This window comes from Triturus cristatus, chromosome 10 (genome assembly GCF_964204655.1).
Source record: "Triturus cristatus chromosome 10, aTriCri1.1, whole genome shotgun sequence".
Classification (NCBI taxonomy): Eukaryota; Metazoa; Chordata; class Amphibia; order Caudata; family Salamandridae; genus Triturus; species Triturus cristatus.
In genome coordinates this window covers 576,539,074-576,611,162 of record NC_140593.1, presented here as the reverse complement: position 1 = coordinate 576,611,162, position 72,089 = coordinate 576,539,074, and positions in this window count along the sequence as shown.

The window sequence follows — 72,089 nt, the reverse complement described above, 5'->3', positions numbered from 1 at the left end:
TAGAGCCCCCTAATATCTAAACACTTAAATCTGATTTTCATTTCTTTTTTTTTTTTTTTTTTCTACCGTACGCTTACCGTACGCGTACCCCGTGATTTTTTTTAAAATCAATAAATGTTTTCTTTGTACTTTTCTGTCCTTCTTTGACCCCCTTACAAATGTTAGGGGGTCTGTAACTCTCCTCCTTGCCCCCTTTTCTTGTTATCACTCTTTTTTTTCTGAGTGAAACACACGAAATGGCGGCCGCCGCTTCCTGGTTTCGACCGATTCGAATGTTTACTAAGATCTAAGAGCCAATCAGAATCGCGCTCGCGCACGCCACCGTACGCGTACGGTAAGCGTACCGTAAGCGCACCGTAAGCTGGCTCAGATATATATATTGATTTAAAGGCTATTTTCTCAGAATCTACTGAACAGATTTACACCAAACCTACAAAAGACACTTCCTTGACCTGAGGACTACCTCTCTGCCAAATTTCTAGTAATTCTGTTCAGCCGTTCGGGCTGTAGCTGTGTCTAAAGGTCCTATGGAAAAATGCATGGGAAAAACGCATTTTGGGACCCCCCTTTTATCTCAGCCCCCGCTTGACGAATCCCCCCGAGATTTTCAGGGAAGGAGCGGAGCGTAGCGCCCCACCTATTTTGAAAAATTCGCGAGGATTCGTCGACCGGCGCCAAAGGTATTCAAAATAGAATGTTGCGGATTTCCTATGGAAACGTGGTCCTAACTATAACTACCTACTGGCGACCGCCAGTAGGTAATATACATACATATATATATATATATATATATATATATATATATATATATATATATATCAAGGCTCGTTGGGGTGACCAAAGGGCAAGCAGCACTCGAACACGACACTCTTTTCCCCAGTAAAAGCATTTATTTGGTATGCTTCCTTCGACTGCGGTGCCTCTGAGGAAGTGAACTACAAAACGTGTCAGGTGGCAGTCGTATGCTAATAGACTGAGAAGCGAAGCTGAGCATACCAAATAAATGCTTTTACTGGGGAAAAGAGTGTCGTGTTCGGGTGCTGCTTACCCTTTGGTCACCTCAACGAGCCTTGATGTAACTAGCGGCAGACCAGCCGCTGAGCGAGCACCACCCCATGTGAAGGGGGCCACGAGTTCCGAAGCAAGGGGCTCAATGTGGAGCACGGCGCGTGGATTGAGCGAGGCTTCACTCCTTGGGGCTCAATGTAGAGCAATTATTGAGGAAGCAACCATCTATGGAAAAGTAATTACGGACTACATCTCCCATTAATCATTGCGTTTTGTCTCATCCAGAGCAGCTGCATATCAGCGGACGATTGGATTAAAAAGGAGGATGTGGCCCGGCTTGCTTCCTTCGACTGCGGTGCCTCTGAGGAAGTGAACTACGAAACGCGTCAGGTGGCAGTTGTATGCTAATAGACTGAGAAGCGAAGCTGAGCATACCAAATAAATGCTTTTACTGGGGAAAAGAGTGTCGTGTTCGAGTGCTGCTTGCCCTTTGGTCACCCCAACGAGCCTTGATATATATATATGCGATTCTGCTGCTTACTCCTCTCCCCAGTCTCCGGGATACAAAAGCAGGCACGGACCACGATTCAGTGCAAATTCGTTTATTGCTTGCTCAGTCGGCCATGACGCGTTTCGGTCCCTCCTGGACCTTGATCACATATATATATTCACTTACAAAACCATAGGTTTCACACATGTTATAGTTAGCTGGACATTTCACTCGTGAAAAACCATTGAAATTCCCCCGTTATAGTTAGTGCAGGCAACTATAACTCACGCGACCGCAATCCTCTGCTGATGACGTCAGATATTACATCACTGTATTTAGACACTTATTTACCCATGTCTTCTTCCATTAATCTTTAGCTATACATATATTACAAATATTTATTTTTCAGAAAGACACATATGTCATCAGTGATGTAATATCTGATGGTTTCAATGGTTTTTCACGAGTGAAATGTCCAGCTAACTATAACATGTGTGAAACCTATGGTTTTTTAAGTGAATTTGCAAGGTTTTTTAAATGCTAATTCCTAACTATAACGTGTGTGAAACCTATGGTTTTTTCAGTGAATTTGTACGTTTTTTTAAATGCTAAGTTATGTTTTTTTTTAAAGGTTTTTCACCGTGCGTGTACCGTACGCGCACGGTGTGCTTAGCGCACCGTCCGCGCTCCCACGTTACGCAGTTCGCGGAATTTTTCCGTTTCTACCGTACGCGCACGCTACGCGTACTCCGCGATTTTTTGCAAAAAATTAAAGGAAATTTTGGCCCTTGGGGGTCCTTCTGGGACCCCCTGACAAAGGCTAGGGGGTCAGGAACTGTCCACCATGCCCCCTTTTCACGTTCTCCACCTTTGTTTTTCACCTCCTCAGACTGCGAGAGACAAAAGGGCGGCCGACACTTCCTGGTTTCGACCAATTCGAATGTTTACTAAGATCTAACAACCAATCAGAATCACGCTCTCGCGCACGGCAGCCTGCGCGTACGGTAAGTTTTACCGTACGCGCACGGTGCGCGCTTATAGATATATATATTGATTTAAATGCTATTTTCTCAGGAAATACTGAACAGATTTACACCAGACCTGCAAAAGGCACATCCCTCACCTGAGGACTACCTCTCTGCCAAATTTCAAGTAATTCTGTTCAGCCGTTCAGGCTGTAGCTTGGACTAAAGGTCCTATGGAAAAATGCATGGGGAAAACGCGTTTTGGGACCCCCCTTTTTCTCAGCCCCCGCTTGACGAATCCCCCCGAGACTTTCAGGGAAGGAGCGGAGCGCCCCACCTATTTTGAAAATTTCACGAGGATTCGTCAAACGGCGCCAAAGTTATTCCAAATAGAATGTTGCGGATTTCCTATGGAAACACGGTCCTAACTATAACTATCTACTGGCGACCGCCAGTAGATAATATATGTACACATATATATTTATTTATTTTCACTCAAAAAAACATAGATTTCAGGGGTGTTATGATTAGCTGGACATTTCACTCATACAAAACCATTGAAATTCCTTTGTTATAGTTAGTTCTACTAACTATAACTCGCGCGCCCGCAATCGACACAGCTAACTATAACACCCATGAAACCTATGGTTTTTCAGTGAATTTCTAAGGTTTTTTAAATGCTAATTCCTAACTATAATATGTCTGAAACCTATGGTTTTTTAAGTGAATTTCAAAGGTTTTTTAAATGCTAATTCCTAACTATAACATGTCTGAAACCTCTGGTTTTTTCAGTGAATTTCAAAGGTTTTTTAAATGCTTATTGCTAACTATAACATGTCTGAAACCTATGGTTTTTTCAGTGAATTTCGAAGCTTTCTTAAATGACAATTTTTAAATGTAATAATAGTTATATTTATTTTTTTGATAAAGATTTTCTACATTTTTTAACTATTTATTTTTTACATATTTTATTTTTTAAATTACATTATATGTTTTTAATATAAATGGGAAAAAAAAAATATTGAAACTCTGGTTTTTTTTGTTTTATATTTTTTAAAAATATATTTATATTATTTTCTTTATTGTTTATTTTTTTTCAAATTTTTTTGGGGAGTCGCGCACCCAAAGCGTACCTTTATCGATCACTGCGCGGAACCTAGCCGCCATTTTTGGATTGTTGTGTAGGATCCGCGTAGGATGTGCGATTGGTGCCTATTTTCATGCGCAATCGCTATGTGACCGGTACGCGACTCCAGGCGCATACGCAACACATACGTATTACTTTATGCGACGCTCGCGTGCTTGCGCTTGAAAAGCCCCGGGGGGTGGTGGTCCCCAGGGCTGGGGGGGCCGTGAGCCCCCCGCATATATTCTAAAGAAGCCCTGGGGGTGGCGGTCCCTGGGGATGGGGGCTCTGAGCCCCCTGTACATAATTTTATAAAGCCCCGGGGGTGGCGGTCCCCAGAGCTGGGCCCCCCATTCACATAATAATATTGCCCCCGGGACTTGGCCCCCGGGGGCTAATTACCAACGAAACGTGGGAGCACGCACTTGTTTTTTTTTTTTTCTTATCAGCAGGATCCGTCCACCCTGCGCGCATCTTCCCGTTTAAAAAAAATATATATTTTTTTTGGGCCCAGGGGGTCCTTGTGGGACTCCCCTAAGCAGGCCTAGGGGGTCAGGGTGTTTCTATCCTGCCCCCTTTTTGCGTTTTGTGCACTTTTTTAAAGGATTTCTTGTGCCTCGGTTCTACCGAGGCACAAAATGGCTGCCAACACTTTATGGTTTGGGGTGTTGACAGCAAGTTTACAGCAGCACGTGATCGGGAGGGTGCGCGCAGGGTGCGCTCAGGGTGCGCAGATCCACCGCGCCCATAGATATATAAGTGATTTTACTTTTGATTTTCTCAGGAACTACTGAACGGATTTACACCATTTTACCAAAAGGCATGACTCTGAACCAAGGGATACCTTTTTGCCAAATTTGGTGTAATTCCGTTCAGCAGTTCGGGATGTAGCTGCGATTAAAGGTTCCTATGGAAAATTGCATGGGGAAAACATGTTTTGGGACCCCCTTTTTTCTTGGCCCCTGCTTGACGAATCACCCCGAGACTTTCAGAATAGGAGCGGCCTGGAGCTGGCCAAAAGTTTAGAAAATTTCACGAAGATTCGTCAACCGGCGCCAAAGTTATTGGGAATAGAATGTTGCAGATTTCCTATGGAAAATAGGTCCTAACTATAACTACCTACTGGCGACCGCCAGTAGGTAATATATATGTATATATATATATATATATATATATATATATATATATATATATATATATATATATATATATATATATATATATACAGCTACCAAGTTACACCGAATGAGCCAAGGCACTCGCTATATGTCTGTCTTTTTGAATTTTTTGAAAAAATGAAAAAAATGCTTTGAATTTGTTGAATTTTGCGGGACTTTTGACCCTCTATTCTGACAGCAATAAATTGTCTTACAATATGCATTCATAACAGCACAACATTGAAGAATTAAATTGAACACATGTTGTGATGAGGATAATTAAATGCCGACATACGGCGTAATACGAGAGTATCCTCTGCCAGTGTGCAGATATACAGCAATCAATCCCTTCATATTAAATGTTTATGAGAATATACTAAAAGTAAATGGTGCCAATAGTTGGCGAGATTTTCTGATCAACTGCCGATACACAGCAGAATTTGCTGGGACTGATATACTATGATAAGTAGGGCTGTTATGCAATTTAAGGAACACGTGGTAACTGACATGTATATACCTATAGAAGGTGATGTGGATAGGGTGCTATATGGATATATTGGTTTCATATTTGCTGTTATGATGAGATTTATATCATTGAGGGAAACACGCTGTCCGAATATTGATGAATGCAATATTGTGTCAAAATGTTAGCAGTTAACATGTTGCTTACACCGTTATAAGATGGCTGCCGCAGAAACAATATTTCACTGAGGCGTGCATGCCCGTTATCTGTTTTGGTACGGCGGAAATGATGTCAATGAATTTTACTTTTAAAAATGTCCGCGGCGCCTGGAATCAGACACTGAAGAAGGAATTTCCGAAACGCGTCTGTTTGCTGTTTGGTCTATCTGCTGATTAAAGACTAATTGATACGGAACCTCCGCGTGAGTGCTGAACTTTGTTGCAAGGACTTTGTTGGGAAGCGCTGATATATATATATATATATATATATATATATATATATATATATATATATATATATATATATATATATTCACTGAAAAAACCATAGGTTTCACACACGTTATAGTTAGGAATTAGCATTTAAAAAACCTTGCAAATTCAGTGAAAAAACCATAGGTTTCACACACGTTATAGTTAGCTGGACATTTCACTCGTAAAAAACCAATGAAATTTCCCCGTTATAGTTAGTTAAGCTAGCTATAACTCGCGCGCCCGCAATGCACTGCTGATGACGTCACATATTACATCACTCATGACATGGTCAGTGACATCACTCATGACATCACTGATGACATCTCAAATGACATCACTGATGACATCATCCTTGTGACAGAGTGGTAGACCTCCTCTCACCCTAATATAACCTTTGATACAAACATTCAAAAATTGAGACTGAAATTTTCTAAAAAATGGACATACCAATACCAATTACAACAACCTCTTCAATAATTCTAAGATCCACATAAACATCCACTCATTCACCAACTGTCCTGTACAGTCACTCATACGTGTACTCACACATCATATGTACTCATACACCTATACATCCTGTAACACAATGCCTCTCATCCATAGAGTTACTCACACACATAGTCACTCATGCTAATAATGAATCAAACATACATTAATTTGTATATACAGTTATACACACACCACCACACTTACTTCTACGGAAACTTACACATACTTACTCTTTTAAATAATCACTTATAAAAACACATACTTATTCATACAGGAACTCTTTCAATCTCTCACTCTCACATATACTCACTTATATACACCAATTGTCACATATACTAGTTTAAAACATATGTAGTTACTCACAAAGACACTATTGAGACAGCCATTCACTCACTAACAAACCCATACACACACTCATCCACCCATACAGTCCTGCAAACATGCTGTCTTCAACACATACAAAGAGTGAGTCACTCATTCATGCACCTATGCACTACGTAATACCCCCCACCGAACCATGCAGACACTCAGACTGATACTCAAAAAACCAACTAATAACCTATATAGACACTCATGTAGCTACTCACCAACCCATGCAGCCACTTATACAAAAAGTGAGAGACTGATACAGGTATTTACACATTTAAACATTACACACTTAGCCATGTATTCAATAAGAAACACTTAATCAGTCAGTAATACAATCAATTTTTCAAAAACAAATCATCCATTTAGACACTTATATACTCATTTATTCTTCCATCGACCTTGAGATATACATATATAAAACATATTTAATTTTCAGAAAAACACACATTCACTGGATGATGTCATCAGTGATGTCATCAGTGATGTCATTTGAGATGTCATCAGTGATGTCATGAGTGATGTCACTGACCATGCATGAGTGATGTAATATGTGACGTCATCAGCAGTGCATTGCGGGCGCGCGAGTTATAGTTAGCTTAACTAACTATAATGGGGAAATTTCATTGGTTTTTTACGAGTGAAATGTCCAGCTAACTATAACGTGTGTGAAACCTATGGTATTTTCACTGAATTTGCAAGGTTTTTTAAATGCTAATTCCTAACTATAACGTGTGTGAAACCCATGGTTTTTTCAGTGAATTTGCAAGGTTTTTTAAATGCTAATTTCTAACTATAACGTGTGTGAAACCCATGGTTTTTTCAGTGAATTTGTATGGTTTTTTAAATGCTAATTCTTACCTATAACATATGTGATTCCCATAGTTTTTTTATTGATTTTGTATGATTTTTTATAATAAATTCTTATATTAAATGTTTTTTTTTAAAAAAAAGCAAGTTTTTTTTTTTAACTTTTTATTCTCTTAAAACATTATGTTTTTTTAAAAAAAAATCTGCAATATATCAATTTTTCTCTTTTTTTTTTTAACCAAACAGGTAAGATATATTAGAGATATATTAGTATAACATTGAAAATATATATATTTTTTTTATTTATTTTTTTTTAGTGCGCGTACGGTAAGCGTTCGGTAAGCGTACGGTTTACGCAATGTTCGTAATTTATGTACTCTGTTTGCGTATAGTTACGCAATTTGCGTAGCCGTGCGTACTGCGCGTGGGGCGCGTAGGCGTGTACGCTACACGCGCACGTTACGCGGAAGTGTTGTGGAGTGACTGTTTTGCGCATGCGCGCGAGCGCGTGTCTTTTTTACGCGCATGCATACTTTTACCGTAAGTGCACCGTAAGCGTAACGTAAGCGTAACGTACGCGCACGGTGGGTCATGTGATCATGAAACATAACTTTTGATTGGTTAAACTACTTTCAGTTCTAGAACTCTCCTACACCACACCCATTCCCCTCATTTCTGCTTGTGATCCCTTAGGAGAAGGAGCTGACTTGTCTGTGTGATACGATGGCAGAACAGCAGACCTCTTCTGAGAGTGAGGCTAGCAGCAATACCTTGAGGCAGAGAAGGAGGAAACAAAAGAGTTCTTTCATATGGGAGTATTTTTCTTTTCCAGAGGGCAAGAAAAAGGTAAATGCACCTTTAGTGACTTGTAAGCTGTGTGACCGTGTACTTTCAAAAGGGAATCCTAACAAGAAGTATTCCTTCGGGAATCACACTATGTTGAGACACCTTCATGATGTACACGGTAGGACATATGCTCGACATACTGGAGGAGAACCTTCAGTAAGTCAACCAAGCACATCCACAGCAGCTCAGCCTGGTCCATCATCTGCAGGGCCGAGTCCATCTTCGGCAGGTCAGGTGAGCCCTTCATCTGTGGCGGGAGCATCTCCTTTTTCTGGTCCTCTGGAAATTAACCATCGGTTTGCGAGGGTTACAATGCGGTGCCCCACTTGTCATGGTCTAATTGCTCATAGGGTGACCAGTGTTGCCCTAGTTAACAATAAAATAGACCAGCACATTTGTCCTACCGACTAATATTCCCATTCTTTCTTTCCTCTGTCCCTGACCGAACACAACGGCTCTTTTAAGAGCCAACCTTACCTTTCAACTTTTTTTAAAATATTTTTTTTATCTTTTTTTTGTTTGTTTTTTTACCGTACGCGTATTACGCGTAATTTTTTTTTTTTGTTTTTTAAAAAACACTAAAAATCAATTATCACATTACAAGGTCCTTGAGAGATTACAATGAAAAACTGAAAATGTGATTGTGGAGAAGTGGAAAAAAGGGACCATGAAATTTCTGACTTACCATACCCACTCAAAAAATTATTTATTAATTAAAATATAATTTTATTTGCTATAAAAATAGTTCAAGTTTTCGAAAATTTTCTTTCTCAATCTGAAAAAAAAGAAAAAAGTATTAATATTTAATAAAACATTTTATAATACAGTACACATATTTACATATTTTCCAAAAACAATTTTTTGCCTTTTTTTTGCTGTTTTCAGAATATATATGATTCTACAGGATAAGCAGAAAAATTACCAGAGTAATACGCAATAAATCTCTGTCTATAATTCCTCTTTGCACACAGAGTCATGTTTTCATATTAGGCAGAAAACGAAATTTCTTTGCCAATTGGAAAGCACACTTACTACTCTTTTTTTTGGCAAGTGATAAGTACTTTTACAGACTGACACATTTTGAATCCACTTTTCAGATTCTGAAAACAGCACATGTCCAAACAGCTTTTTCAGACCAGCAACATGTGTAACCTGGATGACTGACTACACTCCAGCAAGGGCAACCAGCCTTAGTGATGCTGAATGTATTTGCATTACTAAGTGCAACCTCAAACCCCACTCGGTTGTGAATACTGTGCATGATTCCACAGGATAAGCAGCTGGGTGTGTGCTAAGAGTCTGCTTCTGCATAAAAAAAAATGCTCCCCCTTTACATCTAATGCAAATGTTAAATCACCAGAGCAATACGCAATAAATCTCTGCCTGTAATTCCTATTTGCACACAGAGTCATGTTTTCATATTAGTCTGAAAACGTAATTTCTTTGCCAATTTGAAACCACACTTACTACTCTTTTTTTTGGCAAGTGATAAATACTTTTACAGTCTGACACATTTTAAATCCACTTTTCAGATTCTTAAAAAAGCACATGTCCAAACAACATTTTCAGACCAGCAACATGTGTAACCTGGGTGACTGAGTACACTCCAGCAAGGGCAACCAGCCTTAGTGATGCTGAATGTATTTGCATTACTGACTGCAACCTCAAACCCCACTCGGTTGTGAATACTATGCATGTTTCCACAGGATATGCAGCTGGCTGTGTGCTAAGAGTCTGCTTCTGCAGAAAAAAATACCTCCCCCTTTCCATCTAATGCAAATGTAAAATCACCAGAGCAATACCAAACAGCTTTCTGAGACCAACAACATGTGTAGCCTGGGTGACTTACTACACTCCAGCAAGGGCAACCAGCCTTACTGATGCTGAATGTATTTGCATTACTGAGGGCAACCTCAAACCCTAAAAGTATTCCTTATTTATACCAGTACACCTTAATTTATGGTGAAAACATAGTCCATATTATTTTACATGTTCCTCACATTTAAATTTCTCTCAAAACAGAAAATGATAAACACAACTTCAACAAAACGAATTCCAATTCTATTATTCATTTCTTAATTTACCATATACATCCCCTCTCAAACTCTAAACTCACCTTTAAAATTAGTTAGCTGTGAAAGAAATGTGGCACTCAAACAGCAGATTATCAGAGCCAGGATCTCTGTTCTGTACACCTCTCTCCTCTCAGCAGAACCAGATAATGGCAAAATTTCCCTCTCTTTTTCCACACATATACATGTTAGTTTCAAATCTCAGTGCTTCCCCCTTTTTTTCAAATGTAATCACACATTTCTATTGGTTGAAAACCAACCCTTTTCCAAAAGTACCCTTCCCCCAACTTGACTTCTGCCTAGTACCCTTCCCCCAACTTGACTTCTGCCTGCTACCATAGCAACAGCTCTTGAAACACTGCTGTGTAGAGTTAGGTCAGAAGTTCACCAAACAATGTTTCATTTCCAAAGAGCAGGAGTGCTTGACTTTTCAAACCTAACAGCAAATCCATAGTACTGTTCTTTGGTAACACATTTTTCTGTACCAATACAAAACATGCTTCTATAAATTTACACATACAGCCTAGTTTTTTTTGTAGAATGGTATGAAACAGCCAATCAGTTCTTTAAAAAAAAAAAAAATATGTATGCCTCCATTTCCAAACTGTCTTTCATTTCTTTTTACCATTCTACTGAATTACACCTCCTGAGTGCATCCAGTTCTCCTTTGAAGATGTTCACAGTGTGGATTGTAGGGCACAGCTATGTCTTCTGGAGTGAAAAGTATGCAGAGAAAACAGGTATGGTGAGAGACCTTGCTTTGCCAAATGTAGTCATTAAATGGATTGGTCAGAGAGGGTTAAAGTGGCACCAATTGATGCCATTGGTGAAATCCTTCATGCAAATCCAACACCCTGACCTCATAATAGTGCACCGTGGTGGCAATGACCTAGGCACTTTGACTGGGGTAGGTCTGGAAATGCTTATGAAGGAGACCTTTGCACAACTGTTTTCACTTTTCCCTAAAACTGCCTCTGTGTTTTCTAACATATGCCAAAGGCAAAAATGGAACTGGTCCAATCATTTCTGTCCACAGATTGACAAAGCAAGAAAGCACGTCAACAAATCTGTTTCTGCTTTCCTCCGAGACTATGGTATGGGTTCCATTTACCACAACAACTTGCGTTACGACATGCAAGACATTTATAGAGGAGATGGTGTACACTTCAATGATGAAGGGAACAGAGTCTTCCTCTTGAACCTTAGACTCTGCATCGGTACTTACGAGTAGGTACCACTAAAAAATCACTTCATAAACACAACGGCTCTTTTTAGAGCCCCCTAATATCTAAACACTTAAATCTGCATTTCATTTCTTTTTTTATTTTTTTTCTACCGTACGCGTACGGTGAGCTTACCGTACGCGTACCCCGTGATTTTTTTAAGAATTAATAATTTTTTTTTTGTACTTTTCTGTCCTTCTTTGACCCCCTTTCAAATGTTATGGGGTCTGTAACTCTATTCCTTGCCCCCTTTTCAAGTTATCACCCTTTTTTTTCTGAGTGAAATACACAAAATGGCGGCCGCCGCTTCCTGGTTTCGACCGATTCGAATGTTTACTAAGATCTAACAGCCAATCAGAATCGCGCTCGCGCACGTCACCGTACGCGTACAGTAAGCGCACCGTAAGCGCACCGTAAGCTGGCTCAGATATATATATTGATTTAAAGGCTATTTTCTCAGAATCTACTGAACAGATTTACACCAAACCTACAAAAGGCACTTCCTTGACCTGAGGACTACCTCTCTGCCAAATTTCATTTAACTCTGTTCAGCCGTTCGGGCTGTAGCTGTGTCTAAAGGTCCTATGGAAAAATGCATGGGAAAAACGTGTTTTGGGACCCCCCTTTTATCCCAGCCCCCGCTTGACGAATCCCCCCGAGACTTTCAGGGTAGGAGCGGAGCACAGCGCCCCACCTATTTTGGAAATTTGGCGAGGATTCGTCGACCGGCGCCAAAGTTATTCAAAATAGAATGTTGCGGTTTTCCTATGGAAACAGGGTCCTAACTATAACTACCTACTGGCGACCGCCAGTAGGTAATATATATATATATATATTTGTATGAAAATCTCAACTGTCATAAGTATTTTATAAGTGAGAGCAATGTGCATTGAGACGTACACAAAGACATGCTAAGCAAGGGATGCATTTGCATACAAAATGCTCCTGAGTTCTCAGGAACTAACCAGGAAGTTTGTGACACTGTTCACATAATAAACATTTTACACATGTCTAGTTTTAAGCAGTATTCTCGGCACACCATGTGTCTACTCTGGACAACATTGTGATTCTAGAAAAATTGGTATCTGAATACTTTTTCACATAGTACCGTTAAATCATTAAGGACATTGTTCCGAGTTGGAAGTGGGCCCTACAGTAACTCACTAATCTTCTGGCTTTTTAATCTGCCAGGGGTCCCACACTATTAAATTACCTCAGTTGGACACCCCTAGGTATTTTTATTCACACACTTCTGCACGCACTCCACAACCTTTTTTGGATCCTCCCCATACACCCGCACTCACCGATCGGCTTTTCTCTTTAAAAGGTCTCCGCGAAAGTGACCTTTTGGGGGACCGTCGGGCATTGCAGCGCTGGCCCGACGAGGAGAAAAAAAGCCCGATGATGAAGCATGACATCCTTCGGGGTGTGTGAGGGCAACTAAGAGGCAAGACTGGGCCCTCCCCTTCGGGACTGGATCCTTGAAACCGGGGATATACCTCTGCCTCTCTTCTTTTCACTCTTCACTTGCTTCCTATTCTACTCCTAACCTTTCTATCTCTCCGTTGAGCAGGTGTATATATATATATATATATATATATATATATATATATTTTTTTTCCCACCTCCAACTCGGAACAATGTCCTTAATGATTTAACAGTACTCTGTGGAGCACGGACATTGGACCGGAAAAAGCTCCTGGTGCCCCCTCTTTTTTGTTGACTTACTTTTTCACATAACCAGATCTGGCCCTAGAAATCTCTTGTTGCTTGCATACAAAATAATTTAAGGGACTGATTTAAATCCTACTGGACGGCCCATTGTTCACTCCATCGCACTGGTGGAGGAACTACCCACCAGAAACTGGGAGTGACTGCCAAGCTGGCAATCATTTATAAAGCATTGGCAGTGCATTTTACTTTTTAGTGCATGGGTCCATCAGCAGGTTGGAGCCCTGTACCAAACAGTCCATTTTTTTATTTTCACAAAGAAAAGCCTGAAACAGGATTTTATTTTCAAAATAAAAAATAAAATGCTCCCCTCTTTTTTGGAGCCCTCTCTCCTCGCGAAGGGCAGCATTAAACAGTTTTCTTTTCCCTTTACCACACAGGTTTTCCTGGCAGTGACGGGCATTGAAAACTGACCTGTAATTCCGCCCAGCAATGACAGGTCAACCTCCGATGTCCCTTATTCTGCAGGGTCATCAGACGGGGTTAATCACAACGGAGTAGTCTTCTCTGTGATCAACCCTAAGGTCTGCCATCATATAAATTTGGTGGTCAGACCGGATTCTTGGTGGCAAGGAAACCTTTACACCATTGTGATGGAGGATCCTTACCGCCAAGAATTAAATAGGTCCTTAATTGTGGTGTGAGTCTACTTTAACATCCATATCTCTTGAGGAGCACTGTCAGCAGTGGTTAAGCAGTGACTCACTTTCTTGAAGTTTATACAGCAGTAGTATCCCATAGCAGAAACATTGGGAGTTGTGTTTGCCATGATAACATTCCACTCTTCATTGGGGCACATATCCCTTATGAAAATGGTGGTACTGCCCAGATTTTTATTCTTGTTTTTAAACATCCCGATAGTGCTTCTTGGGCACATATTCAAGGTTATTCGCTCTCTATTAGTGAAGCTGGCCTGGGCTGGGAAACATCCTTGCATCAAATGGGATATTCTCACATTACCCTACTCCATGAGGGTCTTGAGGCCCCTGATCTAGAATTATATTATAGAGTGGCACAAAGCTCACATGCATATCATTGGATTCATGACCAGTTAGGCCTCCCACACTTGCAGATCGAAAAGGTGGTGGCAGCGCCCTCTTCTCTACCTCTACTGTTGTTTCATGCCCCCTCTAGGCGGTCTGGTATTCTGGACTCTGGCAACTCTACAATACATGCATGGCAGAATCTATTGAAGAGGCAGACGGGCACTGTCCTGTGTTCCCCCTTGACACCGGTAGATTGGTGTCACTGGTTGCCGGTCTGCAGGGAAAGGGAAGTGATACATGCTCTTGCAATACTTAATATCACTAAGATTGGTGATCTGTTTTCTGAGGGCAGAGCCCACAGGTGGGCCGAGATTGAGGTCGAGGGGCACGACTATACGTCACTTGCTAAGTTTCATTTTCACAGGGTGAGGCATGCACTTCGTGAGATACTGGGTGAGGATATGTTGGAGCCACCTAAGCTGGGTTCCCTTTCTTTCCTTCTGCGCTACGCTTCCCCCAGAAAGATCATTTCCATTATTTATGACATGTCACAAGCCTACAGAAGGAACCATTTCACCAAGGCTAGATTGGATTGGCAGAATGATCTGGGGGTGGCTCTCGATGACACCACTTGGCGGTACTGTTGTGAGGTTACACAACATGTCTCTCTGAATGGGAGGCATTGTCTTATCCACTTTAAATGTCTTAATAGAGTCTATTACACTCCGGAGAGGTTGCATCGCTATGGCCTGCGGGACACTGCGGATTGCGAGCACTGCAGAGCTGGATCTGCTGGGTTCTTGCATATTGCCTGGCCGTGCCCAGTGATTGCGAAGTACCGGGAGCAGATTTTTCAAACATTGAGCAAAATCACGGACCTTTCGCTGCCATTGGACCTGCTGCTGGCCTTGCTGGGTGACACTGGGAAATTGAAAAAAGATATGTACTGATTACTAGATATGACCTTGCTGCTTGCTAAGCGTAGGATTACGATACGTTTGTGTCGCGGACCGGAGCCGCCCGCTGCTGACTGGTCCAAAGATATGGTGTATTGTAATACACAATCTGAACTATATAATGATCTTTCCCCACCCCCCTCCCAAAGTCGTCCCAAAAGGTTCTGGGGTCTCTATCAGCACTACCTGGTCGGGAAGGACACGGGAGAAGCTGGAGGTAATGATCCTGTTTAACCTTGTTAATTTGACTGATGTATTGCACTGCATTTTTGGTCATCTCCTGGCTGGCTGACTACTGTGTGTTTTAAAATTATTAATGTCCAATGTTACGTTGGTTGGAGATCAAGTACATATGGCGGCAGGGCAGCTCAACTATTACGCCCCTGGAAGTGTTGTCATATTTCTGTGTCAAAAGCTGGGTAGATGTTCTGTAACAATCCATGATATTGTACAATGTGTGATGCTAATGTACCACTGTAATAGTTTTTTTTTCTTTTTTCACTAAAAAATGTAATTAAAAAAAAATATTCCACTCTTTAAGTATAAGAGGGGTATTTAGAGTTTAGGAAGTGAGGCTTTTACCAAACAGTGGTGGGGCTCTAGTGGGCTATTCTTGGAGCGAGCAAGACTGCAATGTCATCAAAATATGGTTGAGGGGACATCTGCCACTTTTTTTCGCTGATGCCCATTTTTGCCCAACTCTAAATAATGCCTTAATATTCTCAATGTGTTGCAGCTTGAAATCTTAGATTCCAGAAGTTTATCTCCAGAGTCATTGCAGTAATACATCAACTTATTCCATTTTGAACTTATTATTAATTCTGAAACTTATTTTCAAGTTTAAGGTTTGCATGTAAAACATTGCCAAAAAGAACCAAAAAATCATGTTCAAGGTAAATCTTATACTTTTTAAACTGCATACTTTCCCTGATTTTTAAATGCCATATAATTTGTAAGATTGCAGTTACAATATCTAGTGGTTGCCACATTTGTTCGGAATAGCTCAAAGGCTTTCTTTATGTAGCAAAAATAATAGGTGTTTGAAAGTGTTGACTTAGATAGCATTTGCAGTTTCCTCTGTGCAATTGTAATCTTCATAAAACTTTTGAACAGTAATATCGCTCGGAAAAAAAGAATGCATCACCAGGTAATTTAGGCCCATAATTATCAAAATATAATGCAGTGCAACAAGTCACCTTGCTACGATGCGTTACAGGGAAAGGGCAGGAATGTGCTCTCTTTATCCCAATAAGGAGCATTCCTGCCTTTTTCCCAGTGCTGGAGCATAATGTGTTGCCTAGCGTCAGTGCAGGCACTCTTGCCCAATGGTTGTAAACAGGATTGTTTTTGTACCTTCCAGCTCAAAAACAATCCCCTGAGGCATTTTTCTGTGTGTGTGTTGCATAATGCAACACGCATAGAAAGAGGAAAAAACGAGGAGAAATTAAGATATTTCTCCACGTTACCCCTCCCCTGGGAAGTTGTAGCTTTTCGCCACATTCCCAGGTCTACCGGTATTGGTAAATCTGGGAATGCATGAAAATCCATGGATTTGCTTGGGATCACCAATGCACCACCCATGGAACACCTCTCTGCTTCAGACTTATGCAACGCAGTGATTTATGCTGTGTTGCATTAATCTGGATTTTTCAAGCCACTTAGTGCCACACAAGGGGGCCTTGTGTGGCTTGATTATTCACACCTTAGGGGTAGTGTCACTTTCGCACCACATTGCGTGTTGCAAAAGCGATGCAGCTTCTTGATAAATATGGCCCTCAATTACTAATTATGGTTGACGTAGGCTTGTGCGCCATTCTGAGGAATGTATTTCCTGAATATTTCTAAATATTTAAGCAAAACAGAAAGATCAAACTTACAAGAGTGAAACTTCAAAAAATGTACTTGAAGAGAATCAAATTTCTCGCACACTGTATACTGTTTGTAAACTAAATTTAAAATGTTCCCAATCACAGTTTCAAGTTATTAAAATGTTAATTGCTTTATAGTTATCAAATACGATGTGATGTCTGCAATTATTGAAATTCTCGATGTTATCAGAGATTCCTTAATCAAAACATTTGTCTGGAAATTTAACGATCACTGCGAAGATGAGCTATTAGCCCCCTACCCTGTCGTAAATAGCGTTGAGGCTGCAGTACTGGGAGATGGTAAATTTGTGGTGTTCAATATTACCATCACGTTCCACCTTTTAATATTTTTTGAAAAGCTTCATAAAACTTTATTAGGTGTAATATAATGCTGAATGTCAACAACTGCTGCAATTACCTTTTACGGTCCACAGGTAGATTAACCACCAACATAGAGCTGTGTATTTGATTTATTAAACACCACCAACAAATTCAAAGACTGCTGCCCCTCCTCCATAATCCGCTATCATATCAATTTAGAGGTTTTAGACAGATGCTCCATGCAATAATAATCTGAAATGAACTGTTCCTTGTGCCATGATTGTCTTTAAAACAATATTAAAGACATCATAATATAGTGCAGTAATGTTAAAGACAATTCTGGCACAAAGAAAATTTATACCGAAAGAAAATATAAATGAAGTCTCCCAAACACCAAAATTAACCCCCTACCAACTGTTAACAGGATACCTGTTTTTTCATGATTTGCGACTCCTTTTGGAGGAAGAACTGGTGTGAACAGCCCTAGTGCTGATGCCGTACCAACACACAGCCAGCACATCAAAGGCTTTGGCTATAACCCATAGCCTTTTCTTCCAAATAAAATTGAATTAAGGGCCCAATTTAGGGTTGGGTGGACAGGGTGCTGTGCCACTATTGTGATGGAGTAAAATGCCCACCAAACTCCTTGCCTGACTGCGATATTTAGAACCAGGCGGACCTTGAGCTCTCAATCGATGATGGTCCAGGACATAGGTCAATGGAAAGCTCACTCTGTCCACCTGACAGAGTGCATGCCAAAACAAAATAGTCCCTGGGTGTAGTTATTTAGTTTTCATTAACAAATTTCCGCTTTGGGAGTTGGTATTTGAAAAAGAAAATGTTTGGTTGACAGCAGTCAAACCCAATGGCGGTGGTACAAGAAATGTTGTGTACCTTCATTGAAACAGCCTTGACAACGCTTCAACTGAAGTTACAGAGATCACCTCTGACCGGCAGTGATCTCTAAATTTGGGGGTTGGTAGTCCATCAGGGTGGCTGTGATGTCCACCACCATGACTCACAGAGTACCTTCCTCCAAACTCTTTACTGGGCACTACATTTTTAAGTGTACCCAAATGAAAATGGGGCAACAGGGCAGTTTGTTCTCAGAGATAAACGTTTGTTCAAATTGAATTGAAGAGAATGTGAAAATCTTGTGGAAGGGGACTACCACTGCAAAAAATAAAAATAAATCACATTATAAGAACAAAAATAAATCAACTGGAAATATTTAAATACTCAAAAACTCAGAACAGGCTAGAAAAAATTTAATAATCTTTTCAAGATCCTGACAGTGAGAAATAATTGCAGAGTCAGAAGGAGAATACCAGAATAAGTATGTTTATATGTGGGGCTGGTGAAGGTATGGAAACTTTTAAAACAAGTTTGAAAAAAACAGCAAAGAGAAAACCAGTGGCACATTTATAGATAGAGGTTTCTACGCAATACGCCCTGAACCAAATTTGCATAAAAGACTAGAAATTGCAGAGATATAGTCCGGAGATGTGGTACAGTTCAGGTTGAGTCGAACTCTGGGGCAGATATTGATGCAATAACCGTGCTAGGGCCTCCGTCATTTCTGCAGCTTACCTGATATTTGAGGACAGAGCAGCCGTGACTCATGGATGACATCTGGGGGACGGGGGAGTTTGCACAGTTGCAGGACAAGTGCAGCTTCTGATAATCAAATACAGAATTAAAGTTTCAGTCTGAACATAAAAAGACTGACTCATAAATTTAAAGCCTAAAATAAATCAGAGAGGTGAAAAGAGCGATATAAACAAGGTAAATGTGGCTTCCGCCAGTCTTCAAATCCAAGAATTGGACCCTGCATTCCAAGTAAAAGATGAAATATACAAATATATAGGGAAATCTCCAATTTTTACCAAACTAATCCATATTAATAAACAACGTTTGAAAGAATAATATCACTTGCTAATACTTCTGAAACAAATATAGATGGCATCTTAATCATCACACTAGGAAAACTAATGTGCACTTAAGTAGAAGTGAGAACATTTGAAATAATATAGGGTGTGCAAAAAAGAGCATGTCCTCCTAAAAAGCATTCACTGGGCTACATGCTACTAAAGAGGCCAAACCAAAGCACAATAGAAACACCATGAAATGAGACCTGAGTAGCAAAAAACAAAAAAGGGAGAAGATGAAGACATCTGTTGAATGAGATATGAATAGATATAGAAGGACAAACTTGTAAAAAGACTATCAGGAATAACAAGTTCAAATCTGGATATAGGGAAAAGGGATTATGAGAGAGACAAATTGTGTGGAAAACAAAGATGCATCAATACATTTGTAATGTACTAGACTAACCTACCTGATGATACTGACAATTTTTAAAGCATGATGAGATTAAAAACACACACATTATTGTCAATAACAAATTAGAAAAATGTCCAAAATCTATCAATGTGGAATAGAATGGGAACGCAAATAAACCCGCAGAGAGTTAGACCTGAATAATTGGGATAAATAAAACATATTTGATAGCATATTTATTTGAAGTAAAGTCATAATGTTCCTAAATTAATTCTTAGAACTTAAGAAAAAGAGAGGCAGCCTCAGAAGAATAAAGGGACCAGGCATAAAAAGAAAATGCTAATGCGCTTTGAAGAATCAATGTTCAGGAGGACAACTTTTTTTTTACTAACACACCGAATTAAATCTGCGATAACAGACAGCAAAAATCAGCAGAAGGCAAATTAGTACTTGGAATCAGCATTTTTTTATCTAAAACTATGCAAAACACCAACACATAAAATCAAACTAAATTACAGAATAAATTCAAGGCTGAAAACAATTCTCTAATTGGAATACATATACTGCAAATAGGAAAAGTGTCAATAAAAGAGTGATAAAACAGAAAAAATAATAGCAATTAAAATAAAGGAACACAAATAAATGAATTCAATATGCTCAATTATAGTATCTTCTTTGGCTTGGAAAACTGCTGTTACAATGGAATAAGTCCAGAAAATGTGAACTTGAAAACACTAGCAGTAGTACAATAGGCCAATACACACTCATTGGTTCTCTTTCATCTGATAACAACATGAAGAGGCAGATTTAGGGCCATCATGATTATAAGAGCTGAACTCACTCCGTTATACTTTAAATTAATTTCCTATGACACACTTAATAAGTGGGTGCCCAACTTCCCCATTTGCTAAGGGAAAAAACATACATGAATACGAGCGTCTCATGGCAGATTATTTTACTTCTCAAAGTGGAAGTAAATCAAATAGAGGAATTTACGAATCAGTACAGAGCTTGAAAATTCAACCCTCCCACTCAGCTCAAATATACACATTATTTGGAGGAATTGGACACTGTTATATTTATTACAAGACAGGGTAACATCTACCATACCCCAATTTATAATGGGTAAGGTGTTGGGCCCATGCGGGCATTTTATAAAGCATTTGCAACAACTGGGACAAGGATACCCTTCATGACAGAAGCAGTATTTCTGTCACACAAAAACCTTGGAAAGTTGTATTTGAAAATCCTGGTGAATATATTAGAGGACTTCCTTTCTGGTATCCTCCATCCCAACCAGTAGGGCTTTGTAAAGTGTAGACATTACACAACAACATCCGAAGGCTGGTCCATCTGGTCAAAAAGATAATGAAGAAAAAAGAATTGCTGGTACTTGTTTCCTTAGATGCAGAAAAGGCCTTCGACTGGGTAGACCAACACTTTATGAGGCTGATCCTGAAGGGAGTGGTTATGAGACCAAAATGATATCTATGGTCATGACTAACTATGATGCCCCTAGGTGCCCAGGTAGCACTTATTGGGCAGGTCCCCCGGAATGTACCAGCTGGAAATGAGAACACATCAGGATTAATCCCTATCTACCCCGCTGATTAACAGACTTTCAAAGTTTGGCGGGCTATAAGATCATTATGATTAAACCAGAAATCCTCTATTTAAATCTATCTTAGGAGGAGGTGGAAGGGAAGCCAGATTCCCCTTTAGGTGGTCTATGTCGAATGTGAAACACAATGGGGTAGAAATTGCACTACATATGCAAGACCTATATAAAGAAAATTACTATGCCTTACTATTGGAAAAAAGCTGTGAGTTAAATAAATGGTCACCTTTTTACTATCTTGGATATGTTGCATTAATGTAGTAAAAATGAATATTTTTCCCAGGTCCTTTACTACTTCCAAGAGCTGACAATTCCAGTGGAGGAGAGCATATTTACTTTCCTTGAGGCAGCTAGTAACAGGTTTAGATGGACAGGTACCCGACACAGAGCGCCATCATTGTCACTTTGTAGAGGCAAACTCCAGGGAGTCCTGGTCTAACAGAAGTTTGGCTATACTATTGGCAGCACAACTGCAAATCGTAACAGACTGGGCTAAGGAGACAGACATTTGATGGACACACATGAATAGGGTGATTATGACGAGTCCTCTTTGGGACACGATTTGGCTACCTAAGTCACACAGACCTTGTAACACATATTTGAGTATTCCTGCTTGAACAATGCTGCACAAGTGGGACACACTGAGGGGGATATGTACATTAGAAGTAGCTGTCATGGCTTAACCCCTCACTCTGCCACTTCTGATACGCAAGGCTGCACCATATTTACAATAATATGGTGCAGCCTTGCGTTTCCCACTGCGATGGCGCTACACTTAGCAGTGTAGCACCAATGCAGGCACCCTTGCACCATAGTGCAAGGGTGTCTGCATGCAGGGGAGGATTGTTCATGTGTAGGAAGGTGTCCCTTTTGGGGGTAAATTTAATAATTAATAAAAAAAACATTCCTGTCCACTGGCCGGGTCCCACGTTTTCACAGCTCCGGCTCCTGCTCCTGCTCTCCTGTCTCAGGCAGGAACAGGAAGCAGGCAGCCTCCCTCTCCTCCCCTAAGCCAATCACAACCCTGAAATGGCAGCATTGTGATTGGTGGGGACGCCACTCAGCCAGGGGCTTACAGGGAGGCCATTTTCTCCAAGTAGGCTGCATTGAGTATAACCGGATTCATAATTTTTTTAAGAAAAATAAATCAGTGCATTTCAATTCTGCAAAATGAGAACGTTGCAGTCAATGGGGGAATACACTAGTGAAGATCGGTCACTTGTAGGCCGAGTTCTGTGGAACCCACTGGGTTGTAAGGTGAGGTGGTTCCCAGGATGAGGCTCTGACAGTCAGTTGATTTTTACCTCGCTCATGGAGCCTTGGTGCAGAGTAGTCCTGCCTGTCCCTGGAGCTGAAGAACAGGAGCCGCGGTTGCTGGATTTACTGCTTAGAAGGTGCTGGTGAGGAAGGGGGTGCAAAATCTGGACACAGTGGCCACAGAGGCATTGAGTTGAAGATGCTGCAGGGTTCCCTTAAGGCACTGCATCTCACAAAGCTAGTGGTAGGCAGCCTGGCCACCAACAAGCCTTGGCAGTGGCAAGTCCAGCCTTCGATCACTTCGACCTCCCGGAGTATGGAGGAAACGGGAGCTGCCTATAGGAGGAAGCCTGGCTGCATATCAGAAGAGGTGGGAGATTTGAAGGTCACAACCTTCATGTCCCACTTCACTAGTCATCCATTCAGGGAGGTAGGTGACGCCTTTCACCTAAGCAGGCCTTTGTTTCTGACTCCTATGAGTGTTCACACCTCCTGGGAGGGGGTCAGATTTCTGTCTTGGTGGGAACAGCTGTCAAGCACTCACATCACGTTCCCGCAAGAGGGAGCTGCAGTACGCAGTGTTTAAATCCCAAATCCACCACTGGGTTAAGCCACCCGGCAATATAAGATGCCTAGGTGGAACCAACCCAACCAGGGAGAGGGGAATGGAAGAAATAAACAGAGACACTGCTCTGGTTGTCTGCACTGTGTGCTGTCTCTAGTAGCCCTCCTGTGCTGTGGATTAGCCCTCCTTCCAGTTTCCTGTGAATAGGAAGACACACTAGGGAGTCCAATGAGGTATGTTGTTATTAAAGTTTAACAGTCCTCCTACCACCCACCAAACTGCCAGGGAGAGTGCCAGTACCTGACAATTCCCTCTATCCCGTCTGTTCTTTAAGTAAATTGTGGAGAAGGGCATTGGCCTATCACTGGAAGTGATAATACCTTAAGAACACATATAAATGGTAATAACCTGGTAAAGTCTTTCTGTCATATAATAAATGTTTCAGTTCCATATATCTGTATATAGATCAATAAACAACTCTCAACATCACAATTCTAAAGACCATGGCCTACAATTCAAGAAACAAATAATATCAAACAGTCTGATAATAGCTACCATCCGTAAGTAACTCATCTGTGCAAAACTAATGCTGTTCAAACTTAAATCATCGAATATTTAACAATAGTCAATCCACACATAAATTGCAAGCAATAGTCCATGCTTGATAAGGTTAGTCTGTTAATTGTCAGGAGCAGCTGTGTGCTCAAATGGATATATGTTCTTTCCCTTGTGTATGTCTTTCATGTATCTCTATGGAAGAGCAGCATTAAAGTCTCACCAAAATCACACACTAAACACTGTTTTCACGAAAATAAGTATAAAACATGCGTGTGTGGTACATTACAACCTTTATGTGTTAATCTGTTCTCCTTCTTTCTTTTTCAGATGTGGAGAAGTGAGGCATTGTGAGAGGGCACAAAGCAGAATATGGATTGGGCAAGGTTTAGGACCGGATCCAGGAAGCGAGTCTGCAGGAGCCTCGATACGGGTCAGAAACAAGAAAAACAAGCGTTCTTTGCTGGTTCAGTGGAAAGTAGTGGCTGCACTCATCCTCATCCAACATGGCCACGGTTCTCGTGAGGCCTCTGTGCTGACGGTATCTCGGCCCTAGTTTTACTAAAGAGTCACTGCAATTATGGATGCAATCCCCACAGTCACAGTACTTCTTGAAATTCTGCAGTAAGCCCTTGCGCATTGCGGCAACATGTTTTCCATAAATAATAACGGCTGTCACTGCCCTCATTGCCATTAGTGTTCACTAAGTATTCCATCTCAGATGAGGCTTACTCCGAAGTCCTTGCATGCACCATGTCTGAAGTTGCAGTTTAAGCTAGGCAGGCCCGACAGTACATTCCTCCCAAAGTTCCACCCTAAACGTAGCAAACGTGGGGCTTGCACATGGCCTGCTGGCTCCCATGTGTGGTCCTCGAGCCCATTCCCTTTCTAGTCTATTAAATTAAATAGACTGTGCCTCTCTCTTTTAGAATCCAATATAGCTTTGACTTCAAATCCTGGTTCATTATGCACGTGTATTGAAAATGGTTTCACCGGAAGTTTAGTTCCCTGGTCAACTGCTGTCAGCAATGACCGATGGAACACTGGGTGAAAAAGTAAGATACTGGGAAGGTCCAACTTCATGGCCACATTGTTTATCTTTTTAATAATCAAGTAGGGCCCTATGTATCAGGTTGATAATTTCTTTTTTTTTAAGCAAATATTCTTTGTGGATTGCCACACTTTTTGTCCTGTCTTGTTAAGCTGTACTTGGTTGGCGGTGTTTGTCTGCTTGTGCTTTATAGTTTTATTTTGCCCTTTCAAGATTTTCTCGTACTTTTTGGTGAAGGTCCTTTTGATTTGTGACACAAATTTCTGCACAGCTGGTATAGCAGAGCTCTGCTGTATATCAATGGCTTACATTCTGGAATAATAACTGAAATTACAATAATATGGGGAGTATCCTGTGGAGCTATTGACAGCATTGTTATAAGCAAATTCCACCACCCATAAATAGACAGACCAGTTTGGCTCATTATTTACCATGGGACAACATGCCACTCACCTGCCGTGGCCGAGTCCTTGCTAACGCCGCCACCGCCAGGAGTCCAGGGGGTGCATACTGCCAGCGCCTGCACCAGGAAGCCTCACCCCTCGCGTCGCCGCCCCGGGACTACAACTCCCGGCAGTCCCAGCGGCGGCGCGTCGACCTGACGCCACAGTGACAGCGCCAGGACGCGCCTACAAATCGGAAAGGGGCCCACTTCGCGGGACGCGCCGGGCGAAGCCCGGGCCAAGGGCGGGCCCGTTTGAGCCCGTTCGAGACCGGCGGTGACCGGGCCGGGCCCCCCCCCTTTCACCTCTACTGTGCCTGGGTCGTCATCCTGAAATCGAGGGAGCAACAACGATACTGCGGTAAGAGTTGTAATTATACTGTAACCTCCACACCCACTGTCGCTGCCCGAGCGGTCAGAGCTAATCACTAGGCAGCGACTAGTACATGGCGACGAGCAAAGGTGGCAGTATGGCCGAGACTTTGGGGAACTTCATAACCCGTGCCAGTAATGTCCTGGCATATGAAATAGCCGCCACTGAACGCCGCCTATCGTTAGAGCCACTACTAGAGAAACGTTCCTCTTTAGGTAGCATTATGACAGCTTGCTCTCCGGCTAAGAGGCCAACAGAATCACAAGGGGCTTCTCACATAGTGGCACCTCCCGTTGCAGTAGTATCGCAACAGCCTTTTGTGGCATTAAGGCCAAACGATCCAGGGTTAAATGAGACATCTGCACAAAGGAGTGAACTATTGCCACCAGCTCCAATTTTCATGAACACTGTTACTACTAGGTCAAAATCGGAGCAGTCTGTGAGGAGTAAGGGCTCAAGAACTAACCCCTCGAAGGGTAAGAAGCGCGAGGGAGGCCCGACGAGACACAACAATAACAAGAAACCTAAAAACCTCCCTAACCCGAACACTGGTCATAGTGATTCACCCGTGCAGGGAAGGTCACCTTCAACACCGGGATTGGACATTACACCACCTAGCCTACCTGAACTCACTTTGAAAGAGACTCTTCAATGCTCTAAATGTTTAATCGATGATGCATTTTGGGAAAAGATGGAGCTTCTAATGTCAAGGAGCCTATCACCACTAGTCAATCGATTAGCCACTGTTGAAGAAAAATTAAGGGTTCTTCTTACCGCTGCGGACCCAAGCCGCAGCGAGTCGGCTCCCCAACCCAAGAAGGGTCTCTGCCAACCCATACCCCCACAACAGGTCCCCTCGCTGGTCGCTCGAGAAAAAGAGCTAACCCCACCCTGTATTATAACAGTCCCCGATGGGGATCAAATGCAAAACAGTGAGAGAACTGTTGTCCCTACCCTTCCCTCCCGAACCTCAGAGGCCCCTACTGATGTTAGGGTGGTTAGGAACTCTCTGCGATTATACATACCAGCGCCTATCCCTGACAGTAGCTTTAATCAATCTCTATGTCCTAAAACAAAACTTCCAAGACCCGATCTCCCCCCTGAGTGTAGCCCTCACGTAGTGATTCTAACTGGTGTCCCCGAACTACACGTTGACAAAACTGAACCATTCATGGCTTTGAAGAACAAAGTCATGTATTGGCTCCGTGTCAACAGAGCTCTGCCACCCCATCTCGATGGGGAAATCATAATGGTCCGCAGAGTGGAGTGGGTGGGCAGGAGTGTGAAAAATATAAGGGGTGACTGTATTATTATAACCTTTAGGGACAAAGGGGTGACCTCGTTTTTGGGGGATGGAGGATGGGTTAGTTCCGCGGACGGAATCCAATCTCTTCCCCTCTCCTTCTTTTACCCCATCAAAGCAACCAACCTTGATTTAGGTTTTGTGGACCAAATCGGGGCCTCGAGGGAAAGGTGTAGGGGCCCCCCTGGGATGAGAGTAGCCCCCTATTATGACCCATGCCCCCCTATTCAATGCCACAATAGGTTCAGCATCCTTGATCTTGTCGATTGACTGCAACCCCCGGAAGAGGCTACTAAAATCACCCGATCCCGTGGTCAGGTTTACAATCAGGCAGGAAGACAGGAAATTCTTTCGGGACAGACCAAGGCTTATCTCAATCATGATTGCTCAAGGGCAGCTTTTACCACAGTACAGTGGCCTCCCCAGCATACAGATCTCCCCCAGGCTTGCACTCACGACCTCAACAAAATCGTGACCAGTACAATTATTGCTCCTATCCAACTAATGACTGACAGCCCTCCCCTATTTGTAGAGCCATTCGAGAATGGGGGGGATTTTCTTGGCCAACTCCCACAGCCTCATACGGGCCTATATACAAGTGTTAACATCTCTCGCAATTCAGAGTATGGAGCGGGCTTAAAAATTCTATCCTGGAACTTGGCAGGCATTGCTAACCTGTTGAACTGCCCGGATTGGGCGGAGTTCATAGACGGACACGACATATGCCTCCTCCAAGAAACCTGGGCAATGCAAGCTTGCCATCACCTTGGCTTCGTCACGTACTGGGTGTCGGCAGTAAGGACCACAAGAGGGAGACCCTCAGGTGGATTGTGCTTGTGGGTCAAAACACACCTGGACTGCGGAATCAGAGTAATTGATACTGGTTCACTGGACATTATGTGTATAGCCCTAACATTTCGGGATTATCCCGAGCTTAATGTAATTAACATCTATTCTCGCCCAGTGAAGAATGGCCAAAAATCTAGTACCCTGTCAAAATTAGACGACTTGCTGTGCACTCTACCTAATCATGAACATTTGCTTATAGATGGTGACTTTAATTGTCACTTTGAACCATTGAACGGTGTCTCTAGCTTAGTCACCCAAGAAGAGGATGAAGTATGGGCAATTCCCCCTTGTAACACATATCCTACGAAGGGATGGACACCTTTGGTTCTGCAACTCACCACACTAACCCTTACCTATTCTTTGAGGGCATGCAATGGAAGGCTTCCAGTGGATAACCCTGGTAAACCTACATTCCAGCGGAATGGTTATACCTCCGTTATAGATTATATAATGATTAAACTGGATATGTGGTCTAGGGCTCTGGATTTTCAGGTGATAAATCGCAGCGAAAGTGACCATAATCCCCTTGTCCTCACTCTGAAAGGTTATGACAACTCCCCAAAACAATTTAGGAGTATTAATTTTCCTTCCCCTTTGGTTACATCATGCGGAGGTCGGAGAGTTAGATGGGACAAGCTAGCCCAATCCCAAACTGAGCTTGGTGATATGTATAGGGAGATTTTCCAGCTCTTAGAGCGAGCATTAGATCCTGCTGCTGTGGGAATCACCCCTCCAGATTTGGGTTTCATTGGCTCAACTCATGTAGAGCTATGTGCAACCTTAGAGGGACATTTCCACCGGGGAATAAGGAGGTAATCACGTAATCCCAGAGAGAGACTTCTATGGTTCACTAATTCTTGTAATAAAGCAAAGTCATCACTCCTAGCAAATTTAAAAGGGGGAAACAAGGATTTGACTAAGGAGGCGAGGGGCCACTATAAGAAAGTGATCACTGATGCAAAAAAGGAATGGGAGCACAATGGATGGGAGGAAATCTCTAATACATTAAGAAAAAGGGACTCCAGGGCCTTTTGGTACCTAGTTAAAACCGGGTTCACAGCCCCCCAAGCTGCAGTCCAACCTAATTTAGGGGAGGACATATGGCGCCAACATTTCCAAGCCCTCTATGCCAGTAACTCAATTGGCTCAGACCATTATGAATCCCGACCCAGGCAAGCCCCATTTTCGATCATGGGTGATAACGCTTTATGCTCTCTAGGTGAGGTTGAACTGGCCCTGAAAAAAGTCCTCCCTAATAAGGCCCCTGGCCTAGACAGGATTCCGGGTGACTTGTATAAGAGTGAACAGGTTGTATGGGTTCCCTATTTACAGAATCATTTAATGCTATTTTTTTAGGAATGCCACCGCCTCATACTTGGGCTGGGGCTGAGATTATTTTGATACACAAAAAGGGTTCGCCCCTGGATCCGGCTAACTATAGGCCGATCAGTTTAATAGACGTGGCACAGAAGATTTTTGCACGCGTCATATTGGGGAGGCTCCAAGCATGGATGGAAGAGACTAACATTCTAACTCCACTCCTGGCGGGCTTTAGAGCTAAAATGTCAACAATAGATCAACTTTTTAGATTTCAGATGATCTATTGGAAATCCATTAAATTGGAAGGAGGTAGTCTTTACCTATCTTTTGTTGACCTAAAGTCCGCCTTTGATATGGTTGACCGACGACAGCTCTGGGACCTTTTGAAGGGAATGGGTGTCCCCCCATACCTATGCTATCTTATGGAAACCCTCCATAAAGACACTTTTGCCAGGGTAAGGTATGGCCAAAAAGGTGAATTAACATCCCCCTTCCCCGTTGAAAGAGGAGTGAGGCAGGGCTGTGTGCTTGCTCCGACCCAAACGGCCTTGTGGAAGAACTGTTAGCCCTAATAGATATTGATGCACCTAGGCTAGCAGGTAGGAAAATACCCGCACTAATGTTTGCAGACGATACTCTGCTCCTGTCCAAGACTGCAATGGGAATGGAAAGAGTATTGGAGGGTTTTGCAACATTTTGCAGAAACAGGAACCTGGTCATCAATGTCAACAAGACCAAATACATGGTTCTGCATGCGGATACCACAAACTGCCCGATCCCAAAGCTTGACGATCTACCGTTGGAACGAGTATCGGTCTTTGATTATTTGGGGCTTACATTAAGTAACAAAATGGATTGGGGAGCCCAGATTCTAAAGGCTAATTTGAAACTGGTCCAAGTCTCTGGGGGAATCCTGAAGATGTACCGGGACAGCCCGATAAAGTTAATCGGCCCGCTTGTAGAGGTTTATAAGGTACAGGCAAGAGGAGTGGCGACCTATGGTGCTGAACTTTGGGGCCATAGTGCAGTCCAGTCCTTAGCAAGGTCAGAAAATCATTTTATGAGACAACTTTTAGCACTACCCAAGAGTACTCCCCTCCAACCTCTTAGGATGGATCTTGGAATCCACCCAATAGCGGATCTGGTTGCCTCCCGTCCGGTCATGTATTGGCGCCGTTTGTGGAGCACACCAGAACTTACCAACTTTAGGGAGGAACTAAAATCAATTATGACACTCCCAGGGGCTGGTACCATTTCGTGGCTTGCATATATTAAAAAGTTTTTAGGCGCAATTGGAAGGGAGGACCTTTGGCATAATCCAGAGGAGACTTGTGTTGTCCTACCAAAAAAACAGCTGGCAAAAGCGATAGAGGAATACAAAATGATCCAAATGCTATGCCTAGAGCCTAGCACTAACATGACCTCTGTATTCCTCGAAATGAAATTAAGCTACAGCTTTGAGCCCGCACTGGATTTGATCCAACCATTGCTTGCCAAGAAACTTTACATCCAATTTAGGCATGGATCCCTCCCTTTGTTTTCCAGGACGAATAAATGGGAAGGTTCTATAATTCGTCCTTGCCCAGGGTGTAGTCTGAACGAAGAAACAGAGGTCCATGTACTATTTTTTTGCAAGGCCTACACTAACCCGCGCAAAAAATGGATCATTCAACTAGCCAAAAATCTTGGTGTAAGAAACTATAGAGACCTACACAGGGTAATGAAATTTGATACCTCACCCCTATTCGTCACAGTAACCGCGAAATACCTTTTTTCAATGTGGGTAACAAGAAAACATTTAGTATTGTAACGCCTTTTCCCTTTTTTTTGCAAGCCATGTACCTTTTTACTGTATCTTTGTGCTAAACATCATTTACTTTTTATGTACATACAACGACTTAAATTATTGTTTTATGAGAGGTTTTAAGACTATTGTTTATATATGTTGATTCTTTTTAAATGTGATGTCTGCACTTTTATGGCAATTTTGCCGAAATAAAGTTTTCTGACTGACTGACAACATAAATATTGTTCTATACATTGTTTTACCTTCTCAGTCTGTCCATCGGTTTGGGGATGGTGAGTGGGGGATAAACAAACATCCATTCCATAAATACTACAATGAGCTCTCCAAAACTTTGATATAACCTGGGGGACTCTATCAGAAACGAGAACTGATGGGAGTCCATGCAAACAACCTACTGTGTGAAGGAATATTATGGCTAGTGCTTTGGACATAGGGAATTAGTTTAGCAAAAACTCCACCAACTGCCAGTGGAGCAGAGTTTACCAGTGCACTCACCCCTCACGCTTCCAAAATGGACTGTAACATGGTTGAAAAAGGGGAAAGAGGTTGATGTGCAGTGAAAGGTGCTCCCAGCATGGAGCCTTTCACTATCCTCTTGCTTGCTTCACCAGGGTGGAGGGTGCCAGTGCACAGTACATCAACGGGAAGACTGCAGAGCTGGACAAGCCACACAGTGAATGCCTGTCTTGCCCTGTCTCCCCCTGCACCCCTCTCTACGGCCTTGGTACGCTGTGTCCCCAGCTGGTGGCCTGTAGTGACACTGCTCAGAACCCAGGTGTGGACAGTTTATGGCTGTGCTTTCCGGGACCCACCGCCTTCCCTGTTCTTTGAGCCAGACATAAGAGCGGCCGCAGCACTGGGAGCAGAAAGCTGCAGGGCAGAAAACCAGCAGCAACCTCCATCTGTCCCCAGAGGCCTCTGAGTCGCCGGCCTCCCCTTGGCCCCCAGCCATGGACAACGCCGTTGGTGAGTGCAGCAGACCAATCGGACTGCCACCTCACTGCCCCTGTGGATTTTGGGGGTAAGAGGGAGCAGCACAGGGTGTGGGGCAGATGGGTCATGGAAGACTGTGCAGTCTGACAGTGCCCCAAAAACTAAGCTTAAGCTTACAGCTATATTTTTTAGACATTTCTTAATTTTCACCTAGGACAAAGGCTGTTCTGAAAATGTTCACAGTCACCTATGCTTCATTCAGGGCAGAGAAGTTAGGGGCATTGTGATGAAGCACACACCCTCTCTGACAGAAACGTACACCTTATGAACTTAGCTACTAAACTGCTGATTCTGTAAAAGGATCATTCTCACCTACATTGCTATTTATTCCATATTCTACATAATTACTTGCGATAGCACTGGCATGGGACAATAGAGAAAAACTGTATGGCTAAGCAGCAGAAAAGGAACACCTACATTACAGCACCTACCAAAAGAGATAATGAAAAAAATAGTTATACGGGGTTACAGTTGAAAATGTGTAGCATTACTGATTTTGCAAACTGAAATCAATGCATCTAATAACTGTCAAATCATAAATTTGAACCTAATACTCACCATTTTTTACAGAAAGTTTTTCAGCACTGTGTTAAGGGGGCAGTATTGACATTAATTATGTATGTTTAAACAATTGTGTGTTTGTAGGGCTACCTTTCACAAGATGGCCTGCTCATCGCATTTAATGCACAATAACAAAAAGACACTAATGAATATCTGTTTATGTTACCAAACTGGTCTGCCCCATTAATTATGCATTGTTGCCATCTAATAAATGGAGAGCAACGGTTCTGGCTACCACCTTAAAAATTATTTTCCTCTTTTCCATGATTGCTGTCCAGAAGGGACTCTCACCCTCCTTTAGATAGACTGATGGGAGCGCTGAAGCCAGAGTTGATTGCTTAGTGTTTGAGTATGTCACGTGTAATATGTCTCCAGACTGCTCCTCTCCTGTACTTTTCCCATCTCCCTCACTTTATCATAGCAATGGATTGTCGAACTGCAGTGTTGCTATAGCTGGCTATGGCTCTCAGACAGCCAGCCTTCCTTACAATAGAAGACTGCTTACATTTTCACACTCCACTCAACACAGATTTCAGCTAAAAGGGTGGTCGAGCAATACTATGTGGAATTTGGCTGACTTTTTCATTAACTCTGCAGAATTCTGCAGGCGAAACTCTGTGAACTCCGCCCACCAATATCTTTAATGGGATAAAATGGGCCATTTTAGTCAGATGGTCTACTGTAACTAAAACTGTATCGTAACCCATTATAGTTTTTCGCAATTCCACCACAAAGTCTAGAGCGATCGTATGCCTGGGTGATGGAGGTATTCACAGGCGAGTTAACAGATCCCTTGGAGCTAAATGAGAACTCTTGCTTTGGGAACAGGTGGCACAGGTTTGCACATATCTCTTAGTATTTTTTTGGAAATAGATGGTCACCAATAATACAGTTTAGCTAATTTTCTGGGGGTTTTTTTGTGTTGATTTCCCATTTCGGCCCATTTTGGCTCGCCCTTGGGTGCACGTATTAGCTATTTTAGGTTGCCTTTGCTTTGCACAGCCACACATAATAAAACAATTTTGTGGCATGATATTAATTTAGATATACTTTGTACATATTATTTGTTATTCAGTGACTCTTCTTGGGATTCAGTCTGACCATTTCATACAAGGTCGAGAACATATTGTGTAATGTTTTCTTGTCCACCGTCAGCAACTTCTCCTAATGTTTTAGACATAGCACAGAGCTGCAGTTTTCTAAAACAGTAGCTTTTATTACATAAACTGTATCTCACCATCTTGGGAAGTAGAGAGGAGAATTCCAGCAGAGGGACCAGACTTGGAACAGAGGCAGCAGCCTTGCATAAGCTGAGTTTTCACCTATGATGCAGACCACCTAGCTATACATCAGGTTTGGGGTCCAGCGCTAATCCCAGAAATCACTAATATATCCATGTGCTCACATAGGGAGGGTAGGCCTAGATAGATATATTAGTTGCCATGGTCCGGCTGTTCATTGTTTAGAGCCTGCTAGTAATGTTGATTACTTTTCTTAGTTGTATCTGTTTACTAATCATAGCAAACCTGCTTCAAAATAGACTGCAATAGTTTCAATAAATATAATGTAAATTTCCTTTGTGTCTTTCTTCGGTTTACTATGGACATGCAAGAGTCAGAACGAAAGGTGTTGATCTGTTTCCACGGTTCCCTTGGGGACTAAAGGTTCATGTTCTAGGTTTGCCAAAATCATCTGCTACTCTAGAAGGTTAGGAGTTCAGGTGAGGCACTGTGAACTAGTCATATTTGGGCCTACAGGTACTGATGTACTACAGAGAATCAGTTCCTAAATCCTGATGTCCTGTTCTCTGAAGGCATAGGTCTGTTTCCAAACAGTATCCCTGCAACATTTTCTCCAGGGTGTCCTGCCATTATATATGTGTTGCACCATTATAGGGCTTGTGTCTGTAAATTAATGTTGGAATATATAGGCCATCGTACATAAATCATGCCATTTATCATTTGTCCTTGGTGAGCTTGAGCAACTGCAATAGCCTCCTCTTCCTTTTGTGCTGATGCTACCTGAGTCATGAATTCCTTACCTGTAAATGTTGCTCTTTGAAAGCGTTCCAGCGAAATAACATAGGGGAGTTGTCCTATCAATTCTGTATGATTATGGCCAAAGGGTGACAGGGCTTCTGCTTTCCCATGGTGACGGCTTGGTTGAAACTGGATCATGAAGGTTGCGATGGATGGATGGAGGCAAGATGGCGCCTGAGTAAGTGCCTCACTCGAGATGCACCGCTGGTCAGAACCCCAACTAGTTAGAATCATCCCGATGCCTCGCTAGAATGCCACCGTTGGATTACCTAAGAATCATTACAGCCGTGGCCTATGACCCGTGTCTGCTGGGAAATGCTGGGACTAGTGGTGTGGAGCAACTCCCGACTAGCCCTGCTCGATCAAACATTTGCTGCGCTCCTCGGCCTGCGGTGCCCTGGCACGGCCGCTGTCCTGGGCGCGCTTTGTGCTCCTGATCAACCTGCAGCATGAGTACACACAAAGACAAGAACGGCCGTCAGCATCAGCCACATCAAGGAGCCGGCGCCATCAATGGAGGAGGAAACTTTCTTCTGCACTATAGAGAAAGCTAAAACATTGTATCTTGCTCTGGGCCATGTCGGGACGGGGCGTAAAGCCCGCTGAAACAAGGAGCACCCGACTCTCTTTAGCCATAGCTTTTTAGCCCCCGCACAAAGTGAACCGCCAATGGGAAATCGCGATAAAAAGATCGTGGGGAGCGGCGGTAAGGGAAAGGAAAAGGTGGGGGATAAAATCAAAAAGACGGACAAAACAGATAAAATTGAGACAATTAAAAAAGCTCCACATAAAAACCCCCTGGATGTAGTGGATTGCCAACCACTAATGATCAATCTCTTTGGGCTAGTTGGGACAGCCTCACAAGGAACTGTGGAACAGGGGAAAGAGGAACAAACTGCCACCGGACCCATTTCTACCCCTGTAGGTGAACCCGCTGCCAACACACAGACTAACCCAGGCATAGATCATTGTCTAGTGGCGGAAGATCTTTATCCCATAAGTCCTATCTGAGCACCCAAGACTGTTGATAGAACAACCAAAACTAACTACAAGAACAAAAACCCCTTGGGGTATTGACAACGGGAATTAAATAGTAAATATCCCTACAATGCGGGCTCGATCTCCTGACACCCATGAAAAGTTCTACTCTCTAACTTATGAATCTGAGATTTCTGATGTGAGCATATCATCCTCTAGCAAAGGAAAAGGGGCCAATTGGGACAGCAGCTTAGGGTCGGGATTTCCTTCATCCATGCAAAGCCAAAATAAATCCCTAACAAAGAAAAAATAAGAAAAAACCTACGTGAAATCTCCAATTGTGGCAGTGCCGGGGACTTGAAATGGGATTACTCTGCCTCACAACTAACCACCCTTACAGATCAAACGATCATGTCAGAAGGGAATCCCACAATGACAAAAAACAGAGAGTTGTCAGGAGTCGGGAAGCGGAATGATCCTGCCCTATCATTGGTACTGCAATCGATTAAGAGATTTCAGGTGGAGGTAAAGATGGATAACCGGAGGGCACGTCTGGAAAGTAGGCATAACTTGTGTGGAAATTGCAGACAGAATGGCCTCTATCGAAGCAAGGGCCGAAAATCTCAAAAAGGATGTTGTTGCACTAAAGTCTCAGAATGATGCGCATGAGGGGATTGTTAAAGACCTGATCTGGAAAATGGAAACCAAGAAAACAGGCAATGGCGCAACAACCTCAGCTTTCTAGGAATTCCTTTGGGGGCTGAAGGAAATGATCTCAGGAGATACATGGTCTCCCTACTAAGACTACGCTGCTTCATGTCAGAAATTCAGGCTCAAGCTTATTTAAAGGAGATTTCCGGCAGATCTGAGAATGGGGTCTAAAGGAGGACATAACGAGTACATAATCATTGATTGAGGCAGTGGTCTACATCTAAGTCTATGGCTATGTAAGTTATGTTGGTTTTCAACATGTAGAAGTTTAATATTGTTGCTTACTTAAATAGACTGTGAGTTGCTAAGGGTTTAACTATATGATTATGGATAAAGGTTGGCAGGGGGAAGGCTCGAGGAGTGACGAGGTCACGATTACTTAGATGACATCATCTTGGCTCAGGCCGAGCTAGGTCACCTCAGCTATAGGTGGTGGGAGGTGGGAGGAGGGGCAGGGGTGTAAGGGGAGTCCAGGTTGGGGGGATAGTGGGAGGGCGTGTTGCTCTATAAGTCCTTTAACTACAATCTTTTTTGTACCTTTGATGGGTAAAACACGTACAGCCACTATAAACATTGGTGGCCTGAATGACCCTAAGAAAAGACGCCACCACTACAGGGCTTCAACTTCTGAAAGCAGATATAGTGTGTATATAGGAGACTCACATAGAAGGGGCTCAGATGCATCTCTTGAAATCACTAGCATATAGATTGGCTGGCGGGACAAAACAAAACGCACGGACAAGAGGGAGGGGCGATTTTGTTATGTAATACCTCTTTACAATTTAGTCGAACACTAGCTGACCAAGCAGGAAGATGGGTAATAACCGAAAGTTGTAAAATCACAGGGGAAGTGTTAACTATCTGTTCGGTCTATGGTAGTATCCTGGATGATCCAGGAGTTTTTGATCAGGTAAATCACAAACTAGCTGCCTGCCCGCTTCCTGTTATCCTTTGTGGGGGTTTTAATATAAATATATCTGCCTGCATGAAATTGAGCACAGAAACTAATGAGATCTACAGTGGCAGGGAACCCAAAGTGTTTCAGGCATTATGTATAAACCATGGTCTGAACAATGTCTGGAATTGGCATAACCCATCGGATTCTGGCTTTACTTATTTTTCTAATCCTCACAAAGTTCATGCCCGACTTGATTTTATGCTAGTATCCTACTCTCTGCTTCATGAGTGTACAATAAAGAAAGCCCCCCATATACTATCTGATCACAACCCTTTAGTGATCGAGATCAAGGGGAAGGAGCCTAGACCCAAGGTTAAAATCTGGATCTTTGAACGAGCCTTTCCTGTTTCTAAAGGAAAGTTTAGGTAGGTCAGGAATTGATACTGTTTGGGATGTGTTGAAAGCGGGGAACAACCTTTACAACACAACTTTTACAACGCACTACACTTACAACGCAATTTTTACAACGCAACATCCACTACAACGCATTCCATTACATCGCATGACACTACAACGCATTTTTAAAAACTACCTTTACAACGCATTCCATTACATCGCATACTACCTTTACAACGCATACCATTACAACGCATAATATTACACTACACTATCCAACACTTACCCTACTGTTGCACCCCCTGGAATTAGAATAGCAATTTTTACCCCTATACTATCCAACACTTACCCTACTGTTGCACCCCCTGGAGTTAGAATAGTAATTTTTACCCCTATACTATCCAACACTTACCCTACTGTTGCACCCCCTGGAGTTAGAATAGTAATTTTTACCCCTATACTATCCAACACTTACCCTACTGTTGCACCCCCTGGAGTTAGAATAGTAATTTTTACCCCTATACTATCCAACACTTACCCTACTGTTGCACCCCCTGGAGTAAGAATAGTAATTTTTACCCCTATACTATCCAACACTTACCCTACTGTTGCACCCCCTGGAGTTAGAATAGTAATTTTTACCCCTATACTATCCAACACTTACCCTACTGTTGCACCCCCTGGAGTTAGAATAGTAATTTTTACCCCTATACTATCCAACACTTACCCTACTGTTGCACCCCCTGGAGTTAGAATAGTAATTTTTACCCCTATACTATCCAACACTTACCCTACTGTTGCACCCCCTGGAGTAAGAATAGTAATGTTTACCCCTATACTATCCAACACTTACCCTACTGTTGCACCCCCTGGAGTTAGAATAGTAATTTTTACCCCTATACTATCCAACACTTACCCTACTGTTGCACCCCCTGGAGTTAGAATAGTAATTTTTACCCCTATACTATCGAACACTTACCCTACTGTTGCACCCCCTGGAGTTAGAATAGTAATTTTTACCCCTATACTATCCAACACTTACCCTACTGTTGCACCCCCTGGAGTTAGAATAGTAATTTTTACCCCTATACTATCCAATACTTACCTTAAATGCAATGTAATATTATGCGTTGTAATGGTATGCGTTGTAAAGGTAGTATGCGATGTAATGGAATGCGTTGTAAAGGTAGTTTTTAAAAATGCGTTGTAGTGTCATGCGATGTAATGGAATGCGTTGTAGTGGATGTTGTGTTGTAAAAATTGCGTTGTAAGTGCATGCATTGTAAAAGTATGCGTTGTAACGTCATACATCCGTTGAAAGCATGTATACATGGGGAAACTCTTAGATATTTCTTGAACCTTAAGAACAAAAAACGACTACAAACATATGATTTCCAAAACATGCTAGCTCAAGTGGAAGAGGACCTGGTCAAAAACCCTGCAAACAGGAGGGGATGTCGAGGAGGCACAGGCTAAGGTGATAGTGGCTAAATCACTTTTCCTGGAAATAATAGCTAAAGACGCCGCAGACAGGCTCACAGTGTGGAGGGAGAACGCATATAAGTACAGTGAACAGGTTGGGCATCATTTGGCCATAAGAGCAAGACAAAAGACATCGCAACATTTAATACAGTAGATTAGGGACCCAATACGGGGATTAGTTTAAGATCCAGATAGTATTCGAAATACGTTTTACCTATACTACCAAAATTTATATCAAGATGATTTACCAGGGGACACCAGAGAGATTAAGGAATATTTTAGCTCAATCCCGGGAGAACAATTCTCTGCGGAAGAACAACAACAGCTAAATGAGCTCCCACAATGGATCGAGATACTATTATGTATTATTAGTCTTCCTAATGGTAGAGCCACTGGGTTGGATGATATTCCAACTGAATTTTACAAAAAATGTTCACAGCAACTTAAAGATTGCATGACCTTGCTGTTTATCCATGTATTTAAGTGGGGTGGACTGCCGAGCTCCTGGACTTCCGCAAAAATAGGGATCTTTCTAAAAAAAAAAAAACTGCAAGTGAGCCCAGCTCATATCGACCAATAACAGTGATTAACAATGACAGCAAAATATGCTCCAAAGTCTTGGCTTCTCGTATAGCGCCAGTTGTACATAAGGTAATTTCAAACCGCCAGCATGGATTAATTCCAGGGCGGGAAACGATTGACCATATAAGGAGGGTTATTACATTTCTAGATGCTACAACAATATTTAAGGACCCAATGGCTCTAAGTGTACTGGATGCCGTAAAGGCCTTTGACAAGGTCTCCTGGCTCTTTCTATGGGAGGCCCTGTCAAGGGTAGGTGTCAAGGAGGGGTTACTGCAGGACATTAAAATGCTCTATTATCATCCAGTGGCCAGGGTCTTTGTTAATGGAGCACTCTCGGATTCGTTTGCCATAACGGGAGGGACCCGACAGGGCTGTCCAAGTTCACCCCTACTATTTGCGGTATATATTGACCCCTTTCTATGTCAGTTAGAAAACAATAGGTCCATCAGACCCATTGTGACACAGGACTGGGAAACAAAAGTGGTGGCATATGCTGACGACATTGCCCTTGTAACCCCTGATCCAATCACCACTCTTCAGGAAGTAGAAGAGAAAGCAGACAGGTTTAGGAGACTTTCCTGATATGCACTTAATCGCTCTAAAACGCAACTAGTGGTTAATGGGAATACAACGATTAATGACCATAGAGTGACTAAAAATGCAGCTTATCTAGGGATAAATATATCTGCCAATATGGATCATACTGTCAAAGATAATGTAGAACCTCTACTAGTCAGAACCAAGCAGGACTTGTTTAGATTAAATAACCTTCATTTATCTATTATTGGGAGATGTAATATCATCAAAATGATATTCTTCCATAAGATTTTATATTTTCTACAGGCAATCCCATTAGAATTTCCAAATGACTGCCTGAAAAAATTGAAGATATATTTTCCCGTTTTATCTGGGCATACGCTAAGCCAAGAAGGGCATTTAAATTTCTCACTCTCCCAAGGGAAACAGGAGAATGGGCTTTACCAAACCTTGAACTGTACTATTGGGCTACTACACTTTTACATAATCTGGTACTAGTGCAAGAGAAACAGACTGGAAGTTTAACTGAAGGGGTTCCGACCCCCCACCCCGGAGCTCATACTAGGGGAAGAAGCTTGGGGATGGCTGTGGCGTTACCTAAATGATAATCATTATAAAAAAGTTAGATTCAAGACATTACAAGAGGGGGTTTAAAGTCTGGAAAACAGTTTGAAGAACAAGTGGTAACGGCAGACTCAATTTTTATACACCATTAGTAAGCAACCCAAATCTGACAGAAATATTTAAAGATCAAACGATTAAAAGATGGGGAGGGGATCTTGACCAGACTTGGGTCCTTTTTCTCTATAGAAGGTCTTGTCACCTTTGAAACTCTTGGAGAGTCTTTTGAGATCGATCGGAGAGATTTTTTTAAATATCTTCAAGTAAGGGATTTCTTATTTAAGAAGGGAGGTGGACCAATTGGATTCTCCAGAAATACTAAAATTTACAAATTAGTAGGAAACAGGGACCTTTCAGTTTGTGTTATTTACAACCTTTTTAATGCTCTGATGAAAGACGACTTGGAACATTGGTCAATGAAATGGAAGGATACAATCGGTATTTCAGAGGATACATTTCAGCAATCATTTGAAATAGCACAGAGCATACTAATCCTGGCCAGGCTACAGGCACAATATTACAAGACCTGTTTTTCACTATATTGCACTCCAACCAAGATAGCCAAATGGGGGAGTGGAAAAGGGACATGCTGCCCCCGGTGTGCGTTATATCAAGCAGACCTGGTCCACATCTTCACTTCCTGCAATACGCTTACTAAACTAAAGCAAGATATTACCAAATTCTTCAAAGAAGCCCTAGGTATAGATTGTCTCCTATCTCCAAGTGTGGTTGTGCTGGGGGTGGTGGAAGCCGAACTGGGGAATTTTGGTCAAGACTTGGTGTTTATCGCCATGGCGGTCCTTTGTCGATGTATAGCATCCGCTTGGTTGGACTCTAACCCCTCAGTATTTCAGCAGTGGCTCTCCCACTTTTTGTCAACCTATAATTCGGAAAAAGCTGTTTATGCAAGAAAAGGGATCCGTCCACGAATGAAGAGCACTAAAATATGGGCGCCACTGACAGAATGGGTTGAGAAAAATCGGTAAAACGATAAAAGGGGAGCAAATAAAGCGATTCATATGGCATATGGTATCTTGCCATATTAGCAGTGAAAGAAATGTCACAAAGTGTTACGTTTGTACCAGGAATGAATTATCAAGAGTTAATATAGGACTGTTAAGAATGTAAAGCTTGAGGCTCTCACCAGCCCCCGGGGATGGGTGGGATGGGGTAAAGCGGAAAATGCACAATAATTATGTTGGTGAACTCCAAATGTTTGTATATATTTATAAGCACTGTGCAAAGGAAAAAAGAAAGAAAGAAACTGGATCATGAAATCGTAATCGCTAAACAATTGCATCCAGCTTAGCTGACACGTAGATAGTGCTCGAGTGGATTTCTGGAATTTTAAAATCCCATGATCTGTAAGTATTGTTGTAACATGTAAACCACCTAAAAAATAGTGTCTTCACTCTTCAAATGCCTTCTTTATTGCCAACAGTTCTCCTTTTCCCACAGAATAGTTAATTTCAGCTGGGTTTACATTGTGTGAGAAATAGGCTACTGGGTGTACCTCTCCTGTAGTATGATGCAATTGTGACAGCTCCCCTCCCACTGCAACTTGTGAGACATCAGCTTCTACAATGTAGGGTTGATTAGTATCAGGATCTTGTAGAATAGGAGCCCGCATAAATATTCTTTCAGGTTTTGGAAGTCTTGCTCTGGCTCTTGACCCCACTGGAATTCACCCCTTCCATAATAGTTTTGTGATGGTTGATACTAACTTTGAAAAATATTCAATAAATCTGCGATAGAAATTCACAAAATCCAACAAACTTTGGATTTCCTTTACATTTTGAGGTGATTTCCATTGTACTAGGTCCACAACCTTTTGTGGGCCCCTCTCTACTCCATGTTTCTGCATACTAGCTTCTCGCCTCAAACCTGAAGGCATCTACCTGTCCCCCGGTTCGCTTGGGATTTATCATGCAATTGCACAAGAAATGTCCCTTCTTGCCGCAGTACATACAGTCCCCTGATTGTCCCCTGTCACTCTGTCACTCAGACAAACGGTGGTCCAGCTTCACGACCAAGTCAATCAGTTGCTCACAAGAATCTGCAGGATTAACTACTTGGGTCAGAAAGTCCTTTAGCTTATCTTTTAAGCCTTAATAGAACAACATGCTTCTTTTGCACTCCGGCCATTCAGCTTTTGCCACTAACCAATGGAAGGCTGTGATATATGTGAGGAGGTCCTTATTTCCCTGTTTTCAGTTGAACAAATGTGTCCACGGACTGCATAAATGTATGTCTATCAAACAGCTTTTTCATCTCTCATTTAAAGGTTGTATAATAATGCAAAATTGGGCCATTGAATTCTACCAATCAAATGGACCAGGACCCAGCTGTCCCACCACGATAGTACACCAAAAATGCGGCCTTTGATTAGTCATCCGGAAAATATGTGGTTTACACATAAAGTGTAACTGACACTGATTAATAAATTAAGCAAATTTTAAAGCATCACCTATCAAACTTGCATGTGGTGCTAAGGGTATAGGTGGGGCACTGCCACAGGAAACACAGGACTCATGTTGTCCCATACTGTGATGCTATCTGAAATGGAATTTTGTTGGAAAGAAATGCTGCTGGCCTAATTAGTGGTCTGGGGCCCTGACCATACCATTGTGGAATATGCTCTGTTACACTTTGCTCCTGCAGGGCATCGACCTACTGGGTCAATGCCTGTATTTTTCTCTGAAGCTTCCCTATATTATTGGTGAGATTTGCAAATGAAAAGTCTGGCAACTCCATCTCACTCAGGCAAACGTTGTGGCCTTGTCATTCTGCCAAGCACTCATCTGAAATGCCCACCGGAGGGAGATGCAGTACAAGATGCTTGAATACCAAATCCACCACTGGGTTAAGTCACCAGGAAAGATTAGATGCCTAGGTGGAACCAACCCAACTGGGGAAAGGGGAATGGATGGAATTAAGAAAGACACTGCTCAGGTTGTCTGCACTGTCCGTTGTGAAAACAATATATGGGGGTGACCATATAAGAAGGGCCCTTTCCAAAATGAACCCCCCCCCCCAGATGAAAGGTGGTGAGCAGCTAACCTCCACCCAGTTAGCTTTCATCATATGAGTGGAAGATTCTGGAAAGATCATTTGCATTGGCATGGTCTCTCCCAGGTCTGTGCTCCACTGTAAAGTCCATACCCTGTAGGGAAATGGACCACCTCAACATCTTGAGGTTCTCTCCCCTCATCTGCATCAGCCATGTGAGAGGCCTGCGGTCGGTTTGAAACTTGAAGTGAGTCTTGAACGGTTATGATCTCAGCTTCTTCAAAGACCAAATCACAGCAAAAGCTTCCCTCTCAATGACACTCCAATGCTACACTCTAGGGAGGAGTTGCCTGCTAATTAAGTCAACTGGTTGATCCTGGCCATCATCATTTTTTGGCCCCAATCCTATGAACTGAAGCCTCTGTTTGGACAATGAACGCTTTTCCACAGTCTTATGCTTTTGGGACAGGTGCTGATCACATAGCCTCTTTCAGGGTGTCAAAGGCATTTAGCCATCCTGTGGTCCAGATGACCTTCTTAGGCTGCTTTTTCGAGGTAAGCTCAGTGAGATGAGCCACAATGGTACCATGCACCTTCACAAACATCCTATTTTACCCAGTCAAGCCAAGGAAAGCCCACACTTGAATCTTACTCACGGAGGCCTCCAAATCCTGGATGGTCTGGATTTTAGGCTGGCGAGGTTGCACTTGACCTCCACCCACAAATTTGCCAAAGTAGACAACTGATTTCTGCCCGATTTGGTACTTACTGGCCTTGGTAGTTAGGCCTCTCTGCTGTAGGACCTGTAGTATGTCTCTCAGGTGGACGAAGTGATCCTCCCAAGTGGAATTAAATACAGCAATATCATCAAGATATGCTGCACTAAAGTGGTCCAGACCTGAGAGAACTCTATTCGCCAACCTTTGGAAAGTGGCAGGGGGATTTTCAATACAAAAAGCATCACCTTAAACTAAAAGTGCCCTTCAGGAGTAGAAAAGGCTGATCTCTCCTTTGCTACCAGGATGAGCCCAATTTGCCAATACCCTGATGTTAAGTCAAAGGTACTCAAGACTTTGACTGCACCCAGCTCGTCTATTAGGTCATCTGCTTTTGGGATGAGGTGTTCATCATTTTTAATGACTGCATTAAAACCCCTGTAATCCACACAAAACATCATCTCTGGTTTGTCATACTTTGAGTGAAGTTTGGAGACCAGAACCACCAGTCTAGCACAGGGACTGTCAGAAGGTTCTATCACCCCTAACTAGCATTTTGCTTACTTCAGTGTTAATGCAGGCCATGACTTGATTAGACAGTCGGCAAATGTTGTTTTTGACAGGCAGGCTGTCACCTGTGTCCACATCAATAACACACTGTGTTGCTCAGCAAACTGGTTTAGGACTTGCCTAAAATCAGTTTGGTGTTGTGCAGTAAGAATGTCTGTCAACACAACGCCTTCTACTGAACCATCCTTTGGGTAATTTGACAGTATGTCAGGGAGCGATTCACTTTCCTCCTCTTGACCACCACCAGTGACCATAAGCATGGTAATTTCAGCCTTGTCTATGTGTGGTTTTAAGTGATTTACATGGAGTACTATGTGAGAACTCCTAGGGGGGCCTAAGTCCACCAGGTAGGTGACTAACCCTTTCTTTTCCAAGATGAGATAGGGCCCTGCCCACTTGTTCAAGAAGGCCCTGGGAGCCACAGGCTCCGATACCCACACAAATTGTCCTGGTTGATACTCAACAAATGCTGACATTGATCATACCAGAGCTTGGGAAACTCTTGGCAGGCCTCCAGATTCTTGCTTGCCTTTCTCATGTACTCAGTCATTTAAGAATGCAGACCCAGTACATAGTCCACTACATAAATTTGGGCTCTTTAGGGGTTTCTCCCAGCCTTCCCTCACCAAGCTTAAGGAACCTCTTACAGAATGTCCAAACATAAGTTAAGAGGGCCCGGAGCCAACCCCTTTCTGAGTCACCTTTCCGTATGCAAGCAAGAAGCAAGGTAACAGGACATCCTATCTACTTCTGACTTTTTCAGGTAAGCCCATTATGAGTCCTTCCGTGGTTTTACTGATTCTCTCAACCAAACCATTTGTCTATTGGTGGTAGGTGGTAGTTAACCTATAGCTCATACTGCATTAATCCCACGTAGCTTTTAGGTATGCAGACATAAAGTTTGGGTCTCTATCAGAAATCACCTTCCTAGGAAACCCCACTCTGGTAAAGATTCCAACAAGGGCCTTTGCTACTGCTGGGGCAGTAACACTTCTGATGGGAATTGCGTCTGGGTACCTAGCAGCTTAGTCCACTACTACTAGAATAAATCTAATCCCAAATGCAGTGTGAGGGTCAAGAAGACCAACAATGTCAATCACTAACCTCTTAAAGGAAGTCCCAACCACTGGAAGGGGAATTAAGGGAGCCTTTGGTTGTTGGCTTTCTTGCCACTGCCTGACAGGTGACACAGGAAGAGGAGTTGGCCTAACGGCTAGGGCGCTCGTCCTCGGACCTGGGGAACTGGGTTCGAGTCTCGGTAATGACGCTGAGCATCCTGTGATTCTGAGCAAATCACTTAATCTCCCCGTGCCTAAGAAAGAATGAATGTGTGTCCTAATGTAACATAGCTAGTGCTATGTAAAGCGCTCTGATACCTGATTGGATTCGGGTCAAGTTCGCGCTATATAAAATTCTGGAAAAAAAAAAAAACACGTTGACTTTTTCAGACATCTAGGGCCAACCTGTAAGATCAGAATGAACACCACCTCTCTCTTGGTTGCCCCAGGTTTGAGGTCTCTGGTCTCAGTGTACAGGAGCCCATATTTCTAATCTAATATATCTTGTGGGTTGCAATGAAATCGCTCTGTTCTTGTCTTTCAGTCTGCTGCCTAAGGCCTTCAAGAGTAGGGCACGTCTTTTGCCCTTGGCTTAGGTCCTCTCTGGAGGGTACCCCTGCCCCCAGGAGCTCTGTCTGGTCAGGCCAGGCTTCCTCAGATGCAGTTCCCTTCTCAGTAAAAAGGACATCTCCCTCAGGAGACCTCTTTGAAGCTTACTGGTCAGACTTCTTGCCCTTTATCTTGCTTTGGGATTTTTGGGCCATTTGATCAGTCTCCAAACTTCCATGACTTCCCTGTCACGCTGTTGGTGCTCTGGTTGCCACACACACCCACTCGGGGAGACCCAGCATTTCTGCATGAGCCTTCCTTTGCACTTCAACCCAAGCAGAGATTTCAAGATGATTTCCCAACAGACGTTCCACTGGGATGACAGGGAACACAACCACCTTCTTTGGCCAAATAACCTCTCCCCATTCTAAACTTACCAAGGCCATTGGATGCAGTTTAGTTTTATTGTCAGCATTGGTCCCCTGGTGACTAACACCAGGTATGATTTTGTTTGGAAAGGCCAGTCTACCTGCCATCATTGTGAGACTGGCACTTGTATCCATCAGAGCCTCTACCTCAGCCCCATTGACTTTTGACCTTTGTCTTGTCTGTAATTATCCATGATTGGAGCAAAGACTGCCAGGACTTCAATATCCAATCCCACACTAAGGCAGCCTCTGTGTAACCTCTGGTCTCTTCAGAGTACACCTCCATTCCCACTCATATGCTAGCCAATCCCTTGGACTGTCCACCATTGGGGGGCTTTTTGGATCATGCTGAATCACCTCTTTTATGCCCAGGCTTATGAAAGTCATGGCATATACTCCAGTAGCCTTTGTAGGCTCCCAGTTCTTTCCCTTATACCCCTTACCTTTGGACTGGGATGAGTCCCGGGGCCCACCCTCCTGAGAAGAACTTTTGGGGCCTTTAGTGAACTTCTTCTTTTTATTCATGTTGTTGCTCACAACTTTCCCCTGCTTGGAGGTCTGAGCTCCCATTTTGAGGTCACTCCCACCATGGGCTATTCTGGACACCCTGGTTCTGTCCCATCCCATTATTTGTCAGCTACTTTCCACAGCTCTCTGGGAGAAGACAACTTAGAATCCACAAAATGCTGATCCAATTTCTCTTTGATATAATTAGTTAGACCGTGCTCTTTCATAATTAGATTATATAGCCCATCATAGGTGTCCACCTTCTTGCCTTTTACCCAACCTAATAGTGCTTTGACTGAGGAGTCTACAAAGTCCACACATGTCTGGTTTTAACCTTTATAGGTGTCCCTAAACTTCACTTAGTTCTTTTCTGTGGTAAGTCCAAATCCTTCTATTAAAGTTTCCTTCATGCGTGGTTAGGTCTCAGCCACATCCTCATTAAGGTTCAGAAGTCTATCTCTACGCTTGACTGAGATCAACTCCCACATTGGAGAGCCCCAGTGTTTGTGACCTATCCTTCTCATTTTGTAGGCCTTCTCAAAGACTGCTAACCATTTATCTATGTCATCACCATCACTAAACTTGGAGAAAATCCCTTTGGGGATCTTAGGGCCAAAAGTTTCCTCTTGCTCCCTATTTACTTTGCTGCCACTATTATCTATGGGCTTTAAGCCCATCTTGACCCTTCTTTTTTCTAGGGTTTTTCCAGTCTCCTTTCCTTAATTTCAATCTTTTTCTCCTCTATTGAGAAGAGGTAAAGCTCTTCCTCAAGGTTAACTTCCAACTTACGAGTCTGGGTGGTTACTAGAGTGACTTCTACTGCTTCCCACTGGTAAAGGGGGTCTGGGGAAGGGTAGAGAGTTTTGTTCTTCACCTTCTTCCCCATTATCTTTCCATTGGACAAAGGCAACATCCTCACCCTCCTTCCAATCTTCTTCTGAGGAAGGCCTTCCCTCTCTAGCTGTTCCTACTCATAGGAGCTGGGGCTTCCTCAAATTTCTCCTGTTTGGTTTATGAAGCCAATGCCCCTAATTCTGCACAAAGCTTCCAAATCACTGATCTTCAGAGCTAGGAGGATAGACAGGTTGAGGTTCTTGTGAGTCTGCATTTTGTACTAACCTTTTATTTGAAAGTTGGGACTTCTTAAAAACTTTATAAAAACTTTTAAAACTTTTGCCTAACTTTCTAAATTTGTACTTAGTTTGTAATGGGGGGGAACAGGGCCCTAATAATTCCAATTAAAACTTTTAAAGAAAAATCGGAAAAAAATATTTGGGTCTAATGTCAGAACAGAAGGGGATTTCTCATGCAAAGTCACTTATGATCAAGTGCTACCGGAAACACAAGTTCAGGATCCCACCACTGTAACACCAATGTTAGAAAGTGGATTATTATGCAGTGAAGCTAGTTAGGTTTCACTATGCAATAGTCTCACAATGCCCCAAAGAAGTCCTTTGGATTAAATCCCTAGCTCAGTCCTTGTGGTGTGCACAGAGGAGTCAGGCGTTACTAGAGGAACATGTGTTAAATATTTCAAAGTAGGGTGCTAGAGATCCCGACCACAAGATGGTCATCACTCCAAGAGGCTCTGCCCGTTGGGAGAGCTAATCTGACACTTGTCCGTTGTTACTGGCGACATCTACGGTTGCCGATTGGCTTGATTGACTGCCCTAATATTGCATAATGTGGGGTTCCTCATATAAATGATGCTGCTAACACAGGAGAGGCTTTAGTGGGTGACTGGAGGTTTGTGACCTAGTCTTATGGGCCTCGTGGCACAGGGTGTCCGGCGGGGTGAGCAGCAGAGTAGAAGTGGCAATAACGTGTGAGGTGTAGCGCCAACAGATCCGAGGTACGGCGGTGGACCCTACATTCCGGTTTGAGACTCACAATTGTTGTTGCACCGGTGGCTAAGTGCTAGCCCTGCCGCCCGACTTGTATGCACTGGCTTGTGGTCTGGACCCAAGATTGCCATCCGGAATCACAGCATGTGGGAGAGACCTGCCTGGATGGCTGGCATCAAAAAGCGGGTGCCACTTCTCTGCCTGATGCAGAGGAGGTGACCCAGCTGAATCTGTGTCTCTCCCCGAAATCCGAGCCAGGGACATGTGACAGTGGAGCGTTCCTGATGTTGCTGGCGCCATCTTGGGGCAGTGGAAGTGACACAGAGCGCTGTGGGTGGGCCACCCACTGCTTCCTTATGGCAGTGCGGCAAAGAAAGATATAACTTGCTTCTGAACAGGGAGAGGACAAAAGGCAGTGAGGATAAACTTCCAGTTGGCAGTGAATACAGAGCCAAACAGAGGCACATTGATACAGGCTGGTGGTTGGAGACTGACCCTACTGGGAGGGAAGTGGTGCCTTCCCTTGTGGCTAATGCCGCCACATGCAAGAAAGCCACCTTGTGCAATGTAGGTGGTGTCACCTGAGGAGCACCTGAAGAACATATTGTGGAACCTTGAAGCTCATTTATTGACTTCCCTTGGAAGGTGCATCTGAGAACTGCAACTTGAATCCACTTGTGGGGCCCCGTCCGCTCACTGTCTGATAGCGACTGAACCTTTTCTGGTGTGAGTTCCTTGCCAACTGCTCCTTGCTGAGCTTCCTATTGGGGATGGCAGTCTGCTAATGCCCTCCAGGACCCTTATGGTCAGGGAGCGGTGGAACTACGGTGGAGGGAACCGTGCTGTTTATACCATTTCACACTGCTTTGCTTTACCGCCATGATGGGAAAGACAGATACCAGGCAATCTAAGCTGACTTTTGGAGCAACATAAGCAGCCTCGCATATCAGAGGTCCCCCAGGAGGAGTCCGACCCAGTGGATCACATCGGGAACCTGATATTCATGCAATATTTTTGGACATAAAACAGAGCCTTACAGTCATAGATAGTAAAATAGACTTATTGGCTGATAGATTTGATCTCCTTAAAGAGAAAGTTGCTTGCAACGATAAACATATTGGGCAACTGGAGCATCGCACGTCGACAGTGGAAGATGATGGCAATACCGCCAAAGAGAAATTGCTCCAAAAGGTAAAGGTACTGGAACTGATCTGCAACAAAAATGAAGATTTGGAGGCCACATCCAGACGGAACAACCTCAGAATCATGGGAGTCCTGGAATCCACTGTGATGAACCGAGTGGAAGCTTATTTGGTGGACATGTGACAGGCCTTTTTTGGGGAAGCAATGTCTAATATGTGCATAGTGGAACGAGCGCATAGATCATTGGTCCCAAGGCCCACCCGCCTGAGGAACTACAGCACATCCTAATATTGCACTGCTCTTAAATTACAGAGACACTGTGCTTCGACTGGCTCATGACCAACAGACGATGTTCTAACAAGGAAATAATATATCCTTTTATCCAGACTTCATGGTAGCTGTCCAGGCTGCAGATCGAGACTTGCTGCTGGTGAGCGCTCTCTCCTGAAAACTGATCCTGAATATTCCCTATTATACCCAGCTAAGATGTGTATCTTCCATGCTGGCAAAACTGCGTACTTCACTGACCCTAAGGCAGCTGATAAGTCTGTCAAGGGTCCCCCGCCGGCCGTGTCTAAACCAAGATCTGACCATGAGCCTACTGAATCTAGCAGCGCTAGTGATAATGGCTGATCAAGTTCATACCTGGGCCATGAGTGGCAGTGGCTGCAGAATGACCCTGTTCTGAAGGAACTGTTATGAGTGTGATCTCTACAGAGGACCTCAAGTGCTTGTTGGTTGATTGTGAAAACTGGTGGTCTCTCTCCAACTGGCGGGTGCTGTCCACTGGATACCTTACTCCTCTGGCCACTTAGCTTCCCCTTTGCTGGGATAGTGCTGGGTGTTTGGCGATCCCCCTTCGGAATGATTCCCTTTTTGGTACTAACTTGTTGGCCCCTTAAGGCTACGCTTGGGGAGGGATGTCTGGATTCAGCCTGTTTGAGGGGGGCTGAATTGAGAATGGGGTGGAATTTGTTTGGATTGGTTGGATGAAGTTGTTCTTTTTCCCTTTTCCCTTTACCCGGCCTCTCTCCTTCCTCCATTTCTGCTGTCAGACACTGTACCACTACACCACAGGCACTTTGTGACATGCGCGACCCCTTGCAGCTTTTCCACCACTCTCCTGGTCTCTCAGTATGGTGCCACTAAAGTACATCACTTGGAATGTACACAGAATAAATGATAGGCGTAAAGAGTGGTTAGTTGTGGCATATCTGCAGCGGGACAGCACAGACATCTATTTCCTACAGGAGTTACACCTAACGGATCACACTCTTACATGCTCATGAGTGGGCTGGTTTGGGGGGTAGCGATCCTCATTAATAAGGGTCTGCCTTGAGGTACGCGTATGATTTTATGTGAACAGCATGGGCGGTATGTGCTGCTTGCTGGCACCTTGCAGGGAGGTCCCCTCAAGCTAATCTCTATCTACAGTTCCAACATGAATGATCCCGATTTCTTTGTTGAAATCTGCAAGCTTGTGGGTACGCTTCGCCCTGGTTCGATTATATGAGGAGGGGACTTCAATGTGATCCTGCACCCACTGCAGTACAGATCTAGTGAGCAGATGATGGGGATTTGGTGGTTGTTATTATGAAGAGTGAGTTGGATTGACACAGGTGACAGAGGTTTGCAATCACGCAAAAGCCCATTCTTGATCATGCAGAGACAATGAAAGAAAAAAAGTAATTATCATGTTATGAACTTCTTTCATCCATATCTACAAGATGTTCCAATTTACTGCTCAAATCACAAATTTCCATTTTTATTTAAAGATTAAAATATCGGCTCTTCTCCTTTGTCCTTTTGTGTGTCAGAGGCCACATGAGAGAACAAAAAAGAAAAATCTTGCTCAATGTCTGTTTTAGAATCTTTGTCCTCATTATTGTCCCTCTAAAAGCAATATTGTTCAGTATTGCATAGAAAACTAGCATCTTGCAGACAACATTTTGACTGTACAGTCGCTGCCCACCAGACAGATCGAAGCAATAAAAAATGTTACTCGAGGATCCCAAATATTCTTTCGATGAAGCATTGTTTTCCAATGAGTAGAATTAAATGGCACAATGAACCATAGCCCTGGACACCATTGGTGAAAGCTGAGATTCAGGTTAGTACGTTTTACAACAACACACATTTGATATATTTAATATGTACACATATAATTTATAAAATTCATATTATTGCACATTGACCGAAAGTTTCTAATTAACTGATGCAATATGTGATTGTCTCAGAAGATAATCCCATTATGCAGGAAACAAGACCTTCTTAACACTATGGTCTGCTGTTTCAGTGATCAGCATTCTATCAAGTAACAATATTTAATAAAAGCAATAATAAACACAGATATATCCAAACATTCAAGCATTAGGTCAGCATACGTGAGCATATTATTGAGAGCTTTTATTTTCTGCTGCACAGCATGTTATCAGACCCAGGATTTTTCTTTGGAATTTGGCTTATATTACTTGTCACCAAGGCAACGTATTTTTATGTATAATTTATTGAATGACCATATAAATGTAATATCTCAATTAAATTTTGTGTATGTAATTATTTACCATTTAATGGAGTTGTTCTGTATACTAGTGAAGCTATGATATTCCTGGCACTCCTGCGATGTTCATATCTTTTTCATGTATTACTGAGCTTGGACTTTTGTTATGAGGAGCAAAGTCATGTTGGTATTCAATGGATTTTGTGGTTTCTCATGTTACCCACCTTATACAAAGTGTAGTCCATCTTTTGTGATAGATGCCTCATTCATTGAAAAAATAATTGTAATACTTTTTAATTGAATGTGTTGATTATCTACTCTAGTGACTAAGTATCTGAGGCAAGATGAAAAAAGTCCTTTTTAGAATTGGAACATTATTCCTTTACATGGTTTTAGCAAACAGTTCTCTTAAATAGACATTTCTTTAGTTCTGATTCTTGGATCAATGCTCATAGATGCAGAATGTGTCAGAAGGCTGTGCCCAATATTTCAAAACACCAGCTTTAGTTACTGATATCTGTGAGTTTGATATGTGACATTACTCTGAATGCAGACATGCTATCCAGTTGCAGCTACATAAGGTAAAGATGGATATGCTACAGGTAATATTGACTAAGATGCCTTGAAGTATGTAGCTGTTATTTGTAAGTTTATGTGCAATGATTTATTTGTGCTTTAAAAATTGTGGCAGAGGCATTATGGTGTTTGCAACGTTATACGTACAGCATTTAATTTCCTTATATGACAAAGCTTCACAGAGGTAATATGTTACAATTCCAAATGTATTGTGAGATTTGCAGCTTATGGCTTCTCCTGACAAAACTATTAAATCACCCACAAAAGCAAGGCAGAAAATAAAGTTCCAGCGAGAGCTTTACATTCAATATCCAATTATCAAGCAGTAGCCTGTCTTAATAAATCCCTTTCTCTATCCAGACTTTGATGGTGGAGTGGTGGAAGACATAAATGTTATGTGCACTTGCAGATATTTGGCTACAGCACTGGTGATGCAGACATTGGGAAAGGGCGGAGGGGCAGTCCATTGTTGCACCCAGTACATGGGGGGGTTTGAGCTATGTTGTAGAAACAATGCTTCACCTGTATCTGTTCATGTCCAAGTTTTTGGAAGAGGAGGTGTGATTTTCAGGATTCCATCCAGAATAGTTGGCACTATTGCAGAGAGTGAACTCCATGAGATGCCTGCCACTTTTAGAAGCCAGCTTCTGTTCTCTTTTTGCCAATTCAATGTATTCATTAGAAATCCCTTAACAGCAAGGCAATGAAAGTTAGAGTATTGGGTATGGGTTATTAAAATATTGTTTTAAATCTCTCCAACATAAACAAAGTTGACAACATTTAGAAAGCATTTGAACTAGGGCTCCCTGATCATAAGTGTAAGTAGCAGTTGGTTCCCATGCTGTCTTTCTGGTGTTAAATATAAACACTGCTGTAAAAAATACTGCTTGTATTGCATGGTTCAGGTTTGGGTCTTCTTATGTAAGAAATGTGACTAAGGTTCCACTCTTGGATTGAAATTGATCTCTAAATTCTCTTCTCATTTTCTTCTAATATGCTCACTATGTCCACCATATTTTGTTTGCATCTTTCAATATTATTGTGAAAATGACTTTGTAGAAGTCGCGTTATGGCAAACCTATTCCCCACCTGAGTAGGTATGATTTCAAATTGCCACAGCCTGGGGAGAGAAGAATTAAACCAATTGATTCTACTGGTATCCAGAAATTCTTCGGCAACTAGAGTCCTGTGAATTTGGAAACATTTCTCTTAAACAGATACATTATTTATGATATAGTGATATATCTGCTTCTTTCACCTCTGTCCAGCATTAATGATCCAAGAAAATGCCAAGAAACAGTGGACAGGCATTTTAGGGGTCACATTTTAGTAGCAATTTAAATTGCTATTGTTCCATCATAATAACTGAATGTATCCCTGCTTACTGTTTTGAGTTCCTTCAATTTAATCCTTATAAAGATCTTCAAATGGATTCCAGTCAGCCCTCATCATCAGCTGCCTTGACAACTGCAATACTTTTGTCACTGGTATCTCCAGCCAGCTCCTCAGAAGACTGCAGACAATGCAGAACACGGCAGCCAGACTCATCCTGGACCTCCCCAAGTGTACCACATCTCTCCTCACCTCAGAAACCTCCACTGCCTGTCCAGAAAAGAAGCCAGTTAAAGATGCTCGCACAGGCCTACAAAGCTCTCCACATACAAGGACCATCCCACATTTACCATCAGCTGAATGTCTATGGTAAATATGGGAATGTACCAAAATCCATGGTTGTTGAGTGGCAACTCCCATGGAATGCCCCTCTGACGCAGAGTAACGCAACACAGCAATTTGAGCTGCTTTGCGTTACTCTGGATTTATCAAGCCACGCAGGGCCACGCAAAGTCTCCTTGCAAGGCTTGATAAATCACATTTTGGGGTTTGCATTGCACATGTACCATGTTGCGAGCATCATGTTGTGTGGTGCAAAAGTGTTGCAACTTCTACATAAATTTTGCCCATGATCTTCAAAAACGGGGCCTTTCAGTATCAGAGTGTGCCTGCCTTTATAAAAGTAATGTTTACTATGTCATATCATTTGTTTCTCAATTTCACCACTTGACTATGACAACCATCAATATCATCAATTTGACAATTTCTGTTTTTGATCTAATGTTGAAAGAAATAGGGTGTGAGCTCCCATGTTTTTTATATAGGGAACAGATTCAAAAACGTGTGTTGTAAAACTCTCAATAGTGTAATTATGCATCAAAGGTTTTTGAAATATTACTTTACTTTTAAGATCCTTGAAATTAATGTAGTGACTGCAATTATGAGGTGTCCAGTTCTTTGTTTTTGTTTTTACAAAAAGCACATTACGAGAATGAATCAGGAAGAAATCATCTTGGGAAGTCCTTTGCTTAATCGTGGTCAGTTCAAGCCATTGGCACAAAAAATTAATTTGGAGGACCAAGTAGGTTGGGATAGATTCTACCATCATCAAATATGGTGCTCCTTTAGCTCTTTCATAAGATTTGTGCTGCAAACTTTATTCCAAATGATCAGATGAGATTGGGTAGTGTTATGCATTTTTTAAGCTAGTGTTCTTAACCCCTTCAGTGCCACGCCCTTTCCCCGCCCAGTGCCGGGCGTTACATTAGCGGGCGGGGTTCATGACGAGATAGTCTCGTCATGGGCACAGCGCAACCGTGCTCCATGACGAGACTATCTCGTCATGGGCACTGAAGAGGTTAATCAAAGACTCTTCCATCACCTATTCTTTATAAATGGAATGCTGAAGTTGATCTAGATATCTCTTACTAGAGAAGCTTGGAGGTTAAATTGCAATAAAAAATCCAACATGTATTTGCAGCACTAATCTCAGCCACAAGCAGGTGTTCGCTATCAGGATGTTATATTATACCAAGAGTGGGCAATAAATTCTCTCGTAGGCGGAGTATTGGCACCTCATAATGCAGAGGTTCTGGAAAATTTGGCAACCATCGCGTGGTGGTGTTTTTTCTCATGTGAGGCTCGCCAACGGTAAGTTGGTCAGTGCGAGCAAACTTTGGCACACCCAGCGTGATTTTAATTCGCTAGGAGGGCACCCAGCGAGATTTCCCAAATGTGGGTGGTTGAGAGTGGTCGTGAACATTCACAGTCAGAAAGCTGCCACTCGAGTAGAAAATCTACTTGAGCGGCAACAAAATTAACTTGAGAAGTAACGCCCTCTGGTGCACCCTGTGGTGTCAATTGCTGTGATTTATCAAGTGAAAGTTAAAAAATCTCTATGCTTTAAGAAGGAACACAATACCTACATTCAAAGATATTCAAACAATTTGAAGCTATTTAATAGAGGAAGGTTAGAACTTATAAATGTATATATCTTGTGGCACATACGTGCATTCCTGTATTTCACAAAAGGTAACTGATTACTATGACTTCTAAGACACAGACTTGATTTTGTAAATTGATTTAATCACAGGTGTGTTTAGGTATTTTACAAAGTGAAAAGGCACAGTAACACCACAATAAATAATAAATAGATCTAAATGTCAAAACAACTGTGTTCCCTATTTGGACTATGCTAAATGGTAATATGAAAATAGATTATAACAGTGGGTCCCTTAAACCATGGTGGGTGGTAAGCTATTCTGACAGGGGTTCGATCCCCCTGGGTGGAGGGCCAGTTGCCCTATTTTGAATTCAAGCATGCCTGGTGGTAATCTCTAGGATGTGTTCTGTGTCACTGCGTGGATCCCATGCTCTCCATGCCACTGGAGTCAAGCTATCCTGGCCGATGAGGGCTGAAAGCCCGAAACCGGTCCTAGGATGCTGGTTTCCAGTCCAGGGATGGATCTGGCCGGGCAGTTCATGCTGGACTATTCCCATTGGGTGGTGGGTCAAAACTGATTTGCAAAAGGCTGGGTCCAAACTTGAATGGTATGGTGAGCAAAGAAACGATGGATTTAGGCCCAGATCTTTGTACTGGGGTGAATGTATGACATTGTTCTGCATTCTGTCCATCAATTGTTCTTTAGGCACTGCTCCCATCACATCACTGAGGTTTTCCAAGATGGCACCAAGTTTAAAACACCTGATTGCCAAATATTTACAGAAAACACACTCATAAAGCAAGAGTTTGTGTTTTCTAAACAAAATATAAATGGCCCCAACATGCAGGGAGGTTTCTCCATGGATCTTGGGGTCATTGTGGATTTTTCCTGCTCATGATCAACCTGCATTACATGGCCAACATGGGCATGGAAATTTAATGAGGGTTGTCCCTCCACAAAAGAGTGAAATGAACATCCCTGTACCTGCAGGTCAGAGGTTTACACTCGCAGTGCCAGAAGAGGCTGTGCTTGTGAAAACCTGTTGATTCCCCAAATAAAGGTGGGAAATGGCAAGTTTGGCAGGGGGTGAGCATTACCAATTTATGGCATAACTTCCTCTCAACAAAACTCTAAATAAAGCCCACATATTTTGTTACACAGTTTGAAGATCATTGATATTTGCTACTCTGCTAGCCAGCGGTGCATGAGTGCATTCATTCTTCACTCTGGGCTATGGCGAAATCCAATTAGGTCAAACAAATGACCAAGAGTTGCCTTCTGCCGCGCTACCGAATTTCAAAAGGCCCGGGTACAAAAGGTAGGTAGTTAAAATGGACACAATGTTCTTATTGGTATTATAAGTTCCTTGAAGTTCCAAACATCACCAGTGAAAGAGGGCTGAATATACTCTCCATACACTTTAGCCCCTGATACTACAGCAGATTTGTAGTCTGATTTTAACACAGTCTTTGGTATGCTGTGGGATAGCTTGTGAGCCAAAGCTTGGAATTGAGGGAGAAGACATCTGCCCAAGAGAGGAGGCTTTCCTTCAGCTTAGAACCTTTCAAACGCCCTTCTGAGAATTGGGTTTCCTGAAACCCAATCATTCTAGATTGGGGTGCCATCACACTACTGAGATCGGGAAATGAGAGAATGGGAGAAATTGGAAATAGGAAGTGGGAGACATAGCTTTGGAGAAGATCAGGGTTTCCACAAATGGCTGTCAGACTTATACACTTAATACGTTTCTGTACTTTACTTCAGAACATTCCTGGAAAATGACAAAATCCTTCCTTGCTGAAGACAATTCCTGAATCTGCCTTATGACGAACACTAGGAGACTGTTTCTACCTCTTGTCTGGGCCACAATAATTACTCGAACGTATGGTGGCATCACTCTCCAACTGTTCCACAAGGCAGAAGAGTTTCAAATTCCAGCCATGGAGGCCTGCTTAAGTAGAAAACAGTTATTTGTCTGCAAGAATCCCAGTTCATCACTGTATACTAGAATTTCTCATGAATCTGCAAAGTGATTTGCGAGTTCATCCATCCAGCAAGTGGAGATGTAGTGAGAATCAGGGTATATAAATCCTGAAGATTTAAGTACTTTCCTCAAAATAGGACTGCTACAAGAATGTTATCTTGAACCGTGAACATGGTGAATAAACTCTCATCAGTTGTCTGGGATCTATCAGCTGTAAATGACAATGCCAGTCAGCCCAACTTAGGCATTTTCCTACTCAGAAATGTTGGCACCAAAATAGGGACTCAGTATGCGGCCTCCTTGAATTTTTACTAAATACATCCCTGAGGTTTACCGTAGTGGGTATACCTTTCCTTTACATACTTTCAAGTTACAAAAGTCATGCCTCTAACTGTGGCAAACCACCAAGCTCAGCCTGAATGCATGTGTTCACTGGAAAGCCTAAAGGCGCCCCTAAATTTAAGTCAGTGTGTACAATACAATTACAATGTTTCAGATTACCCCATGATTTCTTCTGGAATGTTTCTGGAATGTTTCTATTTGTGTACAACTGTAATAAATTGGGTTACTGGGTGAGAAGGGTGAAACTCTACTCAAGCATAAACCACAATCCTTGTCAGTGTAAAGTCACAAGTAGACCAACAATTAACCTGTGCTCAACCCTTGAGTAACTTGGCACAGAGCAGTCAAGCTTAACTCAGAGGCAATGTATACAGTATTTGTGCAATACTTTAAACAGTAACACAGTGAATTCACACCACAAAAGTATCCCACACCAGGTTAGCAAAACAGAGCATTGTTTAATAAATAAAACAAGACCAAAATGACTAAAATACAATCAGTAAAACCAAAGATATACAGGTTTCAGGATTTCAGGAAAAATAGCAACACAATGCACAAAGTACCCACTGGAGATATCTGGTCGTGCCAGACCTGGACAAAGCCACAAGTTCAGTCAGACAGTGAAAGAGCTATTGCTCAGATATAAATTTACCTTAAAGAAATGAAAAGGCAAGAAGCATTTTGCAAAACAGGAAAAAGTTTGTTTTATTATTTAATTTACAGAATGCATCTGAGGAAAGCCTCTCAGTGTACAAAGTTTTGGCTGGTTTTATACACATCTTGTAAAGTACCATAAATTGATTTTTGCATTCTTAAAAGGCATTACAGTCAAAAATAACAGTGGCTGCGGGTCTGTGGGTCAGTCTCTGTGGGGATGAGCTCCCTGTCTGTGGCAGCGACTGCCCTGTGCCTAGCCAACCACCCGGTGTGGTGGTTGCAGCCTGGTTTCCTTGACACTGATTGTGAGATGCATTTGCATCATTCTGTGCTTGGTTTTGGGGGTCCATGTTCTTTGGGGACTGTCCCGGTGCTATCCCAATCTGATGGCGGTACATTTTTAGAAGACAACACTTGGCTTTCGGCTTTCGGGTGCAGGTGCTCCGTTGGATCCCTCTGGGACCCTGCAGCTGAGTCTTTGTCCAGTCAGGTGCCCCTCGTCAGCCTGTGGTTGCTACAGCACCTTTGGGGGCATTCGCACCTGACTTCTGGTCACAGCAAGGGGGCTTCTGCATCAGGGATGAGGTCGGTGGCCTATCCATTGCAGGTTTTCCAGGTGGCAGCCAGGGACACCTCCATGGAGTTGACTTTTAGAAGGGAGACACCAGGAGAGCAACATACTATGGTTCCATCTTCAGCTAACTGGATGGACATCCTAGGTTTGGCAACAGGTCTTGCCCTAATATATTAGTCAGGAAGAATGGACAGTATAGCAATTGTCCCCTGAGCTTGGAACTTAAGACTCCCTGCACTGTGTAAGGGGTCTTGGACACAGGTGCTGCTCCTTCCCTCAAGCAGGACCTTGCAGCCCCCTTATTCACCAGGAAGTGGTATGGTGTCCCATTTAATATCATCATGACCAAGGGGCCTTCCCCAGGGTGGTTCTGTACCATCAGTGAGGTGAACGCACCTGCGGGCTCCCCAGCGCATCCTCCATATCTTCTTTCTGTGTTGGTGGGCCCCACCCTCTGGTTTTGTCTTTGCTTTCGGAGTCAGAGGAGCTGGATCTCTCTTCCTTGGTATTGCTAATTTTGGGGTTATGTGCTTTGGTTTTGTGGCCACCCAAGGATTGGCCAATAGTTGCAGCAGGGCCAGTTATATATCTCTCTCTTGGCCCCATTGTCTGCCCTGGATGTAAGCTTTAGTGCGTTCTATGATGTCGATATTGACGGTTCCCCCTCAGGCCAGGGCAGGGTGTGTGCTTTAGTGATGTCATGCCACTCCCGGCAGTGTCTCTCTAACCTCCAAGCATGGGTGGGGAACCTCATTTCCACATCACTTAATGAAGTCTCCATGAAGGATTGGGGAACTTGTTTCAAGGATTTTACAAATTTGGATCGTCTCAAGATTCTTTAAATAATCACAAATCCTACTCTAATTTTGGGGAACATTGTACATGGGTGGTACTAAAAACAATCTACTCATTCTGAGCTCTATAAACAATCAATGCATTTAAAAGGAGATTTAACAATAACAATGGACAAATGTACCTGTGACAGAATGCAATTGTTAGTTCAGAGCAGTAAGAGTTGATCTATAGCAGTAAACTTGCAAACATTAAATTCTGGTCTGGAAAAAATGGTTACTATTTCATAAAACATAAATTTACTTAACACAATATAACACTTAGACATGCATTCATTTTACAAAATGTAACAGCAGCACGATCATAATCAATGCAATAAAGAGAAAATTTAAAAGAGAAAAATGTTGACAGAAAAATTATAATTTTTGTCCAACATTCCCCTAGCACCTACAACCTAAGGAGAGAGGATGCTCCACATAACATGCAGAGCTAAGTGAGCCTGATAATCTGTCACTATTGGTTCAGAGGACAAACAGTAGCAACAATTTGTGTAGGGAAAAAGAAGTGACCTGACAATTATCGGCACTTTGCGGCCAACCACAAGCTATACCTTATTCACCAAGGTCCAAATTTTTCCCTAACATCCAAATTACACCCTATATCACACCCAGGGGTAGTGCCTGCTGACTGCTTAATGCCCAGCGGCCTAAGTGAAAAAGAAAAAATCCACCTTTCACTTCTTTTAGACAATGTCGGTTGTGAAACTGGCAGTCCCTAAGAAAAACAATTTAGCTAAAAAAATTAGGTCAAGGTGGTAGCCCTAGATAATACTCAGGGCCCATGCGTACCTCTGTACCACGCCTGAAGGTCCAAGCGATCCCCTTCTCACACCCAGGGATGAAGTCTATCAGACTCACACCTATTGGGCCAAACATTCTCTTACTAACACCCTGGGACCATGCGTACCTCTGATCCACGCCCAAAGGTCCAAGCGATCCCTTACTACCATGCAGGGACGAGGCATACCCTGTTTTCCCCACAGTGGTCCCAAAACAGTAGTTGTCACCTTCACCCTCTCTAGTGTACTGACTATGGAAAAAGCAAAAAAGATCTAAGCTTGATCTAGTTTGCCATACACCAGATACTGGGTTTACGGATCAGATGTAGTCTCTTATCCTCTGACAACTGCCTCCGGACAGACTCCACCCTGCGGAGTCAGCAGAACTTCGAATCAGCTATGGCGTCTACTCATGGTCTTTGTTTGCGCAGATGAATCCTCTCAGGCAGGGCTCAATAAACCAATCTCTCCTGGCTGGCTCACCAAAATGTTGTACGGATATTAATTTACCTTAAAGGAATTAAAAGACAAGAGGCATTTTGCAAAACAGGAACAAGTTGGTATTTAAACGCAGCAGCCGGGAGAATCTTGACAGAATGCGTCGAAGGAAAGTCTCTCAGTATACAAAGTTTCTGCTTTTTTTATTCACATCTTGTGAAGTACCATAAACCAATTTCTGCATTCTTAAAAGGCATTACAGTCATAAATTAACAGCGTTGAGTATCTTGATAACGATGCAGATGGCTCTCAACCTCGGAGAGAGCTAGTGTCGGCCAGAGGGTATGTGTCCAGATGTCCAGCATGAGGAACGCGTGACCACTACGTGTGGTGTGAATGTCATGTCCTGACTGGCTGAGCGTTTCTATCTACATATGGCATCTAGCTTCGTGGATTTTTGGGGAATGCTAGCCTTTGGACAAATGTACTTTACTTGGGCCAATGCCCCAGACCTTTTTGTGGTGCAACTATCTATCTGTGTGATCGATCAAGGTAATCCCTGGGTGTGTGTTTATCTTTGGGTTAAGGGAGACCCCACCAGTGACATGTTATTCCATAGGCATGGGTGCGGGTCGCAGGGCCCGTCTGACCATGTATCTCTGACTCAGGGTTGATGGGGAGGTCATCTTGGGTAAATCTGACAGCAACGGTAGAATTTCACTGGAACTCATAAAAATAATATGGCAGTCACTGGTGCCATCTTTATTGACATTCTCAATAGCAGTTGGAGCCATATTTCGAACCTGACACCATCGGAGGCAGGGGGAGTGACGCCTCATTGCTCTACCGCCGCCGTGAGGGCAATGGCCATCTAAACTTCATCTCCCAGACGCCCCAGCCGGTCGCCGCAGCGACGCGGCCAAGAGCGCCCGCAGGTGCATAAATTCCTCTGCAGCCTCCCGCAGCGCGGGAACCATATTTCGAATCTGACACCATCGGAGGCAGGGGGAGTGATGCCTCATTGCTCTACCGCCGCCGTGAGGGCAACGGCCATCTAAACTTCATCTCCCAGATGCCCCATCCGCTCGCCGCAGCGACGCGGCCAAGAGCGCCCGCAGGTGCATAAATTCCTCTGCAGCCTCCCGCAGCGTGGGAACCATATTTCGAATCTGACACCATCGGAGGCAGGGGGAGTGACGCCTCATTGCTCTGCCGCTGCCGTGAGGGCAACGGCCATCTAAACTTCATCTCCCAGACGCCCCAGCCGGTCGCCGCAGCGACGCGGCCAAGAGCGCCCGCAGGTGCATAAATGCCTCTGCAGCCTCCCGCAGCGCGGGAACCATATTTCGAATCTGACACCATCGAAGGCAGGGGGAGTGACGCCTCATTGCTCTACCGCCGCCGTGAGGGCAACGGCCATCTAAACTTCATCTCCCAGACGCCCCAGCCGGTCGCCGCAGCGACGCGGCAAAGAGCGCCCGCAGGTGCATAAATTCCTCTGCAGCCTCCCGCAGCGTGGGACGCGCACGGGCAGCGGCCGGGCAAAGCCCGGGCCAAGGGCGGGCCCATCCTTGCCCGTCAGTGCCAGAAGGAGCCAGCGCAGGGCCTCCCCCCTAATATTTGCTACCTGCCCTATGGATTTCTACGAAACATCTTCCGCAAGGGTACGTACTTGATTGAAATAAACTTGTGTATATTGCAATATACGAGGGAATTGCTTTCTTCCATATACGATTGCCTGGAACAGGTACATCCATTCAGACACTCTGGCCTTAGCTGCTTCGCCCGGCAGTTATATTTCAGGATTTCGTTTATTGTTTGTCTGATCCAATGGGGGTTTTTAAATAAGTGGACAAATTTTATTTGTTTGTTTTTGTGACTCCTTGCTAGCACGTGTCACCTTATCTCGGGCTCATTTACCTTGCCCATGCACTTGCACCTTATATTTTGGATGTCTACTGTATCCTAGTACTATAATCCTGTTAGCACGTGACACTTTACTTGATGGTCTTCTTGTCACTGTATCCTGGGCCCATTTACCTAGCATTTGCACTTTACATCTTGGATGCTTATTATACCCTAGTACTGTATTTTTGCTAGCACATGACACCTTACTTGATGGTCTTTTTGTCACTTTATCCTGAGCCCACCTATCTTGCATTTGCACTTTACATCTTGGATGTTTATTGTACCCTAGTACTGTACTTTTGCTAGCACGTGACACTTTATCTGAGGATTTTCCTGTTCTGTATTTGTATCTTTAAGGTTGCCTAACATTTTATACTCAATTTTATGCATAAATAACAATAGTGTGGCAGATCAAATTTTTCTACACTGAACTTGTATTGTACCAAACGGATTGCGTTTTCCTTCATTGCTTCCCGTTCTCATATAGTTTTCCCGGTAATATCATCATGGCCAGGAGGAAAGTAGCTAAGCCCCCTAGCGATCGATCATGTAGTACGATTGATTCGTTTCTGGTCAAAGCAGTTAATGTCCTCTCAGAAGAAATTAACCGAACTGAGAGACGTCTGTCTTTAGGTTCCAACCATATGGGGGTTAATCAAGGAAACGAGGCTGGAACACTCTGTAGCCCTTCTAGGGAGACTGCGATTAATATGACAACTAATAATCCTCCGGTCATAGGGGAGCCAGCCTCGGACATCACCGATATTAGATCGAGAAGTGGGGACTGTTCTCGAATATCATCGCCCCATAATTCAACCCCCCCCCCCCAGAGCCCCACTCCTTTGGGAAAAACCAGGGGATGTATAAAGAACATGGTGGAACGGGGAAACATACATTCTAATCCCAAACCAAAAAAGGTTAACAAGAGTATTCGGCCTGCAAAACCAGGCATGCTAAATGACCACTCGAACAGAATAGATCCCGTACTCGAGCCTTTAACACTGGCCATTTTATCGGATAAAATGACAGAGTTATTAAGGCCACTATATGACAAATTGGATACCCTGGCCAGGGAAATCCATAAAATCACTGGAGCACTGGAGAAAGTTAATATCAAACTTATAAAGGATACAAGTAGAACTAATCAGAAAGTTGCCGCACTGGGCGCAAATAACTTACTCACCTTACAGGATAGGGAACTTTTTGACAACTTAAAGGAGCAGCCCCTTAACTTGGATGAGAGTAATAAGGATAACGAAAGAATTCTGGTATTGGATAATTCTCTTATTAATGACCGACTTAATCCATCTCAAAAGGATGGAATGGTGACCAAGCCGGACAAACATATCTCTCGTAATTTCGTAAAACCAGTCGACTTGAGAGGGCCTGTTTGCGAGGAAAGGGAAATGACCCCAACTGTAAACCTGCCCCCACAATGCAGTGCATATGTCGCTATTCTGGCCAACGTACCCAAACTCAAACCCGGACAGGCAGAAGATCATGAGTCCCTCTTAAACAAAGTAGTGTTTTGGTTAACCAACAATTGTAATTACCCAATAGGAGGGATCAATCAGATCCCGACAACACAAAGAGTAGGATGGATAGGTTCCTCTAGAAAATGTTTTGCAGGTGACTGTATAATCATTAATTTTAGGTCCCCGAGGTGGGCGTTTAATACACTTAACAATGCGCCATCACCCTCTCCTCGGGAACTCAATACCACCCTTCTCCCCTTGGGTATTTTTACAGACATTTAATGGGAACATCCGGTAATGGGTACGTGGATCACCCTAGAAAAGGACACCAGCCGACCCCTCTTTTGTATCCCTTTGCTTCTGGCTTTGCTATCCCGGTATCTAACAAGTATCAGGTATTGGGTAATTTGGACAGCAATGATTGACGCAAGGGTTCAAGTTTAACGATTAATACAATATGTCCACCCATTGCCCTTGGTGAATGCATGCCTCCTGAACCTATTATTATCAGAAAAGAGGCGGGACATGGCGAACCCCTCCAGCAACTCGATACCAAGAACACGGATATAGGGTACCTGGTCACCACTTGGAATATTGCCGGTTTTAATAGGAAAAAAGGAACGCCATCATGGGCAGATTTTATATCGGCCCAACATGATATTATCTGCCTTCAAGAGACATGGTGTATCGATCCTATTTATGTAGAGGGTTTTACCTCACATTGGCTCCCAGCCCAGGCTTCATCTTCCGGCAGAGCCAAAGGAGGCCTCCTGATCCTGATTTCAACCAGCCTAAATAAATGTAAAATCAAAAAATGTATTAATGTGGGTATTTATGCCCAGATCCTGTGGCTGGCCTCCTTTATAGGTAAAGATGTCATCCTGATTAACTTCTATAATAATGTTTTTAGTTCTCTTCGTGGTTTAATTATCAACGATCTGGAAAGAGAACTTGAGAAGCTGACCAGTACTATTAGGAAGCCAATTGTCATTGTTTGGGGGGGCGATTTTAATGTCCAAATATGTCCTTTTTCGACAACCAAAGTCTGTGGCCCCCGAAGAGGGGAATCTGAATTTGATGATGATTGTTATATGCATTTCCCCCACTGTGAATACGGTATGGCTTTAAATGGTGCTATGGTCAAATGGGATCTTGAATTGTTATATTGTGCCACTGATAAATACAATAAGAAATGCTCCACTTTTACAGGTAGAAATGCCATGTCTATCATCGACCATAATATAATTTCCTGTAACAGCGCACACTCATTTTCCCCACCGTGGATAACGGAACAACCCACTAGCGACCATAATAAGATAAACAACACAGTGGAGAAGCTTTTGACGAAACCAGTCCGCAATAATAAAAATCCTAAGGCTGGCTGGTTTGATACTAGATGCACGATGGCCTTGAATAATCTCAAACAAGCTCTGAAATGTAACCCCAGAAATTTAGATTTAATCAAGACCATGCGCGCTGAATATGTCAAAGCCCTAAAAAACAGGAAAATGGAACTTCAAGAAAAAGCCTGGGAAGATTTAAATTTGGCAGCTGATACTAAAAATAGTAAACTGTTCTGGGAAACCGTCAATAGCACCTTTTTGAAGGACGACCATATCCCCGAAATTAATTCTCATATCAACTGTAATGACTGGATAACTCATTTTTCTAATATTTTTAACCCAGTCAATACAGTTATATCATCTACTTATTTTAACCAGCTCTCAGATGAATGGCCTATTATTCCTTTATCAATTAGTTTAGAAGAGGTTATTGATGGTATATTCAGTAGTAAAGGGGGTAAGGCACCAGGACCCGATAGGGTTCCTATCTATTTCTATAAAAATGAACCAGCTTTATGGTCACCTTTTTTAACAAGAGTTTTTAACATTGCCATTGAGACTCAACTTCCTTTATCATGGGGACAATCCATTATAATTCCCATACACAAGAAGGGAGTTAAAACCGACGTTAGCAATTATCGTCCAATATCTCTGCTCGATTCGTCTATTAAGATCATGAGTAGGGTTATGTTGTCAAGATTAGAAGCATGGGTCCAGGAGAAGGAAGTACTTACTCCAGTACAATATGGATTTAGAAAGGGAGTTGGCACACTAGAGCAGTGTGTCAATCTAGACCTTTTGATTGGAAAATATACCTTAGCCAGTGAAGGGAATCTTTACTTATGTTTCGCTGACCTTAGTAGCGCCTTCGACCTGGTAGACCATTCAATTTTGTGGCCATTATTGCTAGATATGGGCGCACCCAAGGAGATAATCTATCTGCTATGGACCCCTAGGCGAATACACTCCCTTCTTCAAAGTTAAAAGAGGCATCCCCCAGAGCTGCGTGTTGGCCCCATTGCTCTTTTCCCTGTTTATTAACGAAGCAGACGCAGCCCTGAAGTTGTTTGAGTCGGATGCTCCTAGGGTTGACGGTTTGTCCGTCCTAATTTTATTATATGCGGATGACGCGGTTTTACTATCCCGTACCCCCATTGGTTTACAACGTCTCATGGATAATTTTACCGCTTTTATTGCTAAAAGGAAACTTTTAATTAACAAATCTAAAACTTTTGTAATGGCATGTGGCAGGAACCCTATAACATCTAGCACTTATTATATTGAAGGCTCTAAGGTCCAGACAGTTAAAACCTTCAGTTACTTAGGCATTACATTCGCAGGAAATCGGTCATGGGGCCCGGAACAGGAAAATGCTTGTACTAAGATGTCGAGAAACATCAACGGCATCTTTAGATTCGCTGCCAAACTAGGTAACCGACGCATCAGAGATATGCTGGTTATTTATGAGATACGATGTGTTACCGCAGCTCTGTACGGGGCAGGTGTCTGGGGCCACTATCAAGGAAACAAATTACAACAAGTTGAAAATTCCTTTTTAAAACGTTTACTGTGTGCTCCATCATCTGCCTCTACTGAATTGATCCATAGGGAGGTGGGCGTTAAATATATTTCAGACTTGGCTTTGATTCGCCCCCTCCTTTTATGGAAATCCATCTGGTCAAAAGAAGAGACACTGTTTATGCAATCTATAATACGGGATTGTCTCAGCATGGATAACTGTCTAAAAATACCCTGGCTTAATTATAATACCCATTGGTTTAAACTTCTATTCAATTGTGATATTCGATCGGATCCAATGTGTTCAGTTTCCATTGACAAAATTGAGATAAAAACGGTTATGATGGCTAACAAGTCAGAGGCAAGATCTCTAGCCATCAAGTCTTAATCTACTTTCGTCCTGTACTTACAAATGGATCTTAAAAATGGTTTCCAAAGCTATCTGTCATTTGTGACCAGAGCATCACATCGTTTTGTGTTGACACGATTAAGACTAGGTACTATACACCATCTTGTCAACTTTCCTGTTACAAAACGGAGCTCTGTTCATCCATGCCCATGTGATGGAGTATCACAACAAAGCTGTTCCCACATGCTACTTTTTTGTCACTTTTATACCCATTTCAGGACACTTTATTTAAAACCTTTCTTTTAATATTACAATATCAGATTTTTTAAAAATGCCATGGAGCTGCTTTTTAGATTAGATGACCCGCAATTGTGTTTTTACCTAGCTACTTTTCTGATGAAAGCTATTAGTGCTAGGAAATCTATGATTTCTTGATAATTGTCTGTATGCTATCCTTGGTATATTGCATCTGCACTTTAAATTAGGCTTGTTTACGCCCAAGTAATATGTTATGAGATTTTGGTGAACCATGCATTTGCACTTTTGTTCTTTGTATCTTTGCACTCGATATTTTATATTCCTACATGTTATCCCCACTGTTTTTCGATCCTATTGTTTTTTTCCAATCAGATTGTATTATGGATGTATTGCTTATATGGTTGATTTATCTGACCGAATAAAAGCTTACAAATTGAAACTGAAATTGACATTCTCAATAGCAGTTGTCACATTGGTATTATTTTTACTGATATTGACATGGTTATGCATTTCTAGATCATAACATAGACTCACTTCACTTTCACTGGTAACAACATTGTCCTTTGTACATGGATTATAGCATACATTGATATTACTACTGCCAGTATTATCACTGTTGTGCAGGAATACGTTGGCATTGCAATTATCAGTATTGTCATTGTCGGGCCTGCACACATCATGGTACTCAGTGACATCGTATTTACCCATTCTCACAGAGTGGCTGCAGCCTATGGGAATCCATTCAGGCCCGTTGAACAAAGTACCTTAGATCCTGGTTGTGAAGCATTGCAAAGTTCTGCCCCAAGGAATCGCTGCGCTGCTGAGACGATACATCAATTCTGAGGTACTGTGGAGCTGTAATGTGGGGTGCTGTCTATGAACAAGGGCTTATGATGTGAAGTTCGGTATTGAAGATGTGTCACGCAGTTGAGATGATGCATCCGTTCTGAGGAGGTGGGATGTGTCGATGTGAGAACCTGTGAAGTTGCTGAGGCTGCTGTTGATGCGAGATGCGAGGGCCTGCGTCAGGAAATCTTTGCACAGGAACTGGTTCCGATGCTGCTCTGGGGTCAATGTGGAGTCCTTTAAGTTGGTAGAAGCCTTGCAGCAGAGGAGATGCATTGGTTCTGCTTGGGCTTGTGCTGCAAGGCTGAGGCAATGCATCGGTTCTGCTGGGTCTATAGATAGGTTGGCAGAGCACCTTCAGGCTATCTTCTAAGGGTCCAGGGCTGGGGTGGCACCACTGGACAGTTTAAGAATCACAGGTGGCAGAGTTCGGGTGCTGCGTTCAATGTGTTGTTGGGCCTTCTGTCCTTGAGCCTCTAGTCAGAATGACAGCCAACTAACCCTTGGAGTCACTTTGGGCTCCTGGGTTAACAAGATGCATGTCCAGTCCTTCTCACCCAGGCAAGAAGGCAGCTGGCTTCAGTCTATCACAGCAGGGTAGCAGTTACTTCAGAGCAGCAGTCCAGTAGAGAGGCAGTTCTTCCAGCAGCACAGCAGGCCTTCTGCCTGGCAGACTATCCACATGTTTAGAAGTGTACTTGTGTTGGTTTCTGAGGGTCAATATTTATACCTGATGCTCTCCCTCTGGAAGGTGCGAGAAGCTTCTAGAGGTTTCCCTTTGAAGTCCCTAGCCATCACGTCTTTCCTGTCCTGGCTCCAGAGTTACTAGAGTGGGTATGCAGCTTCTTGTGTAGAGGCTGGACACAGCCTATTCAATTGGAAGTAGGGCTGTGCCCCGTTCCGCCTTCCCACCCTTCCAGTGATGGCCCATCCAGACACATCTAAAATCTCTACTGTGTGTTGTTGTCTAATCCAACGACACAGCCCAGCTGTCCGCTATACTAATCATATGACCCAGGGACAGGCTACAGGAACTAAATGGCTAAGTAAGATAAATGCCAACTTTCTTTAAAAGTGCCACTTTCAAAATTATAATTTAAAATTCAACTTCATCATGTGAGAGGATTTTTCATTACAATTTCAACAACACCAAACATGAACTGCTTACCTGTTTCAATGTTATCAAATGGAACAGGAAGGCCTTGCAGTACTGAAAAATGATTTTAAAAGTTGTTTTATTACTGAGATATGTCAAATGTAAAAGTACATGTCCTACTTTTTAAATACACTGCATCCTGCCCTCTAGGTTGTCCACTGCCAATTCGTATATGTATTAAAAAGGAAGGTTTGAGCCTGGAAAAATATTATTTTGCCAGGTCAAAATGGCAGTTTACAACTACACACAGGCTTCAATGGCAGGCCTGAGACATGTTTACAGGACTACATAAGTGGGTGGCACAAAAAGTTATGCAGGTCCACTTTTAGCATTCACGTTACAGACCCTGAGCACATGTAGTACCACTTTACTAGGGACTTACACGTAAATCAAATATGCCAAATGGGGAAAAGCCAATGTTGCCATGTTTTAAGGCATGAGCACATGCACTTTAGCACTGGCTATCTGTGGTAAAGTGCACAGAGTCCTAAGGCCAGCAAAAATGAGATCAGCAAAAATGGAGGAGGGAGGCAAAATGTTTGGACGAGGACCACCCTAAGGCTGATGGGACTAAAAGCAACATTTCTTCTCTACATCTACTTATCGCTTTTGGATTATATCATTTATTCATCTTTTATTGTTGCAACAGAATGTGAAGTGAACTGTTGGTTGTGTTACTTTGTTACACTGAAAACCAAATGTATTTGGTCTAGTGAGTCCCTCTTTTGAGGTCTTTGTCACCAAGGGGAGGTCAGATTACTCACATTTGAAAAGGTTTATGTTGTAACTTCCCCTTTAAGTCATGGCTCCTCATTAGAATGTTATGACATCAAAAGAATGTACTGCAGTGGGGAGACGGTTATTT